General features: G+C 37.8%; 2 protein-coding genes across 13 annotated transcripts; both read right to left on the reverse strand.

The window, feature by feature from the left end:
• Window positions 1-7,758: 7,758 nt before the first annotated feature.
• RBP1 (retinol binding protein 1) lies at window positions 7,759-25,438 on the reverse strand. Its single transcript, XM_037407252.1, has 4 exons — window positions 24,223-25,438; window positions 23,438-23,616; window positions 11,192-11,293; window positions 7,759-8,038 (listed from the first exon to the last, which is right to left on the reverse strand). The coding sequence occupies exons 1-4, from the start codon at window positions 24,293-24,295 to the stop codon at window positions 7,985-7,987; spliced, it is 408 nt and encodes a 135-aa protein (XP_037263149.1). The 5' UTR covers window positions 24,296-25,438; the 3' UTR covers window positions 7,759-7,984.
• A 126-nt stretch (window positions 25,439-25,564) lies between these two features.
• Window positions 25,565-58,594, reverse strand: NMNAT3 (nicotinamide nucleotide adenylyltransferase 3). Of its 12 annotated transcripts, none has more exons than XM_037407240.1 (8): window positions 58,296-58,498; window positions 56,139-56,195; window positions 48,821-48,887; window positions 46,766-46,937; window positions 46,126-46,262; window positions 36,676-36,859; window positions 30,639-30,748; window positions 25,565-26,220 (listed from the first exon to the last, which is right to left on the reverse strand). In XM_037407240.1, the coding sequence occupies exons 5-8, from the start codon at window positions 46,232-46,234 to the stop codon at window positions 25,811-25,813; spliced, it is 813 nt and encodes a 270-aa protein (XP_037263137.1). In that variant the 5' UTR covers window positions 46,235-46,262; window positions 46,766-46,937; window positions 48,821-48,887; window positions 56,139-56,195; window positions 58,296-58,498; the 3' UTR covers window positions 25,565-25,810. The 12 variants fall into 12 exon arrangements, with proteins under 12 accessions (XP_037263137.1, XP_037263139.1, XP_037263136.1 ...); XM_037407242.1 differs by having other exon boundaries at window positions 46,766-46,874; window positions 56,139-56,199; XM_037407239.1 differs by having other exon boundaries at window positions 56,139-56,199.
• Window positions 58,595-72,089: the final 13,495 nt, after the last annotated feature.

Raw genomic sequence — 72,089 nt, forward strand, 5'->3', positions numbered from 1 at the left:
GAAGAACTCTTGCTTTTTACTGTCCACTTAAATTTAATATAGTAGAGTCAACCAAATGATGGACACTGATGAAAGTAGATGTATCTAAGGAGAACATTGTTCATTCCATGCCAGTAGACTGTTACCTTCTACTGCTAGTTCCATAAGAGACTCTTTAGGAACCTATTGCACCTTCTTGTTTTAAGGTATTTGCCATTCAGTCCACTCATGCTTATTTTGCAATAAAACTGTTACATAGATGACACTAAACAGTTATTTCCCCATCTTTCACAGTTAGACTGTTGCATAAATATAGAGTGCCACCCTAACTCTTATTTCAGTTCTGTTTTCCATGGATTAGATTGTAAGAGCTGCACTTAGTCCATGTGTTTCCATGGAGTATTTCAGTGCTTTGGACTGAAATGGGAACATTATGATCTTCTGGTGTTTTAAACAAAAGCCTCTAGGAATGAAAACAGTCAAGTTTATACTCTTTAATCAGCCTAGTGACTCTGATTCTGTCAGAACACTTATCTTACTGAGATACTAGGGTTAAAGAAAATCTGAGTGGCATGGACAGAATAAGGAATGGCTGTTCGGTCGGTATCTTTTGCAGTACAGGAATTAGGAAGAACTGCATTATAATAGTAGGCAGCAGGTTCATGGAAACAAGAAGTGTTTTATAAACAACTGACAAAGGCTGTTGTGTTTGTTAAAAGTTTCCATTGATCCAAAAAGTGACTGGAGAGTTTTATGAAAGACAAATATGGTGATGGCTATTAAATACAGAGATAACATCTTCTACCTTGAGCTACAGATCTGTAAAGGCTGGGCGAGCATTGTGGTATAATATTAGTCATGTTATGTGGAGATCACTGAGGGTGGCAGTCTGCATAAATGGCACTACAGAATATATCTGAAGATAAAATTAAAGCAACATTAAAAGCATGTCACAAGATTAATTAAACCCATGTATTTAATGATATTAATTAATATTAAAATACCTCTTTAGGTAATGGAATCTGGTTTAATTTGTATCCTTTTGTGCCAGGAAAATATTTCAGTGTCTGTTAAAAAAATCTGGATTTCTAGAATACAGAAACAAAAAATTATCAGTCCTTAGACATACATGTATTTTGTATAGATTAGATTAGATTTGCACTCCTATCAAATATCCTGTCTTCAAGTAGAGAAAAATGTTTTATACCCTTATTTGCCCCACTAAAATTAATGTCTTTGTTTTGAATTATTCATATAAACCAGAAAACAAATCATTTTCCAAATGAAAATATCATCTGTACAGATTGTGCTATTAGATCATAGTCAACTTGTTAAAGAGCATTAGTGCTGCTAATTCTAATTCTTGCTTTCTCACCCTTCCCTCTTCTCTACTCTTAAAAGACCATTCTGTTTTTGTTACAGGCCATACCACTACAAAGTGTTTCAGTTCTGTACCTGCCCCTTTGCATTTGCAGATACTTTATGCTTTTCAAATCTACTGAAACTTCTTTCATGTTCTACTCTGTGAAAGCCTTATTTCTTAATCATTGCATGTTCCAAGCACACAACCTGAATTAATCGTTTTCCTTGTTTTTTTATGTAACGACAGGTAGATCAGAAGATGAACAATAAAAAATACCATGAAAAAGGCAGTGGAGGGTCACACTAAATGTTTAATCTTTATTGCTGAAATAGGTTGAGAAACAGATGAAGTGAAAAGGAAGTACAGGACTCAGAAGTGTCCTTTCTGTGAGGAGCCTCTTAAACTGTTATTCATCTGCCTAATCTGTCATCCACTGTGAGACAGTGGACATTTTACTACTTAAACCTGTAAGAATGTTTAGTACTACTAATAAAGCGTATTTAGAAATTACTAAAGTGATTGGAAACTTGGATTAGCACAATGAAGTTTAAAATAAATGTTTGTATAATTCTGGAAAGTAGGGATTTTGGTATTTCCTAACTTTCATTTTATAAAATGGTCTTAGAAGTTTTCTTATCTCTGAAAAAGTAAGAATTGTCTTTGCGATATGTGAATGAAATAGCTTTCAACTTGTATCTGTGAAGTAGGAGAGACAGACGTGTAATCTGAAAATGTGATGAGGATCTCAAGAGACTCATCTCAGCATTATCTTGTGCCCCCTACAATGCTAGCAAAGATTTTCATAAAATCCGTTCATTCCTTAGGTCCTCCAGTATATTCCAGTTGTTTCTGCTGGTTTCTCAACAAGTATCCTCTTTGGACTCTTCATTAGGCTTTAAATACCATGTTGGATGGTGTTGTTTACCATTTGCTACCTGAAGTACTAGAACAGTGGGTTGTATGTTGCCATGCATTAAGTTTGTTGACTTCAAGGTTAGGCAGTTCCTCTAATCTTACATTTTATATCTGATTTGCACAGACATAGTAACATATGCACAGTGAAGCACTGCACTTTTGCATCAGTATTCTAGAGCAGTAACACGTTAACTTCTAAATTGGCTGGGATCTTAGAACTGTAATTTTAAGTAACATGGAGAACTGTAAAATAATAATTACTAGTTAATCAGTAATTAGGTTTGGTGCCTAACATATTTTACATGAAGTGTTATGTTCAGAGTGGAAACTAGCGGTCTCCTATGCCTCATGCTTTGAGAAAGTTTCTAATGAATAGCAGATTAAACTAAGCCACAAATTCATTAATGATTGTACCACTAGACTCTTTTTCCAAACTTGGTTTCTGCTTTGATGAAATGTGTGTCTGTGTATGTCTGTGCCTCTCTGAATTCACAGTATACTTCAAGTACTTGCTAAGAGGCATGTGGCTCAAGGACTCCTACTATTGTATCAGTGTCCTAAGAATTGGACAGTAGAAAACTGTCAAACAACTTCTCTGTCTTCTGTGGTCTGAACACTGAAAATGAAGTTTTAGCTAAACAAACAAGGTCTTGCGGCAAGAGGTGGAAATACGTAATGTAATACTTTGTATACTAATATAATACTAATTTAATACTGCAACTACACTCACAAAAGTGAGACTTCAGCAAATATAATTCTTGAGAAATCAGTGCTTGAGATACTTCATTTTAATTTTCAACTGCTATAAAAAGATTTAATGACTGTTTTCTGTTCCCCTGTGCTGCCCAGAGTCCAATTTTGAAAGTGTATAACCAATGGTCAATGGAGATCAAGCAAGAAGACTTCTGCACTGATGTTGTCTTAAACTACAACTGAATGTTCAAAACTTGTGCTTAATAGCTACTGTGCTGGTCATTAAGTCAGCAAGTCCCTTTTTGCAAATTTATACCAAAATCCTGGTTTTGTTTTTTAACACCTCCATGCACCTTGCTTTGACTTTATAGGAAAGACTTCTGTAAAAAAGAATGAGGTTAGTGCTTCTAAGCAAGTACCTCCATGGAGCACCCTGTTTGGGGGCTTTCTGAGGTCTGAGTGGCCTCTAGCCCAGAGCTGTAGGCTTTAGGAAGAGCTGTCAGGCTACTTGCCCAGTTCTGGCACTGAAACTTGGTGCTATGGAGAGTGTCACCAATGCGGCACGCTCTGCTCCTTTTGGAAGCTGTGTGGGAGTCCATGGTGGGATAAGCCCCAAATTTGTGTATTGTCCAAACAAGCAGACTGTCTCTGCTGGACAGGGCAGAGCAGCAAAGAGTGTAATCTAATTACTGGCAGTATTCCCTGGGGAAAAGGAAACCTTGTGTACAGTAAGGCACTTGCAGAGAAAACAATTATAAAAACGTATGGAACAATGGGTGAAATTTAGGTGGGGGGAAGGGGGGGAAGGAATGAATTACAAGAGAGCCAGTAGAAACCTAGTTGTATTCCAAACCTTCTTGTTCAGAATATGCAACATTGTTGGATACTGAGTGGAAGGGAAAGAGGGAAGAGGAACAGGAGAAAGTTAGGGGAGCAGGAGGTTAATAGCAGGTTGAATACCCAGGATTGGAAAAAATTTCTACTTCTAAGCTGTAGTCACTCCCATCTGCAAAGAAAGGACTGAATTTATGGGGAAGCAATAATGCAAAGTATAAGAGAGATATGAAAATTCAAACATGGATGCATTTCAAAAGTAGACATAACTTCAGTATAAGGGGCTTATAATGAAAAGATCTGCACAAAATATTTCAACAGTGTTGCAGAAGGTTGAAGTTGACATTACCAAAGCAAAATTAATTTTTCTGCTGGAAAAATAAGGTGAATATCTGAGAAATCTTAGATCAGCTTATCACTATAGTATTGTTATATACCTCAGTTAGATTGATTTATCCCTAATGTTTGTTTAATTATCTGTATCTTTAGGAAAGCTAAGCAGGTTGCTCACAGCTGTATTACACATTGCTACTTCTGTTTTCACAGTACGTTTGGCCCTCCTGAACTTTCAGGCTCTCAATTTTGCTCTGTTGCACCACACTTGGTAAAAACATGGTTCTCTCCCTACTTCTTCCATAAAGCCGAAACTTCATATGCACAACATGCCTTCATGTGCTATAAAGGCAGCAAGTATGTGTTCTTTCTCTGTGTGCCCTTTACTGAGAAGCCACAGAATATAAAATGTAGCAGTGAGTCTCCCAGTCACCTTCAGAAGATCATACCCACCTAGAAAATGAACATGAAAGCCCAAACTGTGGGAACTGAAGAAGGAGAACAATTGTGTCTATGGAACACATCGGCCTTCATTTACTCTTCATCTTTTGTCACCTAGAGTTTTCTGGACTGAGCATAATATCAGGTCTGGATTAACTTTTAGAAATGATGACATGTACTTTTTGCCTTCCCATTCACACTGCTTTAAGATCAGTAAGCATTGATCTTTCCTTACAAAATTAAAAATGTCCATTATCTGGAAGCAATGCAGTTGTGCAGAAATACAGGGTTGGTATTGGAAAACCATGGCTGAAATTCTGTGGAAGATCAATAAAAGTAACATGCATTTGATTCCTGACTAGTAAGAAAATCTGGATGTGAATTCACTGTGGAGGTCTTGGCTACTAAGTAGCTTTGGAAGTAGCCAGAGGGGCTCATGTTTGTCAAGTAATTGTTGAATGCTATACATTCAGTAAGTAGCTATTTTATGGAGGAAGTTTTAAATTATATTTTATGATAACAAGTTGTTAAAGGTTTATGGAAACAGCATTGCTAATTTTATATGCACTATTTGGAGAGCATCATCATGGAAGCAATGAACGAACATAATTTCCTTTTCCAAGTGAAATTGTTGCTGCAGTAGAGATAACAGGTTACAATTATAATGACAAGCAATTGAGATGATTTGAAGAGAAAGTATTCAAAGTTAAATATTTCTGAAGTTTCTGTACTTTACGTATGTGAACTGTGGTAGTACTTCCTGAGCTTGCCTTTTCTTCATAATTAGAAGCAGGTTACATTGCTCCTGGTTGATAAGCCATTAGTTATTAGTTCGGTGCTAAATTTGCCCTTGTACCAAATGACCCAAAGGGGAAAAGCTGTCTGTTTGATTACAATAATAATAGCTTTTAACAATTGGATTTACTTAGCTAGATGTTAATTGATCCACTTACAACCTTCTGCAAAAAGAGTTTGTGAATGTTACACAAGACTGCAGGGAGCTTCAGGCAAAAATTAGAAGACGTGGTGAATTAAAGGTTATGAACTGCCAAGTTCTATTGAAGGAAAACTACATTTCAAAAAAGGTCTCAGTCAATGCTGAATGTTAAAAGTAATTATGCAAACTTTAATTGTGGATAGTTGTGTGAACCATCTCTATTGTGTAGTTTCAATTTTCACATGAGAAGGAAAATATAGGTGATCTGAAAAAACTAGTATCTGTTATAAATGAGAAGTTGGAGTTCATTCTTTATTTTCCATTGTTATCTTGCTTTCCTTGGGGCTGAAGAGTGGAAAGGTGTGCATGGTTTTGAAATCAGTAATTTAGAAACTTGAAGGAAAGAAGTTTCTGTGTCCAATAATCTTTCAAGAAAAACAAATAACTGATGCACTGAGATTTGGCAACTGGGATATCCCCAGCCTTGTGTAAGGCAATAAATAACATTTTAAGTAGACAGCTATTTGCAATTTTACTTGGAGTATAGCAGTATTTTTAACCTGAGATACACAGATTTCTGATCCTTTTCCCTCCTCACACCTTCTAGCGTATTTAACTGCAACCAGTTTTGACCTGTCCCACTCCAAGTATGAGAAAACTTAATCACCTTTAACTGCTGGTCTGTATATTGGTCAGGAGGAATACGCATATAGCTGTGGAAACATCCCTAAATGGCTAACACACTCTTCCATGAGAGAAAAACAGCTCCTGCATGTGTATGCTTGACTAAAGTATAATTTCCAGAGTCTTCCTTAGGTGTATTGCATATTGCCAAGAAAAAAATTACAAGGGAACCTAAACAACTGCATTACATATGTCTGTAATTCTATGAGCCACAGCTGCTGCAATAGTAACATAAGAAGTTACAGAGAGGGCTTATTTTCACTTGTTTATCACATATGGATGCTTAAGTCTTCATGGATAATATTTTCTGTGTATTTTCTGTTGTAAAGTAAACCCCAAAACTTTACAAAACTGAATTAGGTATCCATTGCAGCACATCTGATGCTACACTCACAATACGTATAGTATGGCTGAAATACCATAGTTAAGAAGTTTAGCATCCCTGCTGTACAAACTTTATAGTTTACAATGACTGTTTCTGAGCCTCCATTTCTTCATGTTAGATCAGGCTGCTAGTTTTTCTAACCAGGCTTAATAATAGTGCGTGTATTAAAACTGCCTCTGTTTCATTGAGAATGGTGGCATTTGTTCCCATTTACATGTCTAAAATTGTTCTGTCTCAGCGCTGGGTTCCCAAAGAAGGCAAAAGCAATGCTATGCACAAGAGCTGGCAGCAGAGTAGGGAAAGGTGTGTTCCTACTTTAGGCAACCTCAAACTCTGCCATAGTGACTTCCCCACTGATTAAGCCCCTGAAAATGGTTAATAATGGTCATTACAGGACACAATTGTAATACTGTGTCATGTGCTAAAGGTTTGATCCAACCAGGCCCCTGTGTCCTTGCGTCTTTTTGAACTTGATGCAAAGTGGTGCTGTTAATTGTATATCTGGTGTGTCAATAGACTGAAAATATGGCAATTTGGTTTGCAAATTACTGTTACTATAATCAGTGACTAAATAAGCACTGGAAACTGCTAGGCCAATGCTTTGTTACACACATAGTCTGCATGAGAACATGAGGACTACAATGGATTGTAAAAAAATCTGCATATTATATTGTACAAAGCAATGCTAGTCAAATCTTTTGTGTGGACTGTGTAGAATTATATACAGTTTCTAGCAGTGATCTTACCAGTACTTTCTCCAGAATAAGAAAAAAAAAAAAAAAGAACGGGCTAAAGCAGTTGGAAAAGAACTGCCCCTTGGCCATGCATCTGTAAGTACTGTTTTTCCAGACTATCGATCCATACCTTTACTTGTTTTGATTTGAGCAATCAGATTTTTATTTTTGGTAGGATACTTTTCAGTGAAGTACTGCTCCATTGGAGCTGATGGTAAAACTCCCACTGGCTTCAGTGAATTCATGATTGAAGTGTAAGCCAGATACTACAGGTTTCATTCATTTCCCTACAACTACAACTGAATATTGAAAAGACTACCTGAAAGCCCCTTGCTAAGGCTATGGAAGGGTGATTTCCATTTTAAGTAAAAAATTAGCTTACAAGGTCTTCAACTCTAGTATCTCGCTCTATACCAAACAGCCCTATTTTGGTGTAGTTAATAATTACAGTACACACACATTTATAGTAATCAGTATCTTTAATTGGCAGTTCTAAAAATAGTTTTATTTGCGGTTATTTCTTTAAAATGATCTGTTAAAAATAATTTATTCTAACTATACAGTTCTAATGTGATCTTCGTTTCTGTATTTGCTCTCATCACTGATGATGTTCATTACTAGCATTTGGAGATTTGGTGGCAAGTCTGTAAATTCTACTGTTCTTCACTTCTGTATCAGTAGTAGGCTCACTGTACCTTCTTAAAAACCTGCTTACACTTGACTCCACACACTCTTATTTCCTAGGAAGAGAAAATAATTTAAAAATACAACTTTTACATAGAATTAATGCATTATACATTCATGTGCATGTCCATCTTAATTTAAATCCACAATTTTCTATCAAATTAGATTGGATAGCTTGTACATATTTTAGCCTATTTTTAATCCTAAAAGAAACCAGCTGGTTTGGGTTTGTTTTCTGGTGAAAGGCAGAGAAGGAGAAGTTATTTTGGGATCTCGGATCTTAAAGGGTCAAACATGTTCCTGGTGCATTATTCTCTATTTGCAGTATGTTCAACTGCTTAGGTCTTTGAAATGAGCATTCTCTATTTTGGACACATGAAGAAGGTATCTGGGGATGGCTCTGAATAACCAGTTCTGGATCTGTATATTGATGACTCGTAGTTCAAACCTACAAAACCAGAAATCAGCTGAAAGCCCACTCTAGCAACACAACGAACATGGCTAGAAAAGGACAGGTAATTGTGTACAGAAGATTTCATCTAGATCTATAAATCACAGCACAGCAGGGAGTTTTGACTGAACTTGACCATACTGGATGCCTGATGCTGCCTACTGTTCTTTTGTGTTTCATAAGAGCTTTTCAAAAAACCCTACTTGCTAGTCCTTGGATCATCATGAACTGTGCATAAGCATCTTGGGCACTGATTTATGAGGCCTATTGCTGTTTACCTAATCTCACTGAAGATGCAGTTTAATCTGCTCCATGCCTGAAACTATTTAAGTTAGACCTGAGAAACGCACAGAGTATGTGTGGAGGTGTTACCTGGATTTGGTGGAAGAAGAAAAAGGGGTGGAATTTCTTAAGGGACATAAAGACAAAGGTTATGTATGGCCTATCAGAAGGGATGTACTTTCTATTTCAAGATAAGACTTTTAATAAAGCTGTCAGAATATTCTGAGCGAACAGGAGGCAGAATTTCTTGGGAAGTTATGCACATTTTCTCATGGGAGACTTTGATAAAATGGCATATTAAAAAAACCTTACACTAAGTCAATAACCTTATTGGCATGTGTTGCTAATCCCTAGTAAAAGAAAGTGCTTCATGATGAATTGATGAAACAAGCAGACTGATACAATAACTTTCGTTAGGACCTGTTTTGTTCACTTCTATATAGGTAACCCAGAAGAAGGAGTGTGCAATAAGGGTTAAGACATCTGCTGACAGTGACAAAAACCTACAGAGCAGAAGCAATCAATACAGTAGAAAAAGGCAATAAAACTCAAAAGGAAATGGAGAATGGTCAAATAAGTCACTCACATAAAATAGAATCTAAGGAGGAAAAAGAACTACAAAGTACAGACCATAGAATGAAATGGGGAAAATAGGAGGCAATAAACTACTAAAGCATGTAGTACTACTTTCTACAGAACTGTGGAAAATTAAATTAACACTTGGCTCATTGTGTAAAGTTCAATAGGATCATAAAGCTATTGAAGTATCAGTTTTGTAGAGGTAACTGCCCATTGTATCAAAGGACTCTCAAGAGTACAGAACCTAGTAATCTTAGCTGGTCAAAAACAAGATACTAAATGTGACTCTTTTAGTGTATGTTTAATGGGGAGAGTTACATTAACAAGGGTTCAGAGAAATAAAGAGGACATCTTTTGAAGTTCATGAAATATAAAAAGTGATGAAATTGAAATATTGGGGACTGGCCTCTAACTTGGTTACTTCTTTTGCATGAAGTAACTTTGTACTGACTTTTGTGTACATGTGAGACAGATTGTGATAAATGGTGTGAGTGCCAATGAGAGCATGGATGACTGCATCAGCTGGCAGGTATGATACAGGACTCCTCACAGCCTTCTGAAAAAGCAGGCTCAGATCAGTCAGGTTACCTTGGGGTATGTAAAGTGGCACTAGACAGATACACTTGAGCAACTGAATCTGAACTTATACTTCTAAAATCAAACTCTTGACAGGTATAGAAAGTGGTCTGGCCTGGAGGTCCATGGCTAGGTTGCATGGCTAGAGCATAAATCAGAGGAAGGATAGCAGAAATCAGGGCCAAAGAAATTGGTGACAGGAAATGGGAAGATATAATGACAGCGGAGCTGGCAAGGGACAGAAACCAGGATGCCAATACAGAGAAATCCAAAAGCAACTAGCGCTGTTGCTTCATATATTTGCACATAAGTGCAGTTGAATTCCTAGGCCAGACTTCTACAGCTAATTGCAACCTGTTTGCCAGCAAAGAATCTGAAAGGGCTGATGCGTGGTTCCATGGCATCAGCTGTTGTCAAGCTGGGAGGTAGCATGGAAGTACTGTCGTGTGTTTGTGTATAGATAGAAGGAATATGTATACACAGGGAATTCTGGAGTCACATTTTTATTGCTTCCCCCCACTATTTTCAGTGAGCCGATGGCCTCAGCTATAAAGTGATCACTTACACAGTAACTTTCTCCCTACCTGCATTCTATGGAAATTGTGTTGAGTAATAAGGGGTTTGGGGTACTTTTGTAAAAAATTCATAACTGCTACTGATTTGAATATTTAGAGAACATCCATTTAGACTACTGAATGACAATAGTACTGAACAGTGAACAGAAATGGAGGTTGGATTTTATTATTTCAGCAGGAAGACTGCCTTTTGCCCACACTGATGAGACAGTGAGGATGCTATGAAGAGCTATGTGAGAAAAGAATAGGCATCTTCTTTCAGATCCTGTTAACTTAAAAAGATAAAAATTATGATCTGAAAGAACATGACATTTCAAAAACTTAATTGCTGTTTTAGTTCTCTAGGCTATAATGCAGTCTGCCTGTAATTATTTTAAAAGAACAATGGTGTATTTTCCCCTTATGGCTTATTGTTGGATGCATAATTTCACCAGCTCCCATACTGTGTATTTCACGGACCGTATGAAGGACATTCTGTTAAATGTCTTCCTCATTGTAAACATTTCAAACTGGTGTGTCTGGACAGACAGTTAATACAGTAAGAGTACTGCTCTGAAATCAAACAGTCTTTGTAAAGGACATAAAAGCTTAATGGCTCCAAATGAAATAGTTGCTTTAGAAACAAGTTAAATGCTGCACCAATACATAATTATGTCAAAGTAAGCCAAGATAACAGCCCACAGCCTGCTGCATTACACCTAACCATTTTAATAGATTGGCATTTAAAAACTGTTACATGATCTTACCAGGTGCATTTCATCTCCTTCAATCCACTGGGTCCAACCACGACCTTCTTTTTCTCCATTCTGTACACAAAGAAGCTTATCTCCATCCCAAGATACAGTGGTCTAACAAAACAGACATGTTCAGTGTTACTGTAGTATTGTCTGATATTATGATTAGTTTCCTTAAAACAAAACTTCTAACATAATAAATAGTTAATGTATCTCATAAGAAGAATAACTGTAGAGTGTTGTAACACTTAGGATAATTACAAAATTAATTAGCTTAAACAGAAGGTTGCTGGCCAGCTGCCTGTCAAAACCTGGAAGGATGAGATAAAGCTGTTAAAAGAAAAAAAAATGTTTAAAAAAATCATTGTGTAAGAGTGCACTCCTCTCTCCCTGCTGACAAATACAATGGCAGAAGGTGTGTGCAGCCTAACACTGTATTTGCAAAAGAAGCTGAAAAACTTGAGATTCGGGGTTTTTTTTCCACCATAAGAAAGATTCCCCAGCTGCTAAACCTGAAAACAGTACCCACATACTGGCAACTATGGATGAACAAGGCTTTCAAATCCTGAGCGGTTTTCCCCATGTCTTAAATCTGCCTTCCATTATCAAGCAGAATGGTTTGGAAATATCAGCAAATTGGTAACTTTGCCAGCATCCTGCTTTGTGTAACTGTAGCTGGAGAACTACTTGAACCAGGACTGGCAGACTAAGAAATAGTGAGTAAGGTGTTGCAGGATTCAACATCGCACTTTTGTGAGTATTAGTGCTGTCTTGAGTAGTTCAGTAGAACTTGATTCATAAAAAAACTTCAATGTAGCTTGTTACTCTGGTTAGTCTTTACTGACAATTTGCCTTTCACGTGTCCCTAAGATAAAGAGAAGCAATACTCTAAAATATTTAAAGAGGGAAGGGGAAGAGCACTGACAATTTGTGCTCCATGAGGATAGTTTAACATCAATATTAGCACCTGGCTTTTAAACCAGCTTGCTTGAAGTGAATCTGAGGACCAAATATGGAATTAATGTCTACCTTGTAAAAGTCTTCAGCCACTGCATGTATAAGTAGTCAAATACAGAGAGAAGATGAATTCTGACTTATCATTAAAGGAAAACCTACTGGATACATCCTGTGTAGTTTCTAAGAAAAGAAGTCAGCCTGCATTTGTCATTCTGGGAACTAAAACCTGTTCAACATTCAAGAACTATACAGCCCTATTTATTTAATTTGTGTATGTCACAAACAATTAATTCTTAATTGATAACCATGGTAGCCACTATCTTTAAATGAGTACAGCCCAGCAGTCTCCTCCCCTGGGATGCTTTAGACTAAACAAGCATGGAAAATGAATCACTAGAAAGAGTGCCAGCATAGATAATCATATGCAAGGCATTGTTATTGATCCCACATAGTCTATTTGCACCATATGGGGTCTCTGAAAGACACGCTCATGTGTCCTTGCTAAAAATCTCTCCATTTTGGAAAATGCATTCACAGGTTCTTCTGTTTACTCTCATAAAAGGATGTATTTAAATCGAGTAGTAGATAACATTTAAAAAAAACCATATCCTTTTAATATATAAAATGCTAATGCAGGAAAAAACCAACACGTTTGGGTAAAGCTGTAGTTAATGTGGTCATCACCTAAATCCTCTTCCATAGGAGACAGAAGGTAACAAATTATACTAGTCAAAGTGAAAAATGTTTAATTTTTAAGTTAGCATAACTAAGAATTTCTCATGATTCTAAAAATTAATGTATCAGAAAATGAACATTATTTCTACCAATGACTTATAGATGTGAGGGATACTGTGGAATGAAGCATCTCTATATGCAACTTTACTTAGTAACCACACTCATTTTTATCCATGGAGTATTAGCTCAGCATAGTTTAATTAGACTAGCTTAATAGTTAAATTTTGTGGGTTTATAGGTGAATCCAAAGGCATAAATAAAGTAAGATCCAACTTTATTAGTACTACTAAAGTTTGAAGTCAGTTCTGGAAGTGATTAGTCTTGATAATATTCACTAGCTTAGTACACTTGGAGGCAACTGAGAAATGTTTGTAGCAGTGCAAGGAAATGTTAACTTTTTCAGCCTCCAAGGGTGACTGAAATTGTTTCATCTCAGAAAACAACACACTTTTTTTCTCTGACTTTCTTTTTTCTCCAGTCAAGATTAGATATTGCTTTTGGCAATTTGGTGATAACCACAGATTATAGTACCACAGACTGTTAACCTATCTGCTTTATCAGCCAATATTCTCGGTTATCATCCTCTGCTTCCCTTTCAGAAATATATATACTGAAGGGACAGGAGTAAACCATATAGTTCCAGATTTTTGTGTGTGGCTATTTTGCTATGAATGTTGTAAAGGACAGAATATATTGCAGGAGAACATAATGTCCTCCTCTTTGTTAGCAGGAACAACCACTTTATGACAGCAAGATTAACCAGTAGCATTTTTACTTTTTTTTTCCTTTAGGTCAAACTGTAATGTCTCTTATAATAAAACACATAACTAATACAGAAGATAGAAACTTCTCTTCTAACTCAGTTTGAAGTAAGTTCTTCCATTCCAAATATGTCTGTTGAGACACACATTGAGTATTAGTTGAGGTTGGAGTTGCTATGGCTGCTAATATTCCACCCTTTGCCAACAGCCGAGATATAGCAATGCTTGCCTTAGAACATTTCCAAATAGTTGAGTCAGAACATAATAATAATATTCCAAAAATACCACTGTAGGACAAATGTTGGTAAATATAATCTCTATGTAAGAGCAAAGATTTATTTTTTAAACTTGGATCAGGATATCACCATTGTATAACTAGGAGTCAAACAGCTGAATAAACAAGTAAGCTAGTTCTATATGAACATTTAGTTGCTGTTTTCCTCTCCCAGCACACACTTACTATCAAGATAAAGGAATGCTTCACCTTCTGTATAATGCAACTTCTTCTTAGAAAAGTAGGCTTTTATAATTAATCTTGTTTGCCACCATTTTGGTAATAGCATTACCTAAGGTTTGTCTGATTACAGAGACTGAGCTATTGTCTCCTATCTGGAATGACTGAAAATCTTTACCAGGGTTTGGTGAGCAGAGCATCCCCAGGCAGACAGTTCCTATTCTTCATCTTCCTCCACAAGCAAAAGGAGCAGACAAACTCTGAGGACACTGGAAAGCTGCAGTTTCCTGATGGCAACAGAACCAACTAGATGAAAATATAGTATTTCTCTAAAACTGAAGGCTTCTGCCTTTTTGAGTATCTCATACTACTTGTAGGATAAATGGAAGACTTCATTTATTCCTTTAAACTAGGTAGTACATAATCTAGTTTGTCATAAGGAAGCTTAAGTTTTGCTTGCTTACTGCCTGATCATACTAAAATTTATGAATACTTCTCAATTCAAATGCATATAATTCCGTAGGGAACTTCATTAGAATATAGTGATTAATGTGATTAGTCAATAGTGTGATTAAAAATACTGAAGGAGCACAAGAGTTAACAAAGAGATAAATAAGAGTGAGCCTTGCCTCAATTTCACTTTTCTCAAAAATTCTAACGACCAATATTGCATATCTTTTGGATTATATACTCTTTGCTCTTGAGGTGTAATAACAGACAGAGTTTCTCTGGGAGATGAAGAAGCCTTTGAAGCTTCAGACGACAAAAAATGTTTACATTTTCTTTAGTTTTATGATATGATTTCTGTAGTCTTACACTACTTAGAGATCTTTTTATTACTTGGCCATTCACATTTGTTAGTGATTTTATCTCTCTGTATTACAAAGATTTAAATACATGTGCACAGCAACACCATCTTCCTGAAAATTAAAGCTAGAAGAAATGATAATTAAAGTATTATAGTCACTGTTTTCAGTTATGAGTCAAGGTAGAATTATTAAATGAAATATTTAGTAAAAGCAAATCTGTTGACTATGCATTTGCATTTTCTCTAGTAGCAGCAACAGTACTGAAATCTTGCAGAATTACAACAGATACTACTTCCAGCTTCTATTGGCAAGTCATATTGACCCACAGCCAGAGATGCTGACCTGTAATTTACTGAAAGAGTCATCAAACTATTTCATCAGAGAACTTTGCATTTCCCAGTGAGGTCTATGTGCAAAAACATTCGATGCTGGCTGTACACGATGTTTCTCATTCCCATGTTGGCTATTCCTAGTGTGTGTGCTCCATCTCAATTGAGTAATTCTCTGCTTATGAGAATGACCAGTCATTTAACAACTGTAATTATGATTTAAGAAGGAATAAGCAATGGAAAGTAATTGTTTAGGTCAGATGACATAGGAAAATCCAATTTGAGCTGTGCCCTGTATTGTGAAAATATCCCAGAATTTTTAGTCAAACATGGTAATATATCCCAACAAGATATTTAATAGTTTTAATTCTAATGAGGATAATCAGAGGGCTGCAGCACCTCTCCTGTCAAGACAGGCTGGGAGCGTTGGGGCTGGAGAAAAGAAGGCTCCAGGGAGATCTTAGAGCAGCCTTCCAGTAGTTAAAGCTACAAGAAAGCTGGGGAGGGACTTTTTACAAGGGCATGTCATGATAGGACGAAGGGGAATGGCTTTAAACTGAAAGAGGGTATATTTAGATTAGGTATTAGGAAGAAATTCTTAACTGTGAGGATGGTGAGATTCAGGAACAGGTTGCCCAGAGAAGCTGTGGATGGCCCATCCCTGGAAGCGTTCAGGGCCAGGCTGGATGGGGCTTTGAGCAACCTGGTCTAGCGGAAGGTGTCCCTGCCCATGGCAAGGGGGTTGGAACTCTGATCTTTAAGGTCCCTTCCAACCCAAACCATTCTATGATTCTATGAACAGCTTCTCAAGATCAAGCATTTTCACCTGTACTAAGTATCAAAGTGATATAAAAACTTCTGGTAAGCAGTCTGCAGGGGAAATTTTCATCAAGTTAAGTGCTGATGGAATAAACTAATATTGGTATCACAGTTACACTGTATTTTGTCTGTGAAGACGCATTCTGTAATGTTGTAGCCACTACCCATGACCTGTAGAAGGCGTGCTGCACACTGTTAACAAGGGCTACAACTATGTCTGGGGTCTGTCACCTATCCTGTAACTCCTTTTATCTCATCAAATCTGCATCTGGCAGGCTGGTGACAGATAAACTACTGAGAAAACAACAACAAACCCAACAGAAAAAGTAGTGGTAGGATTCCTGGACTGCATCTCAAGATAACTGTTGCTGGACAAAGGCCATACATATTTAGCCATCCAGTAGCTAGGTCGAATGATAAAGTCTATACCAACCTTTCCTTACCTTACTAACTTCAGTTCAACCCTGTAGGAGCACTTACAAATCTAATCTCCCACCTCATCATTCCTGTTTGTAGCCATGCAGCAACAGAACTCCTAAAGTTAATGCATAGGAAGTAGCTGGTAGTACAATACAACTCATCTCTCAGCTGCTTGAAGGGCTGGCAGTTACCACGTCTCATAATAGGTATCTATAGCTACGTGACTCTGAAATGTGTTCATACCATTACAAACTCGCTCAGACTGCTATTGTCTGTACCCGACTGATAAGTGTACTGAAGTTTAGTCAAAAAGTGAGACACTTCTAGAAGCAGTATTTTGCTTCTATGATTGTCAGTATCTCCATTGCTAGCAAAGGGTCTTAGAACTGGATTGACAAATTTTAGATCAAAGGGTAAGCTGCTGTCAGATAGGATCAGATCTTAAATGTTCAAATTCCTTATTTTGAATGCTTGCTTGTAAGAGTAAGGAAGGAAAGCAATGACTAGAGACATGTTCCAGGGAGTAGGAAAGTAAGTGCCAAAGCTCCAGGCTATGTAGGTGGGAAGAAGAGTAGAAGCAGTATTTTGGACAGTGCATAATCTTTTATTTCTTAGGAATGGTGGATTTATTTTTTTCTTACTGAAATAAAATTGTATACAAATACAAAAATAGGAAAACTTTTGTATATCCTACGCCAGGAAAAAAAAAAAAAGTAAAACCCAGCACATTCAATTCACTTTGTGCAAGAAACAGAATCAATTCTAAGACACTGTTTAAATTAATGTGTATAATTGACTTAACCTTTGCGTAATTTTAGCAAGATGAAATTGTACATAACATTAATGGTTTGTCATTAAAAATTGGATTTGTTAAGTCTGGTTCTCAGGCTTTCAGCGGATTCTGATTGCACACTCTGCATTCTTAATTCTCTGAGCTTTTTAGGATTCACAAAAAGCTGACATGCTAAGCCCATCCAAAACCATCTCTCCTACAAAGCTTCATATGTTCACAGCGGTTTTGTGAATAACTAGCTCAAAGCTTCTGATGAGTCTCAGGTTTTACACATGAATCCAGCACTGCAAAATTTGAAGTTAATGACATCTTAAATTATATGGCCAAAGATTCTAGAGATCTCATTTGATATCACCATGCAAATGTGCTGAGCATATCACTGACAGGTAATAAACAGTAATGGCAAAAGAGCATGCAGTGTGAAACGAGGCAGAAAAAAGGAAACAGCTCCTCTTTACTAAGGCACAGAGACTGAATGAATTAGAGTTTTAGACAGCCTGAGGCAGATCCAAGAGTGGACCTGTTCTCTGGAGCCTCAGAAGGGTTGACTGGAAGACCGTTCTTCACTTGTGGACAGCAGTTTGTAAAAGGTCAGAAGTATCAATAGGAAATTATTCCAGTAAGGAGCTGGGGAATTTACAGTACTGCAGAGACAGAGGGCATAGGATTTGAGAGAAGACTAGTATATACACACAGGCAATGACAGAAAACCACCTCCCAGCAGCAGCCAATCTAGAACAATGCTTGTTCCAACAAAGTACATGAGAAAACACTTACAAGCCAAAAAGAAAAGGATGGCATTTGAAGAGGTAAAGAAAGAAAATAGTTGAATCAGAGGGATCAAGTAAAGACATATTGCTGATCTTGCATCTCACTAGACAAGCGCAATTTATTTTGAGCTTTCTCAGCCTGTGGGGGATCCCTACTGGAATTCCAAGTATTGGAATGTTGTTTGTTGGTTGTTGTTTTTCTGGCAGCAAAGTCTTCATTCCAACACCTACTCTTAACTAGATTAACAGCTGTGAATTCCATTTGTGGAACTGACAAACACTGCTTAAAACTGCCTAAATATGTAAATAAGCTTCATGAGCCATGTTATTTTGCAACAGGGCTTTATTCTGAACTTGCAGCAGTATAAATCAAATGATGACTAGAACAACTAAATTCAGTTGCCTTTTTCCTGAACACAAACTAGAGAGGAATCAGTTTCACATTAGGTATGATTATTAGTTAAAACAGAGCCATGATCAGTTTCGAAGAACTTACCTCCTTTCACTAGGATATAGCACATGTAACTAGCACTGGTTTGTGTGACAGACAGACTGGTTAGGTGCCTATGAACAATCCTTATGCGGCTGTCTTAAATGTTAAATGACTGTATATTTTCAGGAAGATGGTAAGATTTATGACAGATCTGATGACTGAATTCTACAACTCCCAAATCCTCCTTACCCTACCACCCTAACAACTCTTAACTATGACTAAAAATTATATCAGTTTCAACAATAGAACTCTGAACACCCAAATGATAACTTATCTAGTTCTACTCTGCTTTTATTCTGTTTTGGTTAACTAAATGATTAACATGAACATTTTTCCAACTTCAGTTTCAGATTCTGTTTACCAGTCCCCAGTCATTGTCATTTCCTTTCCTGCTTCCATGTAAGAAGAAAATTACTATGCCAAAGAACACAAGGCTCTGAATTACTGAAGCATCCTTCATTTGCTTAACTAAATACTCAATTCTAATGTAACTAATGCCATTTTCAGTTATCCAAGAAATTCTCCTGTTCTATATTTAGAACATAGAATCTTCCTTGATTTTTTAATCAGATCACTTGCTCTTAGTCTCTGTCAAAAGATAGATTCATTCTGGATAGCGTGAGCTAAAGCAATTCAGTCTCATTCAAATGCTTGAACAGCACATAAAAATTATAATGCAAAAACCTTCCCTGACTTTAGCAGCAAAATGATTAGAAAAGTAAAATTTTAGGGAAGTAAGTTTTGCAGTTGAGCTATCCCATTCTCAATCTGCTTTGAGTCACTGGTTGCAAAGACTTGGAACATGAAACTTCAGCCTTTGTTTCAGCCTTTAAGTTTTTTCAGCTTTTTAAGACTTTTGATTGATGTACTGAGCAAATACACTGTGAAGGCACATAAGGTTAACTTTTCTGCTTTAGCCCCATTCTTATGTTTACTGGTACATATTTCACATTGCAGATGCTTCCTCAGCTTCACTGTTTATTACTGATGGTGAAAAAAGAAGGCAAAATTATCTGGTGATAAATGAGACACATTTGTAGATGGTTTTCAATTAATTGTTGTTTCAATAATGTCTTGCCTCTTTTGTGCACAGTAAATTTTTTCCACAGTAAAGTTTATGTGCATGAAACAAGATTTTATATTTAGTGCAATACCTGAGATGCTCATCAAATTAATAGCAACTAGAGATTATAGAATTTACCTTAAAATTGAGGAATTTTTTTTATGACACTGGAGCTTTACTGAGAACGAAGACAGCAGGATCAAATAGTTCAGGAAATACCAAAGCCATAGTCATCCATTTAACTTTGAATTTCTGTCTTTGTACACTATACATCTAATGCATGTTACCAATTAAAACCAAACTTCAAAGTAATGGGAACTTTATCACATGGTCTGAATCAAACTACGCACCATGCAAGAAATAATGTAATACAGTATTAATGTTCTAAACTTCTTAATACACCATCTAACATGCACCTTGTAACATTTGCAAAGAAGAATAAAAGATGCTCCTGAATACATAAACATTCATTTTACCTTTGTAGTCCAAACTGCCAGATTTTTAACAACTCTAAATATTAAGTATGATTAAGCTTGCAGAAACATCTTTCACGAAATTGCCAAACAAACAGAGAAATTCTTCTTTAATTTTTATCTAGGAGAGAAAATCCCTGGGGAAAAACTTCAGGAGAAGCACAATAGCATTATGGAGCTAAATGAATGCAGATGTCTTGTTTGCATTTCTTAAGAGACCAGGTTGTGCTGCAGCTTGCTCCATACACGCTTTTAGCAATGCTTAGAACACACTGAATATCTGCTGTCTTCTTGGAAGTACCTTGCACTGTGATCAGTGATCTCCCCTGTGTCCGCACATCTGTGTGGTCAACTAGCCTAACCTTCTGTTTTACAAAACAGAGAAATGGCACCTTTAACTTAACTAGTAGGGCTTTTGAGTTTCTCGAGATTCCAAAGTAGCAAATTTTAACTTTAAAACAGAAACAAAGTCTTTAAAGGAACTAAAATCACCAACTACTGTTACCTATACCCCTTAAGAAAACAGAACCACCTAAAATCATGTGCATACACCAAAGCAACAGTTAAAGGTCAAAAAAAGGACAAACTGAAACTGCTAAGGTTTATCCAGCTCAATTAAGTCACTGTTCCAGAAAGTTCAGACAAGCTTCCAGGAGTGACCAACTATACACAGATGAAAAAATCCTAACTGAAATGAAGGAGGGGGGTTATACTATCACAGGAGTATCAATTCCTACTGTCAAACCTTCGACTCACTTCCAAAGTAAGTATCAGCAAAACGTTTTAGCCTTTACTCATCACAGTATTGATTTGGAATTATTGTAGCTACACTCTACACTGACTGAATCAAAGATGTGTTCTACAACTGAAAGGTGAATATAATTTCAGTGAATTATACACAAGATTTAACCTGTGCTAATACTATTTTTACTGATACGTTAAGTCTAGTTAGTTGATATATTCTTCATTAAAAGAAAAAATTATCTATACCTATTGGATGAATTACTTCTAAGGTTATTTTTGCTAGTCTCCTGATGATTGCTCTGCTATATAGATTAATGTTTAATGTGTAACTTGTCTTACTGATGTTACTTTGTACTTCTCATACATTGAGCTACTTGGATAAAACTTGCCCAGTGGTCTGCTCAGTCCACAATATAAATAACAATAATTGATTCACAATCTCTCCCATTACACAGGTTGATTATTAACAATTAAGCTATTTATGGCATGCAGTTTCAAGCCATAGATGAGAAAAGGACGATATTCAACCTTTGCTTTTATGGTGGTTTCCTTCATAACACCACTCAGGGAGTGGTCCAGTATCTCTTATATCACCCCCATGACCCTTCTCTCACAAGACTCCTCCTGGAACATTGGAGTTATTTTGTTGCTTAATAACTGCAAGTTTTGCCTGACATCATGGTTATCAGATTTGAGCTGAAGTGCCTTCAGAAAGACAGCTTCTTGTACTGTTTTGTCTTTAAGAAAACAGAGGTCTGGTAGAAATCTTTAATAAGGTATGATACATTGCTACAAGGCAAATAGAGAATCAGTAATCAGTGACCTTAACTGTACAGCTGCCATTGGTATCTGTTGTTGGACGCCACCAAGGGACATGGAGGATTTCTGAAAGTTTTTGTGGTGTTATGTGCCTAAGTCAGTGTTAGTGACTACCCTTTGGGAATTTTTTTTGAGAAGGCAAGAAGATCCTGGTATCTTCTGCTTCCAAGGCTGAGTAAGCATTTTGCACTAAACAGCCAATAGGTAAAATATTTAAGCAACCCTTGGAAGTAGGATGAACTAGGTTCCACTCCAAAACAAATAGCTGTTGTAGCGACTATAATAATAATTTTCTAATTTCACCTCCCTGGTTCAACATTTTGAATTCTTCCTTATCACTCAAATTAAAAAAATAGGGTAGAGAATTGTGGCCTTGTACAAATAATGAAATAATTAGGGTGTTTGTCAGGAAATCAAGAGTTGTGTCTTACTTCTGTTCACTGTTTCAAAAGCACAACTAGGCAAGGACCACATTTTCCTGTCTTCTGAAGCTGATTTTTCAGCACAGTGGCTGGCTGACACATTTCATAAGAACTCATTGTAGGTACATGCTAGACAGCCTCAGAGCATAATTACTTCATTCCACCATATAGAGGATGTTTTAGTCCTCCTTTATATGGAGTTTAATGGTATTTAAGTACAGATAATGCTTAGATGGAGACATTTCTGTACACACACAAACCAGTAATTCACAGATGCAAACACTCAGGACTTCAGACATTTTTAGTGCCTAAGCAGATGTTTCGAACATTGCTATCTCTGACAGTAATTTGGCTACCTAAGTCTAAGTCCTCCTTTGGGCTCATAACTGTTCAGTGGATCTAGACTTCATTACCCTGATTAAGAGCCCTCCAGCTGTCAAAAACGCATGATGACATTGGCGTACCTTCCTATACAAATACACACTGCTTCTCCCTTCTGTGAATATTGTATTCTGCATTCTGTCATGCTTCTATCCTCTGTAACAAGGAGTACAGAAAGATTAGTTGAGGCACTTGCTAGCTAGCCATTCTTTTTTTTTCTGATCTTCATGATCTTTCCCTTTCCTGCCATCACCAGAGCAAAAGCAAATTTTCATATCCTAGTGGTAGTGAATAGTACTGGTTTTAAATGGCACTATCTAAGAATGGAAACCTATTAATTCTCTTTTATGTGATTTCTCCTCTACAGGCCCTCGTGAGATAATTTTCTTTTGCTCATCAACTTCTTTGTTGTGGGATATTACAGGTGTCATGCCTTCAAACTAACAGGAAAGAACTTGGTATTCTCAAGTTTTTCCCTGTTAATTGGTATTTATCAGTCATAAGTCAGAAAATATTGTCTCTCTGGCAAGCTCATAAGGCAGAATCCTCAGTGTTTGCTTATTGATTGCAATAAGATTTGTTCCAGTAGCCCAATTAATGCATCTACTCTAATAAATACAGCCAGGAAGGAGCACGCATAGGAACAAGAACAAGAAAGAAAAGTAAATTTCTGAGCAGTTGGCCATTCTTGTGGATTTCCTTTACTGTAAAACATTATTCAGTGAAGAGATTCTGAAAGTCTGAACACAATTGTCTTTTTGACTAACAAATATCCAAGTATAATTCAGTAACATTTCACTGAAGTTATTATTCATTCATTCATTGTTTCGTGCTCCTGATTAAAATTAGCTTTCCTTTAATGTAAAGGCACGCTAAAAATTGTGTGCAGATATTGGCAAACTGAGAAGTACAGAAATAGCCACACAAAATGGTTAACAGATGTGGTCTGTGAAAGGCCTCAGATTATTAATACTCTTTTTTTTTTTTTTGTCCGTTGTTACAGTTCTAATTCTTACCATGCATTTGCGATCATCCACCCCAGCTAAATCCTCCTCAAACTCCTTTCCTACATCAAATTCCATGATGTAGTTTCTAAAAGTGCTTAGAGTTTTAATGATCATATGATCCCCATTCTGAAGGATTTCTTTGTCAGGTTTTAGCAAGTTTGCTATTTTTCTTACAGCAACATTTACATCTGAAAAAGAAAAAGAATTATTTTAATCCAGTAAAGTCTACCACAAAAAGAAGTTTGTAGCTCTTCGGAGAACTAAAACAAAGATAAATGTCCAGATCTTTCAGGCCAGCTTTGTCATCAGGAAAAAGTACATAACCTAATTCTTTTAACTTCAGCAAGTTAATGTTTTGATTTTCTGATTATGCAAAATCCTAAAAAATATCACTTATATTTGACAGTTAATAAGGCCTTCAATATTTTTATAGGAATACTAGCACTTTACATCAAATGCAAACACACGATATTGCATTAAGTACACCATTGTCTTTGTTACACATTAAAATTTTACTCTTTTTCAAATTACGGTTGTTTTTTTAAGTTTGAAATCTGCCACTTCTTCAAGCTATGTAGTTTAATCTCTGTTAATGAAAGCTTCAAGATGGTAAAAAGTAGAGGCTGCTTAAGACAAACCAATTTTGCATAAGGCAATTCTTAAAGTGCATTCCCCAAAAAAATATTTCTCACAAAAATGATTTATGGCTGTACAAGAAAAAACAGATTAATGTAAAGACTAAGACAGGTTGCATGTATTGATTATTTATTAAAGAATTACAAAGGAAACCTTACCCAGTGCTTTCAGATACTCCTCAAAATTGTCATTGCTGACCATTTTCCAGTAGCCATTGAAATCTGCAGGCATCCCTGCTTCAGGTAATTGTCAAATCAAAGTCTCAGAACAGTGTGTTGATTCTGCACCACACAGTTCACTGCCTTACTTTGCGGCAAGTTTGAAATCTGGTTTCTTTTATCTCTTTTTTAGACCATGTAGCTATGCAAGTCCTTCTAATCCGATTATTGTTGAAGTGTTGCCTTTAAACCCTTCCACAAGGCTGAACCTCTGCAATTTCTAATGACAGCAGGATGACTTGATTTAAATAGAAATATTCACCTTCCACATAACTTCCATAAGGGTTCCGATTATCTTGAGATACATTTAGACATATTACTCTTCATTTTTCATGCCACTCAGAAAAAAACCAACCCTTTTAAATAGCTTTACATTAGGATATTAGCCAAAGCTATATAAGTGCTTGTGTGTTTTTTTATGGCAAATCTTTCTTCCTTGAATATGTTCTTACTACTTTATGCCACCTACTCTTCAGAAAACGATCATACAGACTCAGTGAAAGCGATTTGTCTCTGGCATTACTTTCACTTGTTCCACAAGCTCCTTAATTCTAGAGAACCAGTGGCCACCTGAGCACTCAAAAAGAGCCAGTTAGATGGGAACTTGTGTCAAGAAGCAGTGGTTAATCCTGTATATGGCTACTGAATGTATGCTTTCAGTTAATTTAAGCAACATTGAAACACAGAAGTAGCACTTTATGGATTCTGTAGTTTTTGAAGGTGTCTTCTGTCAAAAATAACATAGACTGAATCAGGAGACTAGGCAACCAACACAGAATGATTTTTCTAGCTAACATTGGGGCTCAAATACTGAGACAGCCTCTTAGCTATTTTCATTTATTTTCTACTATGTATATTCAAATGGTACAGCTGAAGTTCCTCTTAGATATGTTATCTACTCCAGAGCTTCAGCAATTACTTACTTTTACAGAAGACTCTGGATCAGAGAAGCAAAGAAACCCACTTTAAATCTGGGGATGAGGACTGTCTGTCATTTGTGAATCTGGAGGCTTAAAATTACATGAATGGTACATGCATTTTTAAGTGCTTGCATGAAAGAAAGATTTATTTCCACCTCTTGTCCAAACTGCCAAAACACAGGAAGTTATTCAGGGTCCTAAAAAGTCAAAGTTTAGCAGTGTCATATATTTAAATAAATATATATAAAAAGAAAAGTTATGGTTAATTTTATCTTGCTGCTTCATAACAGTAAGGCATCTTCATGCTAAAGCTGTCTGTAGGATTACAAAATTACAATTCAGGAAAGTACTATGCTTGACCCTTAAGTGTTACCAGAGAGTCATATTTATTGTTAAGATCTTATTTCTTTTATTTTCACAAGGAAGCTGTTCTTTATATATTTTAAGCTACACAGCTAAACATCCCCATTTCCAAATACAAAAACATGAAGTTAAAACACCACAGGAATTAATGAAATTTTGGACTGATGTACATGAACAAGAAATAAATTTTGAAAGAACTTTATATGAAAAAATGCCAGGTCTGTCCACTTCACACACTACAGACATCAGTCATTTAGTGGGTTTACTGTTGAGTTACACAACTTAAGAGGCTGAAGCAAGTCACCTTCATTCTTCCGCTCACTCTCTTCCGTGTAGATATTATGCTGTGCAATGTAGGATATAACAGAATCTGGTATAAGATATTTTACACTTAACCCTCTGCACAAGGCATAGCGTATTTGTGTTGCGCTGATTTCATTCTGAATCCACTCTTTCACCAGAAAGATATTGTGCTGAAATTTAGTTAGAAGGTCTGATTCATTAATATGCTGAGCAGGATCAGAGCCAGCACGGCTAATACAGACTAAACCAAACTTTTCCACAATTTCTTTGATGTGTTCTTCCTTCCAGAGATTAGGGGTCTTAAATGTCTGTAGAAAATCAGCCCCACAGAGTAGCTTTAATTCTGGTAGACCTGGAAAGACAAAAGGAAATGAGAGACTTCTACACTTGTTTGGTTTTCTAGGAAGTTTACACTTAAAACTGGGCTTTTAATTCTTAAGTTTTTTGGTTTTGTTTTGGCTTTTTTTTTGGTCTGGTTTGTTTTCTGTGGGTTTTTTTTTTTTGTTGGTTGGGGTTTTTTTGTTTGTTTGGTTGGTTGGTTTGGCTTTGGTGGTTTGTTTTTTTTTAATCATTTACCTTTACTCCGGTTTTCTTTCAAGAAGTTGCAAGCAAAATTTAGTTTGGATTTTATATGTTTGGTCACAATTACTTTATCACCTAGTTCATCATCACTCAGTGTATCAAATATTATCTGTACAATGTTAAAGGAAAATTACTCCTCCACTCAAGCAAGCCAAAAAGGGGAAGAAGCAAATAAAGAAGATAATTATTTTAGCACAAGGACTAGACTTGGTTGAACCAGGCTACTGCACTCCAGTCTGCTCTGCTTGTTTTGCTCAGGTACTGTGGGACCAGCCCCAGCTAGTGTGTCCCTTGCCTGCCACTGTGATGGCTGATGGCTCCCCATCCCTTAGGAAGCAGCTGCCCTACGGCACTCTGGCACACAGGCACAATGTTTGCATGCTGTCACATTAGCCAGAGAACAACAGAATTTCACCTGGGTTTGTTCACCTATATAATCTAAAACATGACGGACTATTTAATCTAACTACGCTTACTGGTAAAATAAGCTAGTTAGTTGACCTACTAAGTTTTATTTAATTTTAGAGAAACTGGAACCAGAAGAGTATTATACAGATAATGTGTCATGTGGCCATGGCATATTTGTTCTAGTACAAAGAGATCTACAGCCAAATTTGCTATCTGAATAATGACCAAGAATTGCTTAAGCCTCCGTACAGAAGTCTTTCCTCAAAGTCTATTCTACAGCACTCATCATTATACCATCTGAGTATTTTACAAACATTGACTAGGTATTTTCACAGCCTTGCATTCATGTGAAATGAAGAAGGAGGATGGGTGTATTGTCTCCATTTTACGTTTATCTGTGGCTGTAAACAGCACATCTACAAGTCTTATACAAACACCTTAAATCAGCAATTCGAAAAATAAGAAACATACCAGTGGTGATGCATGAAAAGCATACCTTCAGTGCCTTAAGATACACTCAGTTTTGCAGAGATTTAGTATGTACTGTTGAGTTAACTACAGCAAGCATTTCTTCTCCTCTTACACCCCTCACTACATACCTTGCAACCCCTACAACAAAGACAGGGTACTGTACTACACTTTCCTGTGCTCTCAATGTGGCATTACTATAGAAGGAGGACTGTATGGTATTCATGTCTGACAATTCACCATAGACTGTCCAGATATTTAAAAATGTAATTCTGTTTTTTTTTAGAGTTTATAATTAGTGCATTTGGTAGGCATGTGAAATTTTTGTAACAGCCCCTTCCCCACAAACGACCCAGTAAATTTTATTTTGATACCTGCATCTGCAAGGTTGCAACCTTTAGATTCAATGCTCTCATCTCTGACACCTGAGCTAGTGCAGAAGTACCTGCAAAAGTTGTCTGTGACCAGGGCTACAAGAGTACGAAGCTCTGAAAGAATGTCCCAGATACTTCTGACAGCTGATGAACAATGAGACATCGAGAACCTGAAGATTCACACAACTCTGGAAATCTGGAAACTTTGTCATGACAAAGCTGATCAGTTCTGCTTCATGCCTTCCAAGCTGTCTTACGCCCATCTATTTCCTCAAGCCATTTCCAATCTTCCTTGTCTTCCCACTCACAGATTCTACTCCTCCTGTCCAGTTCTCTGTCCTCAATTCCATGTTTAGGACTGTTTCCAGTCTCCTGCTTTCCAGAGTCATACCTGGGTTTCATGTCACAGCTTTTTACTTATCAGCAACCTCCACAGTAAACCAGTGCTCTGTCCCAAGCTGTATCAGAGCTAGTATTACACCAGAGCTTTTATAGTGTTGATGGGTTTTCTCTGCATGCACATGCATTGCAGTTCTAGGTTAACAGAAGCTAAATTAATAGATTGTAGGCTTTAAAAAAATATTGTCAATTTTAGAAATATATCTCTGCATATCCCCACATCATCTGTGCCAATGAGAAAAATGTGTCTTTGGCCTTTCAAGGGCACTTTGCTAAATGATGTTCAGCTTCCACTATAGATAATGGCATAAAACCCAAATGGCTGCTGCAGCGCTCCTTTTTTAAGTAAGTACAATAGCCTTTACTTCAGGCCATGGTATGGCTGGATCAGGGAAATTTTTGCTTGGTTTTGATTGGCGTAGCTCAGTTGATGATGGTGGACAAAAATGAATTTCCATTCTTTGAAGTGTTCAGGGAAAAGGAAGAGGGTAAGCTAAAGGAGAAATAACTATCAACACAAAGGAAGTAGCGGGATTTAAGATCTAATTAAGGGAGACTGCTGATAAAGTATGCCAGGGAAAAGCATTCAACAGGTGACAACAAAGTCATTCATGTAAGGCAACTGAGAGACCAGAAGTGCAGGGGATTCAATTAAAAATGAAATGAAGACAATCAACCATCTCTTGTAAGCAGGAGAAGAAATACTGCGTATGAATCTATATTTAGTGAATCAAGGAGGGATGGCAAATCCCTGGACACTGAAAAACAGAGAAGACTAACTCTGTATTCTTGTTTTCATCTTCTTCCTGAATGACTAGCACTAGTAAACAATGCTAAGTTTATTAAAACTACAATCATTTGTTTACACCTGTCCTCAGTAAACCTTTTTATTTGCAATATACATTAAAGTGACCTGATTGTTTCATGTGGAACAAAATCATGAGGTTCAGGACCATGCAAAGACATCTTACAGTTTAGTAGGCACACATTTAGTAGGAAGAAAGTATATTATTGAATTTTGCCACTGCTAAATTCAGCCATCAAGCTGATGTGAAAGCTTCCATTAGGTGACTGAGCTGTTCTAAAAACTTCACAGAAAACCCCAAGTCAACAGAGTTCATTGTTGGGATGGGATTTTTTTTGGGGGTGGGAATGGGGCATGGAGGAGGAATTGGGTCAGTTGCATATCAGAAAGTTTGTGCTAACCAGCATTTATTTATGAGAAAGGGAAAGAAATCTACTTTGCTCTGGAGTTCTCCGTAGCTCTTGATCATTCTCCATTTCCCATGCCATACCATGCTAGTGATCAAAGGAATTGGAAAGAAGTCATTCCACTCCCTCTTGGGTGGGCTGCATGTTTAATATAGCCAAATGTGTATCACTGCCCAGTCAGTCAAAGCACTGAAGGCAGAAAAGGTACGTAACAACAGGATGCTAGCCTTTCTCCGTTCTGACTAAAGGATTGTTCTTTGTGGATTGATGCCAGATAGAAATAAATTAAAAAATAATCCAGCCACTGTGTACAAGACAGAGAAACCCATTTCTTGCCCATCCTCCTTCTCACCTAGTTTTTGCCATGCACTTTGTTTCTGACCATAGAGGAATCCTGTGATGATGACTGATGAATTCTAAACTGAGAAACTTTATTGGGAAAGAAAAACTAGTTTTAACATTTTTTTCTTGACCATTTTTACATACTGAAATAACTACAGGAAATAATAGCCAAAATAATTTTTTGTAATGGAAAATTAAAATATTCTTTACTACTTTCACACTATAGTGTGGCAATGTGGAATAATCTGACTTGCCACTTGCTAACAATCATTAACCCCATCAGACACAAGATTCCACTGCAGTCCAAATGCCTTGAGACTTCTTTTTCACTACCACCTACAAAGATACAACTCCTCATCTTTTTTAAACTTTTGTATAACCATGAACAATTTAAATGCATTATTCATGTCCAACAAGTGCTGCAATACTTCAGGAAAAATCTAATGTATCAAAAATTTAGCAGCATCCCAGCAAGTTGTAGGGCTAGGGAATATAATAAAATAGGAAACCCGAAACTGAACAGCATTTGCAGAACCTGCCATACTTCTAATGTCAACAGAAGCTTTTCTGTCCAGAAATGCAGTAAACATCAATGCATCAGCATCACTGGTGTGGTATCCATATACTTCGCCCATACTCTAACAATTACAGTTCTAAATAATCCCTATACTTTTTGGTTTTTATTCATATATTCTATGCTTTGCAAAACCAGCAGGGCCACAACATACATCTCTGACACAGCTAAAGAGATGCTTATAAAACCAAGATAAAAAAACCAAAACAAGTTTCCTATCTGTTGGAGTTACTGCAAAATAACTGCACCAGAAGTCATGCTGGCATTTGGCATGGCTTGTTTTTGGTAGGCAGCTCCAACTCTCAAAATTTACCAGCTACTGTGTTCAACTTACTCAATTAGTCTAGTCTGGTAAAGCTGTATTGGTTTTAATGCTAAACAAAAGAGTCAGGTTTACAGTTATGAACCAACCTGAGTGCTGGTAAGAAAGGGAATCCTCCGTAGATCTTTCTATGGGCTGTTTGTTTTTCATTAATTCCTTCTTGGACTGGAGCAATCTGAGTGATTCATTGTAATGGTGCCTGCATTTAAAATAAAGGCTTCTGTGTGAGGTAATCCTCTCAGAGATGCACAAAGCGATTACCTGGCACTTTCAGATTCAAGAACACAGTCTGCTTTATGCACTTTGGATTTGAATAAAATTTGTTAAGAATTTAGCATATTCATTCTACCATGAGATTAGTATCAATGCAGTTAACATTACGCAGAATTCACAAACAATCTCCATAATGGCATTCTGGTTTTTAATTCCTTTTTGAAATTCTACCGTTACAGCAATTTTGGTAGCAACATTACATTTAAAACATTGTGGAGGTTTTTGCTTTAAACAGGATTAAATCACACTTTAATCACTAGATTGAATTCCTTGATTAAATACAACCCCTCATGATGATGTTTCTATAATGTGTGCTATTTTCAGGAGACATTCTTGTTCTCTCTCATCCTCTCCTCCATAAAAACATTCCCTGAGTTCACACCATGTGGTTTTCCCTTTCATTTTAATTAAAAGAATCATAATCCTGAGAAACCCAGAATATACAATTCTTGTAAAACTTCTGACATCTGCTATGCTTCTAATTTCAGCGAGTTCAGATCCATGAAGGCAGGCAAGGACCCTTTCGACAGTTTTTCCACGTTTCTATTACTTTTATTCTTTTGCTGTTCCTCGTCACTGGTGCCTCACTGCAGTACTGGTACTATTATGTCATGGTAGTGACCCTTTCCTTGATCATGAGAGCAAGTGCTAATCTTGGATCCAAACACCTGAACTCCTTTCCTTTCAAATCAGCATGGCCTTGCCTGTTTGGAATAGTACTGAACTTGCACCATCCTGGGCTGTGCTTAGGCACTGCTCATACGAGCAGGAGCCAAAACCATTTCAGGAAACAAGCTTGCGGTTGAACAGGACAGGCAGACACAGGCTCAAGCCAGTGTCCCATCTCTGTCTAGTACATATATAGCCAAAGTGAGCATCAGGTCTTATATAACTGTATCAAAGCAAAGATTATGAGTTACAAGGTACAGTCTGAATTCAGTGCATGTACAAAGCCATAGGTAACCCTTTGTATGTCTGGCCTAAGGAATGAATTTACAGTTTAGTGATTTAAATGTACACTCCAAATCATGCAAATACTTCTAGTCACAGCAATAAGGTGCATCAGTGTCAGGAATCCACACCTAGACAGGCTGCATAACAATCTCCAGTAATTTTTGATGCTCAGCCACTGGCTAAAGAAACTGCAGAGACAAGAGGTGAGGAACATACAGTAGTAGAGTGTAAGTAGCAGTAACTTGGCCTGTACTTTCCTACATTTCTATTTTTAATCCTGCCTTGTTGTAAACAGGCTGATGCTATGCATAGTCAAGCACACTATCTTTGTACGATAGGCTGAAATTCTTAGGCCGTGACTCAAAAATAAGAACTCTTGGCAAAGAGCTCGCTGCAGGACTAATGTTACAAGCTCTGCAAAATCTTAACTGCCAAAAGGTCTGTTCAGCATGTGTTTCAAGTGCTGGGGCAGGGAGGCTTAAATTATTTTAAAGGTATACCAACTGTCAGTTTAGCAAGCGTTTTCCGAACAGTGCATGAAGCTTTGAATAACTATATAATTAAATCACAAGTACAATCTAATGAAAGTTGGGTAAGATACATCTTTGCCAACTCTAAATTAATTCATAGCATATCCACACCACAATCAAATCTACATTACAGGACAAATTAATATAGTTCTTTGGTTTCTGACAGTACTGTTTTCTTGTCTAGGAAGAATTTTCACAAACAACATGGGAAATAGCTCTATCATGCTCCCTCCTCCTCTCTAAAAAAAGCCTTGAGATAGTCTCCAAAATTTCCATTCTCACTAAACGTAACAGGCAACTAATAGCATTGTCACAAGTGAGGTATGACCTTTGCTCCTCAAAATTCTTTTATGTCATAACTATTTGGGACCCTCTGCAAAATCCACTGATTCTGATGAAATATGACATTTTCACCGCGCTTAGGTAAAACAAGTCCTGTAGGAAAAGGCCACTCATGTCTCAGGACACAATGTTCTACTGCAGCTAAGCATACAATTCAAAATACTGATAAGAAGAGACATTTAGGTACAATAATGTTTTTTGCCTTTGCCTTGCAATAGCAAAATCTCTTTCTATTGGTGCTAAAGTTCCCACCTGAGGGAGATTATAGTGAAGGCAGCAATTGGTTCTCGGTTCCTTGACCAGGGAAGAATCTCTAGATTAACCTTCAACACCTATGAAGAAGCACAACTTCACTATAAACCATTGCCTGTTTATACTTGGTAAGGTTCTAGCCTTAAAGCTGCCTCTTTTTTTTTAATATCAATGTATGACAGTTAAAATAAAATACAAAGCCAAAACACCTACGTGTACTGTTTCATCAGGATGCTACTTCCCACATCCAAGGGACAGGGTTCAACATCAGATTATGGCACTGGTCCAGCTCATTAATACAGGTTATCATTTAGGAAAAAAATTATTTAAGCTCATTTCTCTCCTTAACAGGCATACATTTTAACATTTTGTGAATTTATTTATGAAACTAGAGGTTCACTTTCATAGAATCATACAATCAATTAGGCTGGAAAAGATTTCTGAGATCATCAAGTCCAACCATTAATCCAGGACTGCCAAATCTACCAATAAGCCATGTCACTAAGCACCACATCTATGTGTTTTTTAAATGCCTCCAGAGATGGTGATTCCACCACTTCCCTGGGCAGCCTGTTCCAATGCTTCACCACCCTTTCAGGGAAAATTTTTTCCTAATATCTGATCTAAACCTCCACTGGCACAACTTGAGGCTGTTTCCTCTTGTCCTGCCACTTGTTACCTGGGAGAAGAGACTGATCCCCATCTGCCTGCAGCCCCTGTCAGGCAGCTGTAGGGAGCGATAAGGTGTCCCCTGAGTCTCCTTTTCTCCAGGCTGAACAGCCCCAGTTCCCTCAGCTGCTCCTCATAAGACTTGTTCTCTAGACCCTTCACCAGCTCCTTTGCCATTCTCAACATGCTCCAGCACCTCCATGTCCCTCTTGAAGTGAGTGGCCCAAAATTGAACCCAGGATTTGAGATGTGACCTCACCCGTGCCAAGTATGGGGGGAACATCACTGCCCTGGTCCTGCCGGCCACACTGTTTTGGATCAAGCCAGGACACTGTTGGCTGCCTTGGTCACATGAGCACACTGCCTGCTTGTGTTCAGCTGGCCATCAGACAGCACCCCCAGGCCCTTTTCCGTCAGGTGGCTTTCCAGTTGCTCTTTCCCCAGCCTGTAGCATTGCCTGGGGTTGCTGTGACCCAGGTGCAGGACCTGGCACTGAGCCTCGTTAATCTGTACAATTGGCCTTCCTTGGTCCAGCCCGTCCAGATCCCTCTGCAGAGCCTTCCTACCCTCAAGCATATCAACACTCCCCCCAACTTGGTGTCATCTGCAAACTTCCTGACGGTGCACTCAATCCCTTTGTCCAGATCATCAATAAAGGTATTAAACAGGACAGGCCCCAGTGCTGAGCCTGGGGAACCCCCCCATGTGCCCGGTGCCGGTGGGATGTGACTCCATTCCCCACCGCTCCCTGGCCCGGCCGCCCCCCAGCTCCTGACCCCGCGCAGAGCCCCCCCGGTCCGGCCGGGAGCAGCCGGTGGCTGCAGGAGATGCTGTGGGGACGGTGCCAAAGGCTTCGCTCCAGCCCGGGCAGCCACCACCCGCAGCCTGTCCCTCACCCGTCAGGGGGGTCACCTTGTCCCACAAGGAGATCAGGGCAGCCAGGCAGGCCCTGCCTGCCATAACCCCGCGCTGGCCGGGCCTGACCCCCCGGCTGTCCTGCACGTGCTGGGTGATGGTGCTCAGCACCGTCTGCTCCGGCACCTTCCCCGGCACCCAGGGCAGGCTGGCAGGCCCGTAGTGTCGCGGATCCTCCTTCTGGCCCTTCTTGTAGATGTATGTCACACTGGCTGACATCCAGTCTTCTGGGACATCCCCAGTTAGCTGGGACTGTTGATAAATGATGGAAAGTGGCTTGGTGAGCTCCTCCGCTAGCTCCCTCAGTACCCTCACATGGATCCCATCTGGCCCCATAGACTTGTGCATGTCCAAGTGGAGCAGCAGGTCACTGACTGTTTCCTCCTGGACTGTGGGGACTACATTCTGCTCCTCATCCCTGTCTTCCAGCTCAGGAGGCTGAGTACCCAGAGGGAAGCTGGTCTTGCTATTAAAGACTGAGGCAAAGAAAACATTAAGTACCTCAGCCTTTTCCTCATCCTTTCTGGCAATGTTCCCTGTCACATCTAATAAAGGATGAAGATTATCCTTAGCCCTCCTTTTGTTTCTAATGTATTTGTGTAAACTTTCTAGGCAGACAGGAAGTTTGGCTGTCTGTACGACATTGATACTACTTTCTCTGAGCAGAAAATTATACATACAGGTTTTATTTACTATACCTCTTATCCTAAAGGACTCTGAGGTGGATTTACAGTTTACAAACCAAAAAATAGTACTTCAGTTGAGGCTGTGCCTTTGTAAATAGGATCACCTGATCCTTAAGTTTGTAGCTGCTTCTCTGGAGGAAAATAGTTTTACAAAACTGAAGTTTAGGAGAAAAATTCCATACCCAACGAATACTGCAGGACAGACCTTTTGGTGATTTCTCACACTGGAATATACAATTGTGATTAGAGAAAGGAACAGAAAGGTTTTCTGCAAAGACAGGGTAGCGTTGCCTAGTCTTCCTTCTGCTCTGATCCTATTCTACTGGCTGGCTGGAAGGCACAGAATAAGCAACTGGATATCTGTGTTCAGTCAGTGAAGCAAACAGAAGCAGAACTGAAAAGGCTCCACTAATTGTCTGGTAAGTATGTAGGGTATTTTGATGTATGTTTTTGTAAAATAACCGGTCTGGTTTTTAACTGCTTTCATAAAGACCACAAGAGCTTTCTGGGCAGTTGTTGGAAGGCACATTTTAGAGCCTTAAGCTACATGTACAACTGTTCTGAGTGAGAGAGTAACCTAGAAAATGTGGATAGAAATGAAGAATCATTGATAGTTCTTATAGCACACTTGCTTTCTTGAAAGACATAAATGAACTCTTTCACTTCAACAGTATCTGTTGAATGCTGTAGCATCTATGTTTCCAAAAGAGTGGCTAGCACAAGAAGTTTGTGTTTTCATACCTCGCCTGCATTTATTACCAAGACCAATCATATGGGAAAAAGGTACGTTTCAAAGTCCTTACATCAAGTTAACAGGTTTGGGACAAACTCTTTAATTTTATCTTCCAGCACAAAACCACAGCCAACTCAGTAATTTTGAAGAAAACATCAGCAGTTATGGGCTTGCATTTAACTTGCCATTATAGTTAATATGAAAACTTTTCAAGGATGTGTGACTAGATAAACCTGCAGGCATAATAATGCCAACATAGCTAATCTGAAATAGGAATGCTCCTGAAGAATAGGTTTGTTTGTAAACTCTCTTACTTTCTGACTAAGATACCTATATTACAGGCTTAGAGGCTTATACCCAATAGAAATAACATGACAGCCAAGAACTTTTCTGCAGAACTCTTTCAGCAACTATAATTTTGCAAGACCCTTTCTTGGCAGAGGCTTTCCAACACGCATCTAACTACCTAAATGGCGAAAGTGCAGTACTGTACAGTATTGCATAGGCATGAGGAAAACATATCTGCTTTGCACTCGGAAAGGAAAGACTCCAGATGGGGAATACTGACTACACAACCTTTCTGAAGGAAAGTGATGTGAATTTTCATTGCTCACAGATATAATACTTTATCTCATAGCAGATGATGCCATAAACAGACATGTTCTGCTTTGCTCGGGGGTTTTAACAGGAGCAACTTCTGTGCATTGATCTGGTAGACAGATTTCTGGCAATCAGTAGCTTCATAAAGAAAAGGGGAGAAAAAAGTAATTACCTTAATACTTTTACTGTCTCTGTCCATGTCTCCTGCTCACTCTCCCATGGATCAACTCGAATCCAATCAGACGTCTCCAGTGCTAGTTTAGCCATTGCTATCCGGTGCCTTGCCGAAACCAAGCCTTTCTTTCCGTAGCTGTCATTAACAGGAGACATAATACCTTCAATCACCTGATACCTTCCTTTTGAAAAAAAGAAAAGAAAAAAGGAAAAATACGTCATTTTCACAGAATCTTGAAATTTTAGGGTGGATGGGACCTTGTGAGTTCATCTAGTCCAACCTCTTCAAAACACAGTTAACATCAAAGTTATAACAGGCTATGAACAACTTCATTTAGGTATTATTTTTAATACAGAAACAGCAATTACAAAAATTAAAAAGCAGCCTTGCTCCTCTGTGAACTGCTCACAATTACTATCAATGTTTATTGTTTTAGATGATTGAAAAAGGACAGCTGGATGAACATACCATTTTCAAGCAAGTAGAGAAGTTTACAATTTATGATGCAAACCATCAAAATTGCTAGATATAACTAAGTTTTATATTCCAGTAAGTGCAGCTGTTATATAGCCAGAGCAATGCATGACTTAACTGACCACTGCTTTGTTCTTAAGCATCTGATGCTTGTTATTTATCAAAATCATTGTGCCTTTTCATTGTGTTAAAGCCAAAATTACAGCATATTAATTACAGCATATAAATTACAGCAGCTGTGATTAATATGATTCAGACAAATCAGAAGATTCAAGAACAAAGATGGGGCTAATGAAATCTCAAGTTAGACTTATAGCACTATGGTCCAAACACCAGCTTAAAAGCTATTAAAGACCCTTTCTATCTGGCTGATGATGTTGATTAAATTTGAAAAAATGCCCATATTTTTCTACTCCTGTAACATAATGTAATCATTAACACAAGCTTTTTTATGTTAGACTTTGCAGTTGTGGCCTAAATTCAGGGAACAGAACTGTAGCTCTCATTTTAAGAAATCAACAGGGAAATAGAGCACTGATATGGGCCACACACCTCCAGTAACAGAAAGGGGAGAAAGGGTGTTTCAAATAAACAGAAATGAAACAAAAATGATTTCTAATGTAACAAGCATTTTAAATAACTACACCAAATATGATACTGAAGGGGGAAAAATCCTCTTTCTTTTTTCCTAATTCAGTTGTTTCAACAAAGAAACTTAAATGCAGCAAGTTCCTTCTGTTGCTTTGTAATGGAAATGATACACCTGGACTCATAATTTCTGATACTGGCACATGACAATTTAATATTCTAAAATGACAATTTAGTAACTTCATATTTGTTTTGATATAATAGGGTAAAATTTTCAAAAGAACTTAAGTGAGTTTGACTTACAAAATAGCATTAAGATTCAGCGAGATTTACAGGCCTGTCTCCTGTTGAAAGGTCAGTCCAAACTATCCTCTGTTTTAAAACATCCTCATTATAAGCAAAATGATGAACAGACCAAGATAAAATTTTCCAGAAGCATGCAAATATGTGTATATTATTAAGCCCGTCTCTTGATCTGAAATTGGAAATAATTTCACTTGACTTACAAACAACAATTATTTTCTGGTACTTTGATAAAATACAATGCTATAACACATTCTCATTTAAAGGGAAAGACATTACAGTCTGAACTCATTAATGTTACCCTTATTACAAGGTTTGTCCTCACACAATAATTTTATTTTCCAAATTTCAGTTCCTTTCTTTTCAGTTTCTAGATATAAATTGTTCCCTTATATTTTAAATGAAAACATTAAATGTAAAAATTAAAATCGTATGAAATCACGCTAGCCAAGAATGACTGCAACTCTGCCGTATTCTTGCGATTTGTAAAGATTTCAGTCTAGAGTCTGGCCTAGAACCACATAAATTGGATTATATCGATAAGAGCTTCTGAGGCCATATCAGCTTGTTCCAAAGCAGAAATAAAACCAACTGGAAGAGAAAAATCAAGGTTGCTAACACTTAAGGTACCTAAAATCACATACAATAACCAAGATGACTCACAACAACTGAGTAACCCAGCACTATGCAAACATGATGTACATGAGAGCTTTCCACCTAAAAATGCAAGCTTTAGTACTCAAAATATAGAACAGTTTATTACTGGCTCTAAATAACTTCTGTCCTCTACAGTAACTTAAAAGTTCACCTATTCAAATATGCTTCTTAACTCTGGCAGGCATGCAAACAGGAAATAATTAAATTCTGCCACCTTGTTTTTTTTTTTTAAATTTCCACCGCAATTCTCTTCTCTGTCCCATAAATTATTACAGGTAGTTTCAAACCCTCCCTGGTCCAGAATTAACTTCAAATTCTATTTCTTTGGAATGCTATTTGTTTTCATCATGAAGTATTTATTATTGCTTGTCCCAAGTATGTATAAAATCCTCCAGGCTCTTAAGTGGCATTGCTTTTCAAAACAATCCTATCAAAAACAGCAAAAAATTTCCTCTTGCTATGAATTTATATTCTCTAAGAACTGCTTAGGATAAATGTTTAGAAAACTAAGAATAAAAAAATAATGAAACAAAAAATTTTCCTCAAACATGTTGAAACAGTATTATAAAGGAAAACAGATATTTATTCTTCTGTAATAAAGGTCACTGTAAATTGTCACAAACACTAACACAAACTGTAATGCTGAATTAGGTTATTAATACTACAGCAAATTTATCAAATGCTAGTTTCATATAAAATTCTATGTGTAGTTTGGTGGGGCTTTTAAAGATTAATTTCTCCTAGTAATAATGTCTGGGATTTACTACTAGAAACTATACAAAAAGTAAATAATAAAAGGAAATAATCACTATAAAAAAACCAAACGAAAGAAATACTTCCATACATTTAACTCTTGCCCACTACACATCTTCCTCTCAGTGTCATAGGAAAATCCACAACAGACTGGGAAGCTCTGCAGCTTTATGGTGTTAACCTGCCCAGCGGGCAGGAATGACCCCATTGCTGTTCTGCCACCTCCAGAGCAGGCTGCAATAGGACTTTGCTGCTTTATTTCCCTCCTTTTCCATGATACTGTTAAGTAAGTACTATGAAATAGTACTCTTTTAGCATAAACAAAGTTTTTAGAAACTTTATTCCCTGCTGAACAGTGCCTACAAAATGTAAGCCTCTTTTGCATTTCTATGACAACTGAGAATTAGGCACATCTGTTTATGCAGCCTGGTTCTTTATAACAAAGTAACTACCCCAAGTAGTATCTCTTCTAGGTAAGAGTTTAGATTTACAGCACATCACTATAAACAGCCAGTACCAATGTACATTAGCCATAAGTAATGACAGTAGCAAAAGTTGCGTGTTTCATGCTTTTATGGTTACATATAACTGAAAACAGCAGATAAGCCAACACACTTACTTTAAGGTAGTTTGGTACCTTCCTGTTAAAACTCCAACGCTTTAAAAGTTTCACTGATACAGGCTTACATAAAAATATTACAGACAAATGCCAATCTCATCTCAAGGTTAGAATGAAACTCCTTGCCATTCAGTATTCAGCTCTGCTAACTTACATTTATGACAGAAAAAACCCCAGAGTTAAGACTTGCTGGTAGCTTCTATGATATCAATTGTGACACCAACTCAAATATGCAATTTTTCCCTTTCTGCAGATATGGACATTAGTTTACAGACCATATAATGCTCATGCACAGGGGAAAAAAAAAAACCCTAACCAGAAAAACCCTGAAAAGCCAATACCCCCTCTCAAACCCACACCTAAACAGCAAAAAAACTGAAAAATCACCAAACCAAAAAACACTAAACATAAAAAAACCCAAACAACCAAACCCCAAACCACCCTGAAGCCCAAACACCAAAGAAAAAACCAACCTCAAACACTGCAACACCCCCACTGAAAATGAAACATGAAAAAGAAACAAACCCCACTGAAAACCAACCACCAAAAAACCTCTCCACAACCCAATAAACTTTAATCAAGATGACAGTTTTTAACTCATGGCCTGTGTAAAGTTTCTGTCCCATGAATCCAAAGTTTATTAGCATAAGCCAAAGAAAATTCCCTGGGCTTCATGTTTGGGTTTTCTTTTGGAGACTGCCTCAATTTCCTTATCAGCACTGGACAAGAGATTAACTTCTATAAATTAGTGCATTCATGTGAACAATTGCCAGACACAGGATTGCAAATTTTTGGTTTGGATTTTGGAGGGTTTGTCCAGGAATAAGCATTTTCTCTGCTTTATTAAGCCTGGTCTAAGAGCATAAAGTTTCCTACACTTCTAAAATATAACAAAGTGAGTCTGATGAACAGTTTAAATTTTACTGCATAGTACATACATGACATACATAAATAACAAAAATCACTTTGGTTGTTGAGGAGTCAAGTCCTCCTTCATGAGTAGTGTCAGCTATTTCAAAATGTAAAACAATTTAAAACTTGCTATCAGAAGTGAACAATGTTGGAAAATAGTTACAATACAACCTCATGTTCAATCATCTAAGATGCAATAAGAGCTTACACTAATTCATTTTTCATTTATTCACTGAAACAACCACTGGCACACTTGCTTTTATGAATATGGTTAGTTAACTGGATTATTTAATTTCTTTTATCAGCCTTCTGTGTGTGAGAATACACACATTAAAATCACATGGTAATAGTAATGGTTTCCATTGAACCCACAAGAAATCAACAGTTATCCTCCCAGAAACCTCAGCCTACTAATACTAGGGTAACTAATAGAACAATTTTTCATTGTTCCATTTAAACAAAAATGTTAATTTGATTTATAGGTTGTAATACACTGGGGTGGAGGGAGCAGTATCTAAATCTTTGTTTAGATTAAATATCAAAATACCAGCCCATGCTTACCCTCCCATGACATGCATGTAGAGACTGCCAAGCATGAAAAAGGAAAATAAAATAGGCAAGACTTTTTTACTTCATCTTCAGTCACCTTCCATGAAGGGAATTCAACAGAAGGAAAATCAAAGGGGTAAACAATTCAGCAATCATTGGATTGAAAGTCAACATAAACAACAAATACATCAGAGCAGTAATGGACAACCTTTTAGGATAGCTCTCCATACGATGGATGACTTTACGTTCACCACTTCAGAGTGCTTGAAAGATGCATACACTGAACTAGATGAGGTGTGCAAAAATCGTGGTGACAGATGCCACCAGGTGACATATGAGAACCCAGACAAACATAAATCATATCCACCTGGTTGAGTGAACTACAGGGCCTGAAGATGGCGATTTACCTCTGTAGTCAGACAGCCACTCAAATACATTGTGACTTCAGGAATTCCTCCAACAGCTGAGTTGCTGAGCCTGCACAACAATCAGTCCTCAAAAATTGCTGAATGATCTCCACACATCACATCTATAATAAACATTTTGTATCAGGACCCCAAAATACAACTTCACTTCTACCAGCTTTAGACAAAAAAAAAAAGGAAAGGCAGTATCCTGACAGCTCTGACAATGAGCCTTTCCTCCAGAAAGGAAGGGTAAAACCACCACCTTGAGAGTAACAATGTGAATAATAAAGTATTGTAGTTCTACTCACAGGACACCTTATTCTGAAATGCTCTCATCCAAGATGACTTTTGCCATGTAACATGATTGGGAAGCAATGATTCTCTTCAGAGATGCTGCAAAACAGATGACTAGGATTCCAAAGTCAAACACAAAGCATAATCGAAAATACCACTGCAAGCAGGGGACACCCACCCTTTATTCTGCTGGGTTTTAGTGTAAGACAATAAAACTTGTGGAACAGAAAGATGCCTATACTTCTTGACTTAGAAAAGAAGACCTTAAATTTAGAAAATGGTTAGGACCTAAACTATTTGTATTGATAACAGTATTCAGAAAATTGAGTTTTATGGAACAGAAGTGTTTCCTTTAGGGATATGGTATGTCTTGAAATGTCTTAACATTTATGCTTTTGCTGCTTTGATTTTCACCTTTGCAAAATGCACTCTATAGATTTAATTCTTTCTGGATGCTAAGCCACACACGCATCCCTCTTCCTGCATCTTTCAAGGGTAAAGCCTAACACAATTAACCAAGTGCTGCTCTATTTAAGCAAGCACTGCTGTAAATCTTGTAGTGAAAAAAACAAAAAAATCAAAGATTTGTTTCTTTTTCATTTTTTAAGTTCATTTAATTTTAGCTAATGTCTGTCAAAATTTACTGTATATACAGTAACTACTGCTGATCTGATCCTATTCCAATCATGTATCTGTATTACTATACACACTATCAAAACAGTAGGATTAAACTGGGTTTTCTTTGTGTTTTTTTTTTCTTTTCTTTCAAATTCCACTTATCAGAATTGTTTCACGAAATCAAACTGAAGTCTGCATTTATGCTGATTTGCTGCTGTTCCAATCTGTTCTTTTCCCTTTATTGAAATTATCAGTCTATATTAATCAGATGCAGCTCCTGAACAACATAAACTTCCAAATTTCCAAGGCTGGTTAGTGACTAGTTATTTCTTCTTGGACTTCTTAGCTCTTCTGTCCAGTGCTGCATCTGACACAACCCACTGATTGTGTCGACATTTTTCCTAAGTTTTCATAAGATAGTTACTCATTGTCCTTCACCTCCTCCTCGCATTCGTCTTGTCACAGACAGAAACAGCTTATCTTTCATAACCCCCTCCTTTGTCCTCTATCCCTTTTGGTCCTATCTGGAAACTTGGTGATCTAAGTATCCTCTACTGGCAATATCTGGGAAACAAGATTTTAAACATCTTACATAGATTGATTCTAGTACTATTTCTTTTGCCTTTGTGGTCAAATGAGAAATACAGTCAAAGAGAAATAAAAGCATCTGACATTAGGTTTTAACAGACTGGAAAGGCATTTGCCACAGCTAGTACAAGTTTCAAGAAACAATTTTAAAAAAAGGGATCGAATCTGAGAAAATCCTAGCTATACATGAGGATGTGTAAAGAGTCAAATTCACATGAGTAGAGACAAAATCCAGATAAAGAGAATCATTAGAGTTATTCAGTCACATGTAGACTGATATTAACAGGAAAAGGATGAATTACTTGATGTGTGGCAATGAAACTGCTTAAAGTATCAGAAACTCAATATAATTCCCTATTTAAGATAAGGGTGTATGAAAAATAAGATTAGACAGCATCTGAAACTGAAGTGCTGTGCAAAAAGCTGGCAGACAGAATTACTGGAGATGTCAGTCAGGATGCACATCAGGGATAGTCATGTCATTCATAACAGTAAAACCTGACTGTGAAGTCAACTCCAGCCAAGCTACTTCACAACTTACCATTTCTGCCTGATTTGTGATTAAGCAGAAATACCGAAATAGCACCAGAAGTAAGTAATTCTTACAGCCTAGGAAACATCACCCCTCATGCTAGTTAACTCTTCACTCATTCTAGTTAGATTTTCAGGCATTCAGTGTGTATGTTATCTCAGAAGTGCATTGCTCTCACTGAGAAGGGAATTAACGTGAATGTAGCAGACCGCTACTTCAAACAAGCTTTAGGCATGTATAACTGTTGTCTTCCAGCCTCACTATCAGCTCCCAGTCTGCAACTAGTGCTTCTTCTTGGCAAGTAAGCTCTGATTTCTTCCCTCCTTCCCTAGGTAACTGCAGAACTGGAAATGACTAGAACATGAGAGAATGATCAATTAATTTCCTTGGTGGGAATGGTTCTGACATGAAACAGGCATCCAGAATTGATCATTTTCATAGCATGTTGCCAACCCCTTTTGTTTGAGAAACTCTTTTCACCATACCAAGAAAGACCATATACCAGGTTTCTGTATCCATACATATAAACACATACATCTGCATTTACAGTTACTTCAATTAAAGCTACCTCTACCTGGCATGGGTAAAGCTTCCACAAGCTAACTGAGGATTCTTGCTTTGTAGACATCCTGGGTTAAGCATTCAGAAAGTGCAATGATTTCACTGTAAGCAGCCCAGACACAAGAAATCCCCTTCTCTAATGCATGATGTACTCATACTCCATACATTAAACTAAGATGTCAAAAGGCAAGTCACATCCTATCCAGAACTAAGCACTGATGTTAGACAAGTGCAATGTAACACACAACTTCCATTTCAGCCTTTCAAAATTTCATTTTTAATATGAATTTCACTAGACTTGTTCAAGTAAACTGCTCTGAGTAAGGGGTGGAGCCTTCTTACATAGTCCCTGGAGCAGATCAGACAATAAATTGTGATTCAGACAGAATCATAATTCATTTCCCAGTTCAATCCATCTTTCAAAGTAAAGAAATAAGTTACTGGACTTTAACATACGGCTTAAACAGAATTACAAGTTGGTCTCACATTACCTTTCTACTCCTTGCACACCTGGGCAGCAGAAGCAGTTATAAAATTACAGTAAGAAAAACCAATTCAAATTCCTTTGTAACCCTTTTTGTTCTGTGGGAGCAACAAAATCATTGTAGTTACAGGACAACAGAGACTTGTAGAGGCAGCCCTCAGAGCCAGTTCTGTAATTCTTCCTCAGAAAAGTCAAAGTAGTCTTACAGTATGTGGTGAGTGTGTAGTTGCTGCTTTTACTGCACTACGGTATCAGTGGGTTACCAAATTCTCTCCCCGCCACCCTACAATTTGACAGCAAAATTCCTTTTACTATTATTTTCTGTTCAGGTTCCTACTGAATCACCTCCCTAGGAACTTCATTGTCATAGTTCCAATAAACTGTGATTCCCTCCCAACCTCTTCCAGAAACATATGTGTATATTTTAGCTGCCAGATGGAAAAAAAAATTAAAAGCCTCTGCAACTAAGTAGTTGATTAAACTTAAGAGTTCAATGCTTCTCAGTAGCTATTCTGATTTTTGCTTAAGTTCCTTATGTTACCCACCTTTCTCTTTTGTTGCCAAAACTTTCCAGCCTGCTGACATCTCACTTTTCTCATCTCCTTTATGAGGAAATTATTTAGCTAGGGGAGATAACTTCTACCTCTTAGAGAAGATGGATAATGAATAATTAACGTTTCCTCTATACTCCTGTTTCACACTGCTGTCAAAACTGCTAACTGTAACACTTCCTCATATTAAAACACAATGTATCATAAAAGCATGAAATCTGAACATAAATGTTTCTTCTCAGTTTCAAAATTGTTAACCATACTCTTTCACAAGAGTCAGCCTGTTCCGTGAATATGATCCTAAAACTGCTGATGAAACTTTCATTTTATTTTCATGAACAGTCATTATGATACTTGTTTATGTACTGAGCCAAAGGAAGACGTAATGCTACACTTTCTATATTGAATATGCCATGAAAGCCTCATACTGAATGATCAATAAAGAATATTAAAATTAAGCCAGCTGTAAAGTGACAACATCTATAGCGAGTGTTAAAAATCCTTCCTTTTCACAGTAAACCACCACATGCGTGTGATCCTAACACCACCTTACTGACCTGTTCGGTGCAGGTGATCTCTAGCCAGCTCAAACAAACGCATATGCATGTTTGTGATGGGGTTAAAGGAGCCACAAGCTAGAAGAATGACAGGTATCCTGCTCTTCATTCTGACATCAAAACATTAAAACTCCATCCTAAAGAAAAAAAATATTATTAAAATAAAAAACAAACTTGACAATGAGCAGTCTGTCCATTGTTCCTCAAAGTAAAAGGAGCACTGTTTTCAGAACTGTGCATTCCTGGAACACTAATAGAAGTATCAGAAGATCAGTCCCCTGTACCATCACAGCACGCAGGAGGTACTACCTCACAAACACATGTTCTTTGGTATTTGGAAAGCATCAAGCACTTCTGTTTCCCCACGTGCAGGACGTACAGGGATGGCTAGAAAGTATTTCTAGAAATTCGTATTATGATTATTATTAAAAACTGTCAGGTTTTATACATGTTTTTTATTTTTAACCTGCTTTTGTCAGAAAACAAGGGTTTGTTCTGTCTTTCTGTCAACCCCCTATTAATAACTTCAGAGCCTGTATGCCTGCTACAAAAGCAGATTATTGTTTGTTTTTTTCAAATAAGTTCTTACAATGTACCTTTACAACAGATGACAAACCCCACATGCAACACCCAAACCTACACGTTTGGCTTCCTTAGAGGTGGGCAAGCAGCAGCTGGTGGCCAGCCAGCCAGCCAGGTGGCAAATACTTCTAGCCAGGTTATCAGCAATGTCCTGCGTAGTTTCTTTGCTGGATAGCACAACAAATGATGGTGGATCAACAACAGGGAACAGCAGGGAGGAGAAACTATAGCTGTTACAGAAAAAAACACCAGGGACATTAAAAAGCAATGAACAGGGTGAATGGGGGGAGAACAATGCTGTTAGGAGTATTGCAGGTGCATTTACAAACAACCCTTATATAATTTAGTTAGAATGTCAGTCATCTCAATAAAACGCAGAGGAAATCAGTTTAAGTTAGTCACTGTGCTTGGAGCTACTTATTTGCATAGCTCTTTTTACCCCTGAATCCAGAATATATCTGGCATGATTAAAAACAGTTGTGTCCCATGTATATACCTGTGAAATGGGGGTCTCTTTTCCTAGGATCTGAAATCTCTACAATGCTCACACCCATATATCATACATGCACCATTCTTGTCCCTTCTCCTGGCCTCCAGCCCTCTCCATCAAGTCTAAGTCTTTCTGCAGAAGACAATTGAATCCCAAACTTCAGAAGTCAGTCCTGGGTTAACAGACTGGAGCCGGTATGGATTCTGTGCTCTGTTTAGCCAGATCCTGCTGTCCATCTGCAGTGTACCAAAGCACTGTAGCTCAGAGCCTACCCGCACTGTTCCCAGTCCTTATATTCCCTTATTCTTTGTTCCCTTTTCTTACTTAGAAAAAAATTAACAAGAATGGTTAAATCAATATCAAGTTGGTGTTTTATAGCTGCCAATTCTATCAGTTCATTTACAGAGGATTTAAAACTCTGAGGAGTAGGACTGTACCATTTAACAGCATTCAATGCACCTAGCAATAAGTTTTAATATTTTCACTTGTGACATGTTGGGAGTTTGCGAAGTTCTTACTGTAGCTTGACTATCTAGTACTGAACATATATACTAAAATTCTTTTAGATGTTTTCATTTTACTGATTTCTCGAATCTCCCATCATACTAAGGGAGATATACTGGGGGAGAAAAGACTCGCAGGCTGTAGAGCCATTAAAGGTTAGCAACAATCTTACGGCCTACAATTGTCGCAGCTGTAGGAAGCACATTTCACAGCACCCTCTCTCTCCTCTGATATACTATCCCTGTGTAGAACCTAACAAACTCATACATGAAAACTGTATGCAAACTTTATAGGTGCTTCACTCAGAAAGATCAAACTCCGTGTTCTTTTGTTCAATGTCAGCAATTCTGTAAATGTATCATCATTGTATGGGGAAAGGTCTTTTCGTCTTGAAACAGGCAGCAAAACATTAGTATCTGTGATTAAGTGAAAAGTCATCAAGAATATCTAAGTGTTCTGCTATAGTCCAAACTTTTTGCTAGATAAATTCTGTTGCCACAGATTAGACAATGCTGCACTCTCAATGATAAATCAATTAATTCTAGACTACAAATTTTCTAGAAGCAGAAACTGTTTACAGCATAACTACAACGATGTTACCAGCATCCAGCCCTGCAAACAGGCTTACACAATCTTATATTACAACCTAAAACCAATGACACAGTCAAATAACTTTACCCAACAGCCAAGCAGGATCAGTCAGCACCTCACTCACACAAATACATGTTCAGGTGGAAAATCACACCCCCATTCTTCCCCCTGCAAACAGGCTTACACAATCTTATATTACAACCTAAAACCAATGACACAGTCAAATAACTTTACCCAACAGCCAAGCAGGATCAGTCAGCACCTCACTCACACAAATACATGTTCAGGTGGAAAATCACACCCCCATTCTTCCCTATTCCATGTATCAATAGCAGCTCTAGCTCTTACATCTGCTAGCTGACGGCTCTGATACGGTCTCTTCTATACTGATGAAATGCGGTTTACATTTCCTTTGCTGATCTTTCCATTGACATCTTGAAAGTTATAAACTGCATGGGGTTTTTTTTTGGTTTTGTTTTTGTTTTTTTTAAAGAAGCTTTTAATTCTATAGACTTCTCTATTTCTCACCTGAAGCGTGCTGGATGGTTTGACTGCAGCTCTTACTCATTTATACCTCGCAGTCTCTAGGGAAAAACTTCAATGCAAACAACAACAGCAACAAACAGAAAGAAAAAAAATGGAAACCAAGAATGTACTAAAAGTAAACATGTAGTAGAAGCATTTCAAAATATTTTTTGAATATTTTTATTCAAATATATACATGGTGAAAACTCACTCCCAAACACCTTATATATAAAATATCTATGTATGTAAATAAAAATCAAGACAGCAGCATTTTTATCCTTTCTATCCTCAAAATAGTGTATCCTAAACTTATTCAACAGGTATAGTACAACTTTTAAGATTTCAAACAAAACTTTCTGATTCAGCCACTATCTCAGCTGGTATCAATTAACTGAAGGTTTAAAATCATTATAACACCACCTAAAATAACAGAAAAAAGGAAAGTTAACTGATTTTTCAGCTAAGATCTCTTGAGAAATCAAACAGAATAGAAAACATTAAACACAGATCTTTAAACAGAGGAGATAGCCTCTTGACCTGTTCATCTTATGTGAGGCAGTGGCAGTCACACTTCTTTTAAAGTGCTGCAGCATCCCAGTGTTCCTACAATTACAGACTTCTACATTCAGTCCAAAGTTGTATGCATTTTACCTACACACAGGAAGCAGGCTACCTAACTAGTTTTACCAACTGAATATAAACTACAAACAAGTAGGTGAGTGTGCTGTTATCAGGCACTTACTGAGTGTGCACATTGTGCCAGGGCAATACATTTCTGTTTCATCTGTTCCATAAAAATAAGCCATTAAGCCAGTCCTGAATACTGCAGTAAGTCATCTCTCTTGCCAAATGGTCTACAGACCAAGCAAGCAGTAGTTTTTGCATCAATTTAAATATGCTAATACCAATTTGCACCTACTAGGTGCTGTATGTTTGCAAAAAGTCAACCAAGTGTAACATCAATAATGTACTTTGTTAAATAAATAATCTGTGATTAATTTGCTCCCTAGCAATTGTTCCTACACAATGCATATTCCATTAACGGCGCCCCATAAAACACAGAATTGTTTCCTCCTATTGCTGTTCCCAAGTCTAGCTAAAATACGAAGTACTTTTGAAGAAGGTGCACATGGATAATTCAACTGTTAATGCAGTCTTGTTGCAAGGCTGTAAAAAGAAATTCCAAGTAAGTCAAACATGTATCTTGATCTCCAACAGGAAAGAATAATTAAAAATGCACACCACACATAGATTGGGAGGGGAAGAATGGACACAGCATGATACCTAAAAAAGGGCTGCAACCAAGAAGCAGACTCCCTCTCTGGGATTTCCTTGGTACCCAACTTTCAGGAGTGCTGCGATGGCAGTTTTTCAGGACTTACAGAATTCAGGTCCTTACCTCGGTGCTTCCGCTCCCATAACTGTGAAATCAGAACTAATCCTCAACTACTTCAGAAGCTGAACTTAGCTTCACACATACCTTAACTGAAGTGACTGCACCTGTAGATACCTTCATCGTGTAGATACTCTCTTCTTCTCCCTATTACATCTGTGACAAACTACTGCTTTTACGTGTAAGTTACATACAAGCAAGTGCTCCATAATCATTAAATGATCATCTCAAAAATCCTCTGAGGGTGATTAGTTCTATAAAGGAATCCCTTTTGTACTTAAAATTATTCTTGCATCAAAATATTCCACCTACTCAGGAACTGAAAGGAACAGAATACAGGCAGCATTTATTTGGAAGAAATTCCAACACTGGTATCACCTCTATTTTAATAAAAATACTGTATGCATTACAAGGAATAATGCATTGTTATGCACATGCAATTTTAGGATCTTTTATGTCCTACCCAACAGCACTGTGTACCTTCCCCGGTGCATTTAGACACTGATTAAGGCTCCAGAGAAGGAATGCAACCAAAACTTCCGAGAACAGGCACTTGTTTCACATAATTTTCTCTGCACTCCCTTATTGAGTTTGTAAGGTGGTGGTATTAACAAATCAAATTTGTTATAGGAAAAACCCAACCTTTCTCTTTTACAGTCTCTCATTAGTACTAATCAACAATTTTTAGACATTGGCACTGAAACAGACAAACCCCCACATTTCTTCATTTACTGCAACTGCCAAACTCTCATTCAAGCGGCAGAAACAGTAAATTGTATGGTAACATTTTACATTGATAGGTATTCACTACCTGGCAAACCAGTTTCAAGTCCTCAGTTTCTTCAGAGAAGGGTGAGAAAATCATGGAAAAGTTACATTTGTACTAAGGCTGTCCCACCACTCCCATAACTACTGTACCTCTAAACTACCTTCATAAGATTGAAGTGATTTGCTACTGCCTTGCTTAAAAATGTCAAGATTTTAGCAAAGTCTGTTCCACTATTCGAGTCTTTGCTGCCTCAGTATGGTGTCTTTGTGTGTACCTCAAAAGATCAAATAAATTCAAAGCACCTGAAATCCCACTAGAAAAAAACCCTGTATTTCAGAATTCTAAAGAAAATACTTGCGGTGTGTTTGTGAAAAAAGTTTGTTAAAGCAAGAGACACAGATGCCAGATTGAGCTATAAAAGCATTTTTTGACAGATGTGATTAATATTTTTAATAATTACCTATAATATTTGTACAGCAAGACTGCACCTTCTACTTTCAACTAGTTTACCAGCATTTGACAGAAACCTTAGGAATATGTCAGTAAACATCACTATTATCAAGCAGTATTAGTAAGATTTGTATGATTAAGAGTACAATAACTGACTTAATTTTTTAAGCGTAATTCTGGTTTTATAAGGAAACAACCATGCTTGATTTCGCATGAAGAAAAGTCAGTAAACTCTGTAAATACATGTCCTGTTTGTGCAACTTCCCTCCAGACATGACAGACACTGCCATTTGTTGTACTTCCAATCAGTAAAAGATAACATCTTTTGTCATCTTTCCCATCTGTCTTCAAAAGTCATAGATAATGGAAGCAAGAGAAAGCACAGCTCTGACCAGAGACTGTGAAGGTTTGCTGCTTTGGAATATTATAGGTGGTGTTTTTAATGATGAAAAAGACACAAGAAAATAAGGTTTGAAGGAGACAAGTTCCAGTATGATCCCATTTCATGCAATAACTGCATATGGCTCCTTCTGGTGAGCGCTTCTGCGTCAGTGTGCTCTGCTCTGGGCACATGCACCCACAGCCTTGGCCAGGCTGGGGTCTTCTAATAAACGCCAGTTACATGAGTGTCTGCAGTTTAGAACAGGTTTCAACAGTATGGTACATCACCTGTCTACAGACAAGGGCAGACACCTTCAAATGAGGAGGCCATGCTCAAGCTATGTAAAAAAGGCTTTATGATGGAACATTCATTTTAATTTTCATTAGAAAATTCCTGCAAGTTCTTTTTCTGTTGTCTATATTCCTACAATATGTCAATAATAGATGACATTACAGATGACCACAGTTAAGTACTGCTGAAAGTCAGTAATTAGAGCCATATCTGATTAATTATCAGAAGCACAATGGTGTGCTGAGCAGTGCAGTCTGATTCATGAGCTGTTAAATTAGTAAACTGGAGGACAAGACACCGATATGTGCATGCTCTGAGCCAGACCCACTCTTGAGCTAAAATTTCTGCAAAGAGCAGAAATAAATTGAATCCTAGCACAGGATGAAAGTGTTATCTTCTTCCGTGAGGGTGAATCTAGACTAATTTAGATGAAATTTAGATTTGAACAAGTTCAAAGCTGCCCACATTCATTCTTTTACTGGCCCACATCATTACCTTGTATAAATTCATGTAGCTGCACCGAGCCCAGCTGAGTTACACCAGGTGACATTAAGGTTGTTACGGTTGCAAGACACATTTTCAAAGTCAGAATATAAAATACATTTTAGTAGCTGACCCAAATCATAGCAAACCACAGTACACAAATATCCCTTAAAAATATTACCAGGTATCAGATTTTCTCATGCTGTCACTAAGGAGAGCCACTGCCATAACAAAAGTTACTCCAGTCAGTAAGCTCCCAGCATGTGCTGTCACTGAAATTAATCCACCACAACAGTGACAAATATTCACCTGCATATCCCCACCTTCCACTTTAATAATGAACATAACATAAATATCTGGGTGAGAGAAAAAATGAAAAATATATAATCTAGGGTGATATTTTATTTGCTCATCAAAAAGTTACTCGCCCCAGCCAAGAAGAATTTTACAAGGTGCACATAAATACTACACATAGCCTAATATGACACTCTAATCCTCTAAAATAGCTTTTTCAGGGCCACATGATGGATCATATTATTGTTAAATTCCAGTGAGTCAGGTGTACCTCATTTCTTTTATTGGAAAGTCATTAACAAAATGTATGATAGTATATATGACTTTCTATCAGATTCAGCACATCAGAAGTATTAAGTTGCCCCTTCCAAACCCCACACCAGACTTCTAGTCAGAAAATGCAAGTCCCGTTGCAGTTTCTAAATCAGCTTCAAATAAACTCCCAAATCTAATCACCTCCAAGCTCGTTGCAGTCTCCACTAGAGCAGCAGCTTATACAACCTCATAAAACCATCCAGGCTTTTTCATGTCTGCCTGTGAAAATGGCCCAAAGCACAACAAATATTGTCTTTAGTAACACATAGGCTTCTTTTGCTTAAGATTGGCTTAATTTGGTGGTACTTGACATTTCTAATTCAGCTTTGTCTAGGCAGCAATTTTCCCAGTAAATGGTAGTGACCAAAAAGCTACCCATGGACAAGTTACCTCACAGAAAACTGCAACATGTCTCTGGCCCAAATTCCAAGTGCCTTGGCGGCTAACAGAGAAAGCAGCCTCAGCAGAATTATCTCTTCTTCTCCAGAGACAATACTTCACTCTTGCAATTTCTTTATTTCAGGCTGTATCAGTGGGGAAATCCCCTCTCACAGAAGGCCAACAAGACCTCTTCATCAGTTACATTTCCGAAATCAACTTAACTATGACTTCCACTTGTTTTGTACTTTTAATGATTTTTTTCTTCCAAATAAAAACTAGTTCTCTGGTTTTAATTTCCATTCCAAATCGTTTCTGCTCCATTGCCAAAAAGAAACTGATTGAAAGGCACTAAACAAGAAAGTTGACTATAAAAAGTGCACAGGGCCAAAGTATGAAACATATAAATAATAAAATGACCACAGGACTCATACAGTCTGAAACACATGCTAAAACCGAATTTCAAGTTAATAATGAACACAGTATTTCCTTAAATAATTTTCAAGTGCAAAAAATTTAAGCAGAATATGATTATTTTTTTTTTAACATTGTGCTAAGGAATTATTCTCAATTCACACACAAAATAGTGCAGGTGAATTCAAGCCAACTACAACACAATTTTTTAAGTCTGTGAGTTGCAGGTTTATAACTAGAATCACATAGTGGGACACAAAAGTGCCTGGTGCCCAGAGTCAAGCCAGTAAGATGCCCATAGATACTTGCATGACAGTATTCTGTAGAATGTATTTTCCTTAATATTCTTATTCTGGACCTTTGTCCTGCAAAATAATCCTGTGTACAGGGTGCCTGTTGCCTGATCAGCAACATGGAATTCAGCAACTCAGCCACACGGAGTTCAAAAACCACTATTTATGCAACTCAACAGTGAACTTCCATATTGTTGCCATGCATATATACATTCAGATTTAGCTGTTGTCCTTGAACAGTAAAAATTTAAAGACAAGCCGCAGCATAACACTCTCACATTCTTTCTCTGTGTTGTCTGGGAAAAACATGGAATAACATCCATTTTCTAAAAAAGGCATTTCATTCTAACTGCCTATAAAACATTCAGCAATGCTTAGACACAGAGCTCTGTAGCAGTTTCGTCTGGTTACAAAGCAAATGATACTACACTAACCCAGAACTATGCAGAAAATAGGTTAAAAAAGACCAGCTTGGCAAACGACAAACGTTCAGTGTTTGCCGGGTAATGCAGGATCTCAGCCTGCATTACACAACAGCAGTCTCGCACCTTTGTGTAGCATTTCAACAAGGTCAAAAGAATACAATCAGCTCCTGGCATCTTCTTGTATTCGCTGCAGTATGATCTTTAGAATTGCTTATTCAATAATCCCTAGTGATTTCTCAACACCAAACACTCAGCTCCTTTCCTATTCTTTGTGCCCTTATCACACTAATGAATAAGCTTTTTCTTCTACAGTTGCATAAACGATTCTAAGTAACCAATAGTCATCCTTCTGTTGGCATGTATGACTCAGTCATCCACAAGAACAATATACTGATTTCTAGGAAAAAAGGATACATGCAGAACTGCAACCCAGGGTGGCTATTTTTAAGCAAACAAACTGCTGATTTAGTAAAAGTACCAACTTGTCTGTCCAAACAAACTCCGTACTAAAACTTCAAGAGTTCCTTTTGAGAAGCCATTCAGAGTGATTTTTCCTCTATCAACGTCTTCTGCAATTTTCTTATAATTAGCCAAATACATTTAGCAGAACCTAAGGCAAACCTTGTAATAGAAATACAGCTTGCACACAAATAGGAGATATCTAAGTGGTAAAGAAACCATCTTCAATCACTAAAATCTGTTCTTATAAAGCTGGTTTTAAAAGGTAGCAAACTAACAAACCCCCTAAAAGTACTCCTGCAGAGCATTCAGATGCAAAATAATAGTATATATATAAATAACTCCTGACACTGTTTATGTAGTTAGAAAACAACATCTCACTGGCTCTACAGTTATATGGAAGAGGTCTTCCATCAAAGTAAAGAATTAAAACTAAAAACTTGACTAAGGCAGCTATCTTTCTATGCTTCAAGGTTTACCTGACCACCTCCAGGAAGCAAGAAGGAATTCTGCAATATATAGCATTGCTCAGTTTGCTAAATGCAGGATAGGGCTTCTCATTTTCCTTTGGAACTTGATCTATTAGTTACTGCCAGAGTCAACAAACTCAACTGAACGAACAGCTAAGGTTAGCAATGACTATATAAAGCTGCTGTTTGAAACAACATGCCCTCCTGCACCAATTCAGTAGCATCCAGGTATCCTCAGTGTAGCACACTTAACAGTGAGAAGGCTATTTGCAATTAAATTTTTAAGCCATCAAAGTGAAAGGAATGCACATAATGCTTACACTAATATGTGAATTTGCCTACTAACACTGAGGATTTTGCATAGCAATGAGGCAGTTTAAGTAAATGGCTCCTAGGCTCAAGAGTTCACATTGCTTGATATAGTTATATTTTAATTAAATGATCAATTTAGAATTCTACTTGCTTCATCTTGTACAACCAAAGAATTCAAGGAAATGATACAAACCTGTGTGATCCGAACTGTTTTGCTTGCTCTTTAAGAATCTCACCTGTACAGGGATTTCTGGCTATCCAAAGAAAAAGAAATAAGATTCTGAAACAACTACTATGAAATTATGTACCTCATTACAACAACAATCACACTGCAACTATCACCCTAAATGTTTGTAAGTTCTTATAATAATTTAAATAAATATTAATAACCATACAATTTTACCATCTTCAACACTGTGACAGTGCCTCCCCTGTTTTGGGGGGACAATCAAAAAGCCAACAAAATGCTGGGCATCATGAGGGAAGTACTGAGACCATTACACAGGGTATTGGTTTTAGCACTACAGAAAACCTGGACAGGCCCCCGTTCTGACTACCGTGACCGGTTCTGGTCTCAGCTCAGGAAGGGTAGTTAAAATGGTCAAATGAATGGAGCTACCACTATCCCAGAGGCAAAAAAACGTCTGGGACTGTTTGGTTTGGAGAAGAGAAGCTTGGGGAAGCTACAGCTGAGTTTTACAGAATGATGAAGACACTAGATAAACAGAGTGCAAACCTTCTCCCTGCAATACTAGATGTAGGGGCTAGCCAGTGAACACAACTTTTACAACAGGCTGAAGTGTGCACTGGGAGGCCAGGTGCATGTGTGGTGTCCCTAGGCTGCTGTGGCTGGTGGCAGGAGTACAAGGGGCAGCATGTGGCCAGGTCAGTTTCCCTAAACTGGATCTCCTCTCTCCATTTCCTGGGATGCTAGGCTGAGTCTGACACAGTACAGCATTTCTGATGTGTTTGAAGATCTCTGTTAACTTTGTAAGCCTACAATAGCTAATTTCTTGGTTTCTTCTTGTTATTGTTGAGAAAAATACACAATGCTTGGTGAGTAAAGAGGCTTCTACAGCATTTTTTTGAGTGGAGCACTGCACTAAACAAACAGTATGGGGGGAAAACCACAGCTGTGAAGTTGGCTTTTGAAATTCCGGCAGCCCTCCTGGCCACAGACAGGCCAGCAAGCTGGGGGCCAACAACATCACCCAGCCAGCTTCACCTGCTACGCCACTTAAACATTTTATGACCTTAGAAATCATCACTGCTATGAAATCTGGTTTGTCTCATTAAATGATTTTAAAAGGCAGAACCTCAAATAGCTCAAATTCCCCTTTGACAGGACTGCCATCTATTGTGTCCTCAGTGCCCCCCTCCCTCCTCCCCGACATCTCTGGGCTTCTCAAAGGTCTTTCAGATCACCTGAACGCTAATTAGCTTATCATAGCTATGCTAAATTCTAAAATTTGCATTTCTGAAGGTAAAGGCAGGAAGCTAATTTACTGCTAGAATCACATAATGTAACTAGACTTTAGTAAAAATTAACGCCTGAAAAATGCACTACTCACACATGCTGTATTGCTGCAAAGCGTAAAGAAAACAAACATCAGGGAGAATTTATAAAACTAAACAACAGCTGTTGCACAAGGGGGGAAACAACCTCTTAACGTGGAAGAGAAATATGAGTAAGTTACACAGCGAAAGGCAGATAGATTAAAAAAGAAAAATAACCAAAAATCCTCTTGCCTTCTGTAACTCTCACTGGCACCTGAGTGGGTGTTCTGGGGGGAAAAAGAAAAAAAAAAAAAGGCAAAAAATAAAAAGGTTTAACCTGCTACTGTAAATATGGCCCTGGCTCTGTGTTTATTGCGCAGCTGACGCGGGGCGCACGGCAGCCCGCAGGGTGCCCGGGGGACACAGGGGCACGGCGCCCCGGCCCGCTCCCCGCCGCCCCGGCCCCCGGTGCCCGTGCGCCCGCTCCTCCAGCCGGCGCCCGGCCGCGCACCACGTTTGCGGCTCGTCTCCCTCGCCCGGTCCGCGGGGCGGCCACAGCCGCCAGGCCCCGGCGCCGGCCCGAGAGGAGCGGAGCGCCGGGCCCAGCGCCGCCGCCGCCATCCCGCCGCGCTACGGGCTCCCCCCGGGCCCAGCTGCCGGGGGGGGGGGGGGCGAAGAAGCGGCAAGGCGGCTGCCGAAGGGCCGCACCCGGCCTCGCCGCAGGGAGCGCGGCCCCGCGGGGACAGCTCCGCGCCGCGACACCACGGGAGGGCCGCGGCCCCGCCGCCACCACCCCGGCTCCTTCCCGCCGCCGCCTGCCCTCGGCCCGCCGCATCCTGCCCGCCGTCCTTACCGCGGCTGCCGGGCCGGTGTCGCGCCGTGCAGGACAAGCGGGGCTGGCCCCTCCTCGGCCCTGCGGTGCCGCTCGCCCCGGGCTGGCGCCGCGCTGCCTTGGCCCCTGCCAGCCCTGCGGCTGGGGCATCGCCGCTTGCCCTTGAGCCGGCCCTGCAGGGCGGCCTCCCCTTGGTAGGGAGCGGGGAAGGCAACGCATTAACTCCTGTATTCACCTGAATGTGACGTTCTAAACTTTTGGCATCCTGCTGTTATTTCGGTTTTTAAGGATGGGTTCTGCGGCCCCAGGGTTGTGAGATCGATTTGCAGCCGAAAAGAGTTTGCACGTTCTTGTGGCTTTCTCAGAGGCTTGCAATAACGAAGCTCAGTTTCTCTGATGGATAAGAGTCCCCTTCTGCTCCATCAGCTATTTAATATTTTGCAAAAGAAACAAATGTCATAAAATGTGTGTTAAATAGATTCTAAGCAAAAACCTGAAGTCTGGAGAGTTTTAAGTCATTTGCTTGTTCTTTTTAATTCTTAGGCATGTAAAATCTAGTTTCTTGAGATGACAGAATGTCACCAGTTAGTTTTAGAATCTACCCAAAACTTCCTATTTTTTGTAATGTTACAGGGAAGCACAACAATTCCTCTTGTCTGACACTGTGGTAAAAAATAAATAGGGTCGTGGATTGTACTGTTAAGCTTTACTGTGTGAAATGCACATGTAAATGATAAAACTTGACTCCTGCATGGAGGCCATGAGCTGTGCTTCAGACCTTTGGCTGGCCTTGCTGAAGGCTGCCCAAGGAATGGTTTCAGCATCTGGGTCTTTGGCTTGTGACTGGGGGTAGGGTAGATACTTTTTAGGCATAACTTTAGAAAGTATGAAATCATGAACTGGGCTCCCCAGAGGAGGCACAAGCTTAAAAGAAAAAAAAAATGATCCAGATAAGTATATAAAGTATTGTGTCTTCTGCTTTTAAGTGTATATAAATATGGGTTTGGGTCTTTCTCCCTAATGCTAAATTTCTCACACAAGCAAATGATCCCTGGAGCTGTACCCCAGGATGATTAAAGTAGCAGTGCTGGCAGTACTGAAATTGTTGTTTGCTTGTGTGTGGCTATGTATTTTTCCATGATATTTCCTTGGTCTTTTCTTGCTGTACCCTATTCCCACAAAGTTTCAAGTTTTTAGGGGAACAGTATTGTTAGTGGTAGAGTGGGTTTTTTATCATTTAATACAGGCAAAAAGACTACACAAACAAGTTCTTACATATAAGCAGCCTAGACTATAGGTGCACAGGCTTTAAAATGCTGTGGGATTGTATAATGATGAAAAGCCAGATAGGCAGTTTTGAAATGAACTAATGTTTATGTATAAATAATCTTTCTTATCAACAGATCTGCAAGAAACAATAGGGATTACAGAAAAAATAACTCCCCTAACTCCCTTTGAGAGAAAAAAAAACAATTTTGAAAAACTTTATGAAGCTGACATCCTAGTGCATAATGGATCATTTCTTTTTGCTGACCGGGCTTACTAAACATACAAAGCCTATTCTGAAAAGGAGTAGCTAGAATTAAAACCTCCTCTTTGCAGATTTTGAATTACTTTTATGTGTTTTGGGAATAAATAAGATTCCCTATAAAAGGAAACATTGTGCTTCATTTACGAAAAAGAAAACCAATTCAAAGATTGAATCTTGTGCATCAAGCTTGAAACCCAAGGGTGAGCATCTGACACAAATTAATGTGGCTCTACTGACCTCAATGGGAACAGTTCTATGGTAGCCGAGGTTCTGTCCTTCATAATTTTTGTTGTAAACTGAATCATAGTTGTAGCAATAGGTATTTCTTCCTTGTTGCCTTTAAACATAACCTTTCCATTTCAAATTAGAGTTTTTAGGAAACTATTTAATAAATAAAATGCTTTTTGAACTGAGCGGTATCTGGAATAATTTGCTGATGGTAACCAAACAGAGCAGTAGGTCTGATCCTAAACTGTGTTCTCCATTGAGCCCTCTTGAAAGTGGATGAAATTGCAAATCGTGCCTGAAGTGCAGCGATGTAAAAGAGATGATATGGGAAGAGATCAGTATCAGACAAGAAAGCGTGCAAGAGCTGAAGCACTGAGATGCCACACTGCAAGGGAAGAACAACCAACCACAGAAAGTTCCAAGCTAATTATGAAAATGAACTAATTAAAACCTGTCTTCCAGCAATTAAGACAAAGTTACCACTACAGAGTCATGTCATGTTTTGACAATTACCTAAAGATAATGGCAACCACTGCACCAGCTTCTCTCTTTATCACAGTAGCTTTTTTTCATGGGTTTCAATTCTGGACTTGTTTCAGTGGGAGCTGGGAGCAACAAGACTAATCTGGTACTCTTCTATTACTTTTAAGTAAAACATGAGTTAGAATACCCATGTCAAAGTGTAAAACTACAAGTATGAAATTCCAAGCCAAAGTTGTTCCAGATGCTATGAATTGCTGTACGAAATTTGGCATTCACTGGAGTTCTCGAGACACAAAGCTCCCAGGTTCTTACATAAGCTATGCACATCAAGGCTGTAGAATTAGGCCTTGTAATTGTAAAATCTGCCAAAACAGCAGCATGACAAGTCAGCATAATCTTTTAGTTCTTGGCATCTGCCCTTTACTGATGCGTAGTTCAGATCTGAAAAAAATTCTATTGGGAGGAGATGGAGAAGAGAAACATGAGAGAAGTCTTCATTAACCTTTACCCTCCATAACATAATTGGAAAGCATTAGCTTGAAGTCTTGGCTTGGACAATGAGGTGATCATTCACTCAGCTTAATCTATGAAGTAAATACACAAGGTTTTATTTTTACATTACTTAAATGCTGCAGTTACGGTTAGTTTGAACATTAAATCAAATATTACAAATCCGGATGGACAAGAAAACGTTGACTTCCTGCAAATGAAAATCATTCAGTTGCTTGATTGCTATTGGAATTAAAGGCAAACATTAGCAAATCCATTGTTACTGAGGTGAGCAGTAGAACTCAGAAAGGATAAAAAGCAGTACAGAAACAAAGCAAAGCAGGCTCCAGTGTGCTATATTCCTCTGAAGCTGCAGAAGACAAATGAGTAAAGGTAGAGATAGGGCAGAATACAAAGCTTTATTTGAAAGCTAAGAAAAAGCCCCAACAATGTAAAAGGCCTCAAATAACAAATAAAACTTTTTAACTTGGCTGCAAGGAAGATGAAGATTTATCTAGAAGATAAAAATTTCTCACTTGTTTTAGGTTCTGTGACAATCAAAGCAGCTTTTTGTCATAGGTGAACAGAATGGAATGTTTGATTCATTTCTTTCTTTTTTTCTTTTATTAGAGAGTCTGTCACACATGCATTTTTTATTGTTTTGTTTTGGTTTTTTATTCTCTGCTTAATCCTCCACTGTTTGTAAAATTCTGTCAATATATATCGATTCTATCTTGGTAAGCATTGTCTTCCAATTGTTTTGTCTTTTCCTTTTGGTCATTGATTTTACTTGCTTGTATTTTGAATTGTAGTGAAGTTAAAATAGCTCGTTTTGTTTGCATTGATGTTTCAGATAACATTCCATATCTTTCCAGCATAGTGAGTGGTATAATTGGTTGATAAAATCTCAGCATTAGGGTTATGTTTGGTAATTTAATGACTCTTAAAAAAAATTGTGCAAGGTTGTATCTGGAAGTAACAACAACAACATATAGGCGGTCCGAGAGAATCTTTGTATGATCATTTGAAAATTGATTTTTTAATACAAGAAACTTGGCAGTGTTTTTTTCAAGTGGATTTTTAAAAAGTATTTGGCACCTTGCTTTTCATTTTTAAGCTCTTGGGGATATCTCTTGATGGATGTTAGCAAGCTATTGTATTCTTCCTCTGTAATCTACAGTTTTACCTGCAGGAATTTTTAATAATTGTACTGGAAACCACAGCATCATTTTATACCTAAAGCCTCCACATCACTGGAAGTTTGAGATTTAATAGTTCTGCAGAGCTGAAAGTGGGACTAATACTGTTACCAAAGGGAAACCATTCCTGTTTTGCTGTTATAGTTCTGTTCAAATTTGGAAAGAACCAAGACAAAAATACTAGTACTATAATGCCCCCCACTGTGGCACATGGGTGTACGTACCAGCAGAGTTAAAGCTTCTTTCAGTGATGTGATCCCATATTGGCACTTGCTGGATCTCTGCATATTGATGTGGCTGGACAGATGTTCCTGTGCTGAGTTGGGCAGTGGCCTCGCAAGGGAAGGGCGGTAGGAGCACAGCTATGAGCAGAGCAGTGTGTGGGGAGAGCCAAGTCAGCCGAGTCTCTTGAGCAGAAACTCCAGTAGTAAAGAAGGTTGCCATGAGAATACAGTATAAGATTTACATCTTTTACCAAGAATTAAATTGAATCAAAAAGAAACTTATATGCTGATAGATGACAGTAACTTCTTTGCCGCCTTAGCCTGAACAGAACCTTTCTAACTTTACACTGGTATACTTGAGAGGAATAACAAAGTTTTGGGCATTGATTCTGTTTAACGTGCAGGGAACAGTCCTGTAATGATCGGAATAATTTTAATTAAATTACTTTTAGTTAAAATAAAGCACTAGTCAAAACTGAAATGTACCATGGTGGTATATTTGTTCTGATGAGGTTTTGACTGCATAGGGCTCACTGATCTCTTGCACAGATAGGGCAGAGAGAAAAGAAAACAAGTCTAATACTGGAAAGCATATGGGTTTTCATAAAATTGAGTATCTGACACAATTCCGTTATACAAAGATACTGAGAGGATTTTGTGTTCTTTCAGTGCAGAACAGAGAATAATTTCAAAATCTTGAAGGTCTGTTGTGGAACAGAACTGTCATATTTTGGGGAGCTCTGTAATTTGTAGAATAGCTTCTCTGTAACATGGAGTTGTGTAACAGAAAAATGGGTCTAATATGTGGATTTCATTATTGCTTATCTAAGAGGAATTGCTGTAAAGGCTCATTATTTCTCCACTCTTAAGTAATGGCTTAATCCAGGCTTTGACTCCTGCTGCCAGAGCCACACAGGTTTGCTGAAATGCTCAAGTTTGTTGCTATTTTCTGGGAGCAAACCATAGTTACAATGTTTTTTCCCCATGTGACCTCCTTTTCTGCTCCTCCTCTACTGATGTCAGGAGGAAACTAAGGAATTTTTGCCTGCTCATAACCAATTTTATGGTTAGTACACCAGGATTTTTGTATACAAAGTGGTCAGTTGTGTGTTTTTTGTGTTTGGAGGAATTATTGCAATGTCACTTTTCCCACAGAAGAATCCCCTCTGTGCACACGTGGTGATGGTACTCATGCTCTTAGAAATCTGTACAACGTCACCAGGCAGTGGGAAGCATTACTCAGGTGATGGTCAGCTGCCACCCCTTAATGTCACTCAGATGCCTGCCTTTCCTGTGTAGCTAATACTGCCAGCCCCCTCAAGGACTATTGATGTGCAGTATGGTTTTAATTAAAAATATATAAATTTCTGTCCATATTTATACAGTTTTTAAAGCCTGCAATATCGTACTTCACAGCATAAAAGTTAAATGTGATGTAAATGTCACATTTTACCCATTTTGTAATATAGTTCTCTTTCTTGGTTTCTGTTATCTTCGTCACCAAGGGGATTTCTCTCTCTCTCAGCCCCCACCAGTCTAGTTTTTAATGACTTGGCTAGAAGATTATTTAATCTGTTTTATATAAACTTTAAAATGATATGGTGAGGCATAAATATAATGCTCAAAATCTTGATTTCGGTATAATTTAATATAAAGGATCTTTTACAAAGCAGTATTGTGCAGCGCAAAGCATCAAGGCTTTCATCCATCTTTATTGTTTCTCATTTAGGCCCAGATCCACACTTACATGCCAGATGGCAACTGCAGAGGAGTTTCAAGTTATAGCTGCAATAGACGAGAAGATAAGTGCCTCTTGAGAAAGGGAAAGCCAGATTGCATATTCTTTTCAATTGCACCTGATGACTTATTGCTAGTCACTAATTGGCTTGTCCGTACACAGGCAATTCAGAATCTGATGGCAGTGCCTAACTTTATCTTTAGCTCTGTTCTTCCTGCAGAGATCACTGGTGAAATAAACCCTTGCAGAGAAGAATATTTTATATGAAGCTCTGTGAAAAGCAAACCTAAGGGTTTTTTTCTTTTCATTATTGCTGTGTCAAGATTTTTTGCTTCAGGAGAGCTATAAAATCTTGCATAACTGTCATTGTTAATTATTATTTGAAAATAGAGTAGCTGACAGTGATGTGCTAACAACTGGCAATATATGCGTATTAAAAGAGAGACAGAAAACAACAATAAGTAGTGCTTGGTCTGTTTTTCATTAAAAATAGGAATATTTTAATAGCAGTCTTCCTTTCCTACATATCTTTGAGTGCATTTTCATTTTAGTCCTGGGTGGGGCATTTGACAACTTGTTTAGACTGCATACAGAGAACCAAGAGAGCCAACTATGAAGAGCATAAAATAACTTGGGAATGAGAAGCTGCTGGTTTATTTTCACTACTTAAAAGCCGTCAGCAGCTGAAATATCTCTAGAGCTTTAGAACAGTGTTGTTGCTTGCCATTGTTGATGAAAGACAAAATCTGTGTTTAATGGTACAGTGTATAGCCAACCTTGTAATAAACCCTTTAAAAGGTGAAGTATCCACTTAGAAAACAGCATCCCTCATGCAATAAAATGTCAGTAATTTTCCAGCTAATGCAGAACCTACATTATCTCCCAAAGTCTTCAATTGAAAGCATTTTCCCTTTTATCATTTTCCCAAGACACATTTTGCTAAATGCAGTGACAACTTACCAGAGTTATGTGCAAACAGAAAAAGAGCAGCTTTCTGAGTTATAAATGAGTATCAGTTGTCTTGAAGAAAAAAATCAAGGAAAAACAGGCTATGTAATTAAGATCTTAATGTTCAGTATTTTGTTGTCCATGTGTCTGTAATCACAGTCCCAACAAAAACAAAAGTATGGGTGTGAACGTGCAACATATCAGGGCTGTAATACCATAGAAATAGGTAAAGAGCCTATCTTGTTAAACAAACGTGGAGCAAAATATATCACTGGGAATCAATGGTACTTCTCAACGGTATTCTCAACAAAGAAAGGTGTGAAAGAGTACAAATATTCTTAAGTATAACATGACCACATCAAACTTCTGGAAAAATCACTGGGGAGATTTCCCCAACTCTCTAACTGGACCGTGAATAGAGTCTGAATCTTATAAATTATCATTTGCTTCAGAAAATTGCTAAATTGACTTTTCCTGTTGAGGGCTCCACCAGTAACAGATAAGACACAATCGCAGACAACCATCCAGTCAAGAATGAAGCTGCTTAACACTTGGATAGCTGTGTAGTTAAACCAGCAGCTCCCAGGGAAATAAAATTTAGACATTGCAAACATGTTAGAAGTCAATGAATCTAGATTCCTAAAAATCCTGGGTCGGGTCCTTTCAGTGGTTTGTTGGCTTTTTTTTTTTTTTTTTTTCTTTTTTTTTTCATAACATGGGATCCAGACTTAAAAGATAATGGAGTAATTGCAGTGGTCCCACTGCTACAGCTGAGCCAATAGCTTGCAGCTGACAAGACTTTAAATTCTTTCCATATACCTGAAGGAATCGCCTAGGTCATCAACAACCACAGGTGGGTTACAAAAAGTATTTATTGAACAAAATGTAGCAGCTATAAAATAGAATTTAAAAATGCATCCAATTGGGTATATGTTGAACTTGCAAGTGTGAGTTACTGCTGCGATAGTGTGCCCTTTTGAATGAGGCTTTTGAAACAGTGCACTTGCATAGGAACTTTGGAGAGTAATCATCATAGTGGTTTCTACCATAGCTTTTGCAAAACATGATCCGGTTTAATTAAATGCTTCTCAACATACAGCTGCACATTGGTGGTTAAAAATGTTTGCAGTGCCTTTTTGTTATCTTGCAAAATAAAAGGTACTTTATATTCTAAAGTATGCCTTAAAACTTCTGAGGGAAAATAAATAACTGGAAAGTAAGGGAAGAAAGTCTGTTATGGTTTAGAGTGGACACATTAAGTGGTTAAAACCAAAGAACTGGGATGGATGGCTGGGAGGACAGTAAGAATTAAGGTAACTTGCTAAGAGATGTTTGAAATAGTAGCGTGCTGTGCAGTTATCTGTGAATAAATACTTGCTAATAGTGATAAAGTAGTAGTATGTTCTGTAATTGAAATATCTTGAAATGCTAAATTGAATATTATAATTTGTTTACCATATATTATAACATGATTTATGTCAGCCTATACATGTTATAAGATAGCATAACAGATGAAATTACGAGATAGAAGCAAGCTTTCACCAGATTTGACTGGTAGAATTAAAACTATGAAGGACTTACTAATTACTACTTAATGACCAGAAGCAACCCAAAGTGAAAGTGAAGACAGCAAATCTGGAATAAGTAGGTGAAATGAGTAAGACTTCTTATAGTCTGTAATTGTCCGTAGGATATCACTGACCTATTGCTGCGTTTGGGGCAAGCAGGGTGTTTTATAAGAACTGGTAACAGGCTAATACATCTAACATTTGTATTCTACAAATCAGAATAAAATTAACTGATACCTTACTTCAGGGCTTGCTGGTTACTTTTGAAGCATTAGGCGTTGGCTATCGTTGGAGGAAACTCAAAGGCATCATTATATGGCAAAGTGACATGCAGTTTTTATATGAATTTATTGCTCTATAAGATGCTGGCTTGATAGACATATTATAGACCAACCCCACCTTTAGATATACAGCTTCTGAAGATGAAAAAGTAGTTTGGTTACTGTACAACTAAAAGATAATTTTTCCCAATGGAGAAAAATAACTGTTCTTTCTCCTTGAGATTAAATGTCATTTGTTGAAAATTTTAGAGATTGTTTTCTTCAGTCTTATTTTTCATTTTCAGCTAATACTGACTGAATTCAGTGGGGTTGTGTGGCCTAAATCAGTAAGTTTGTGCTCAGAACTATCAAGGCTGGTTGACCTTGCTTAGATTTGTTTGGCAAGAACAGAGGTGATGGAGATGTGGGTTTTTTGTTTTGGGGTTTTTTTTTTTTTTTTTTTGAGATACAGCATTCTGTGTTTGTGGATAAGTGCTCTGTAACAAACATTTTTTTCCCCGAGTTGGCAATGATGGGGTAACAGGTCTGCATGAAACAGTGGGGGCTTTCTTATGCTTACTTTTCTGCCACAAAGATATTCACGTGTATGAATAATAGCAATAGTCTCTGTGGCTTTTTTTTAACTTGATGACTTAAATACATTAACCACTGTTTTTATTTGTTGATATGCTATGTCACACACATCTCTGCAAATACAGCAATGAGTAATTCAGTTTTCGATGTCGGACCAGTTACAGAAGGTGCTGCTTTCCTGATAAAGGTCCAAGGTGCTTTTCAATGAATCATTGCTCTAATAAATCATTTTGTATTTATACTAGCGTATACAAGTTAGGATATTAATTTCCAAGCAGTGCCTGTCATGAATATGTAGTTTAAAAAACCTTGGCTGAATAAAGCATATGGACTTTACATTTCAAGACCCTATCTGTAATTCACTGTACATTCATGCTGATACACAGACAAAGGTGAATTAGTTCCAGACAAAAATGCATCAATGCTCTATTGAATAGTCAATTATTAAACACATAATGGAATCTGTGGTTATCAAGGCATGCTCAGAATGTGCATAGGGTACCTAATTTGCACCAGAATGGAACAGAATCAGTCTATTTCTAAAAAAATCTAGGCAAAAGTATATTAACATGGGATTAAAATGAGTTATTGGTTCTGCTGTACAATGAATGGGCTTACTTTACTTTATTTAACCATCCCAAGGAGTTAATTTCAGGGCTGCCTTATATGTACAAATCTAGAAAAACAGCAGTAAACAACATTATTTTCACTGCCCTCAAGAAATAACCTATCCAATTGTCAATGTTCTGTTTTGTGGAGAAAAAACAAGTTTTTGAGGACCACACATGAAGGTAAATGTTACAATGTAAAACTCCTGATAACTGTTGTAGCAATTTGGTTGAATAAAATGAAGAAGAAAAAAGTAAATCAGTTATTGCTGGATGATGAGAAAAATATCTCACGAATGTCACCTGCATGAGGTTTTAACTCTTGTTCATTCCCCTAAATCTATAGTAAAGATTTTATTCAGGGAAAAAAAGTGTTTGACAATTGACTGATGGTTGACTTAAACAAACTACAAACATTATTCAGGCTGTGGCTGTTTATTATTTTACTACAATTATATACCATGACAATTGGTTTAGTGCATATTTTTTATTAACATTAGGCAAGCTGCAGATTTATTGCAGTATGTTTAAAGGTACAGTTTAAATCAACAAAGAGGTGTGTCAGTCTGGCTGTGTGACTTCAAGTGGGTTTTAGTAGAATTTTATTCTCTGTTGCATTAAATGTAATTACAGGTGTAGTAAATTGAGATATTACTATGTATATTTTCATGGTTTATAAGATTATATTTCCTGATTTGTGACTTTCAAAATACTTTTTACTAACATTTTTTGCAGCATAAGTAATCACAGTTATTTGCATGGTCCAATAAAAATCACAAAATCTCTCCTTAGCAAGATTCAGCAGGTTGCTGTTACTTTATTTTCCAAAAAGACCTGGACAGTATGTGAGACTATATTCAGTTATTAGTGATTTTTTGTGTATATTAAACAAGGAATATGTGTAATGGAGGGCTTTATATGTATAAATTGTTATATGCAACAAAAAGAAAAAAAATGTGTAATGGTATGTAAGATACTGCGAGAATTTCTTGGTTAATGAGATTACAAGTGCAAGTTAATTTATCTGTATGAAAGTAGAAGAATTCAGAGGCAGAAATTCAGAAGTGGAGACTGTTCATGCCTAGCTTTCTGAGATACCTTTTCTTCCAGACATTTCTGCTAGAATTTGAATGCAAAAGATTAGATGTTCTGCAATCTTGTAAGGTATTCTTGTAAACGTGCTGACCCTCACTGATTGTTGTTTTGTGAGACACTAAAGACCAGAATATTTTATACGGTTATGTGCAAAAAGTTCTCAGTTGAGTTACTTGGTATGTAAAAACAGAAGGAAAGTTTGCAAAAGAGGTGGGATAACATTTCTCCACTTCCGTGTAAGGTGTTTAAATGCATCTCCAAGTGGATAATGGAGGTAGGAGGTTTTACTGCAGAAAAACACATGACGAGAACATGCCATGATTGCTTAAAAAAAGCTTGTGTATCATGTTTCTCTTCATGATCTTAAATATTTAAGTCACACTTAGCTGTTAAAAACAGCTATCTGAAATAGCATGGTATCTTGTGATTACTCCATCTGAGTGAACTTCAAGAAGTTGACTTTAACAATAGATTTTAACAAAAACTTAGCAAATGAGTGTAGTTAAAATTACTGGTCCAAATCCTCAACATATAACACTCCATTAATTCTTAACCTTCAACACCTCAGTGTTCTAACCAAGCTCTGAGAAGTATCTTTGCCACTAACCGTTCATTCCACTGGGGATTCTGTAACTGAGGCATCCGAGTGGTAACCGCCATTAATAGTAGTAAGCCTCAAGCACCTGCAGTCAAGGCATTTGCTATAGCTGTCAGTCAGCTAGGCTTTCATCATCAGCTCATTTATCCTTCTGTTCCAGTCATTGATCAACCAACTTCTGATGCAATTTTTTTGAGTACCTTGTTGATACCACCGCAGATGTAATTGCCTGCTATTGTGATTCATGCTGTTACTTCTATTGACCTTTTGGTATTGTTTTGTTCTTCCCGAAGAAGAGGATATTTTGTTAGCTATGGGGCCTTTATGATTAATGATGTGATCAGAGGATGGTGAGAACTGTCTGGAATATGAATCTATCTTGGTGTGAAGGAGGGGCTCATTTATGTCAAATGAGATTTTTTGCTCATATTTTTGTAGCTGCAGGTACAAGCCTCAGAGTAAGTCTGCATCTGCTTATTTGTGCTCCAGGCAATGATTGTCTCATGTTAAAAGTCATTTGGGGTGAGATACTGTTTCAAAAGCTTTCTCATGGAGATTCTCTCATGTCCTCTGAAAGAAAAGATCCAGTTTCACTCACAAATTCATTAAGTCCTGGAGGGAGTCCTGAGGTAGCTCACATGTTTGGGAACAATGTGTCCTCATGTTGGCCCTAGCTTTGGTACCTTGATTTAGAGGGGATAGGAAGTTGTGATGGGTTAGGACTCTCCACCTTAGCATGAAATCTGTTTGTGTCTTTTATTACCTGTTTGGGTCCTGGGGAAAGTGGTTATTTGAGTTCTGCCCCTGAACAAAACTTTGTTTCCAGGAGACCAAGAGAGTCTGAAAAGATATCACAGTATCCCCTGTTTAAACAGTGCAATATTCTAACAGAGCGGCTCCAGTGATTAAGGACTACTATTCTCCAGTTCAACTCTCATTTTGCTTGCAAGTTGTCCAAGTCTTTTCACTTAGCTTGATGTTTTTGCTTATCCACATTACCCGTACTTTTTCAGGTTCACTTTCCTCCCGCTCTACTGAGCAATTTCACTGTTTCCGCTAGTGACTGCTTATGCTAATCTAAGAAATGCTTATAATAAGAAAACTCCTCCAAACATGCAATCATAATAACATGTGTTGGGTTTTTTCAATGTAGCAAGACAGACAGAAAAATCAGGTTTTGCATACTTAGTTAATTAAAATCATAAGCTAAGGCTTGTATAAACTAGTAGCTGTTTCAGTAGCAGGAGAAGAAATTCAGCCCATTTAAAGATATTTCTCAAGTGCTGCTTGGATTGGAAGAGGAAACAGCAATTCTGCTGAAAATACTCATGACGTGCAGAGCAGACTAGTTAGCTTGCTTCTTTCTCTCCCTTAGACATCTGTAATACAAACAAAAACCAAACCAGCAATTCCATTTGTTCCAGCATCCCCTGAGCTTTTCCAGGCTGCAGTATCTTTACCTTAACAGAGATTCAATCCTGTTGGTTCTACATGTCTAAGCTTACATGAGGGCCCCATTGGCCTCTCTGGATCCTGCATGGATATCTGGATCTTCATTGATGCCTGCATGGTCAAAGACTGCATAACTGCACAATGTAGAGTGGTGTAACATTACTGTATGTAATTTCTTTATGCTGCTAATGTTGTAGAAAAAGAGAAGGAAAGAATCTACTAATTCTTAATTTCTTTCTTCTGTCCTATCTGGACTTTTCTGCAAATGTTTGTTTGAGCCTCATGAGTATAACAAATAGATTTTGACTTTTGTTAAAGCTACAGTAAGTCCGCAACCCTTATGTACTGCTGAAATTTGGTGTTTCATTCCTTCCTGTCTTCAGTTTCTCTGCGTTCCTCCTGGTAGTAGTATTTGCTGGAAGCAGTGCGACAGCGGCACAGAGCCCTTAAAGTTGCATGAGTGAACAACTTCAGTGCCAGCTGCAGGACTACTAGTCTTTTGGAATCTAATTCTGTAAGCCCCAGTGGAAATGACTGCAGATTTCTTTATAAGATAAAAGTTATGAACCTTCAAGGTAAAGCACGGCATTGAATAAAGGACGAGTTAAAAATAAAATTACAATTGTGCATAAGAAGAGCAGTGTCTCTTTGGAGGAAATAGTACTTGCGTATGCAAACAGATTAAAACATTTGCATCTATAACCTATAAATTTTGTTTATGTATACAGTACAGATAGTCAAACAGCTACAGAAAAGGCTGGGCTTTGTCAGAAAGGAAGGAAAACCAGAGTGTAAAACAG

This window comes from Falco rusticolus, chromosome 13, assembly GCF_015220075.1.
Source record: "Falco rusticolus isolate bFalRus1 chromosome 13, bFalRus1.pri, whole genome shotgun sequence".
NCBI classification, from domain to species: domain Eukaryota; kingdom Metazoa; phylum Chordata; class Aves; order Falconiformes; family Falconidae; genus Falco; species Falco rusticolus.

What these genes read in the sequence shown, in the direction of transcription:
- RBP1 (XM_037407252.1), bottom strand. Translation starts at nt 24,295, where the DNA reads ATGCCTGCAGATTTCAATGGCTACTGGAAAATGGTCAGCAATGACAAT. An exon ending in GGAGTATCTGAAAGCACTGG is followed by an intron (nt 23,617 to 24,222) that starts GTAAGGTTTCCT and finishes TTTCTTTTTCAG; the next exon opens with ATGTAAATGTTGCTGTAAGA. An exon ending in TGGATGATCGCAAATGCATG is followed by an intron (nt 11,294 to 23,437) that starts GTAAGAATTAGA and finishes CTGTTTTGTTAG; the next exon opens with ACCACTGTATCTTGGGATGG.
- NMNAT3 (XM_037407247.1), bottom strand. Translation starts at nt 46,234, where the DNA reads ATGAAGAGCAGGATACCTGTCATTCTTCTAGCTTGTGGCTCCTTTAAC. An exon ending in AGATCACCTGCACCGAACAG is followed by an intron (nt 36,860 to 46,125) that starts GTCAGTAAGGTG and finishes TTTTTTCAAAAG; the next exon opens with GAAGGTATCAGGTGATTGAA. An exon ending in CCTTTCTTACCAGCACTCAG is followed by an intron (nt 26,221 to 30,638) that starts GTTGGTTCATAA and finishes TTGTCTTTCCAG; the next exon opens with GTCTACCAGAATTAAAGCTA.